Genomic DNA, 62,038 nt, shown 5'->3' with positions numbered 1-62,038 from the left:
CTGTGGCTCAGTTGGTAGAGCATGGTGTTTGCAACGCCAGCATGGTGTGTGCAACGCCAGGGTTGTGGGTTCGATTCCCACGGGGGCCAGTACAAGAAAGAAATGCATGAAATGTATGTATTCACTACTGTAAGTCGCTCTGGATAAGAGCGTCTGCTAAATGACTCAAATGTAAATGTAATGAAAAACAGCTGCAGACTATTTTTCGTCCTCCACCAAGCTTTACAGTTGGCACTATGCATTCGGGCAGGTAGCGTTCTCCTGGCATCTGCCAAACTCAGATTTGCCTGTCAGACTGACAGATGTTGAAACATGATTCACCACTTCAGAGAATGCGTTTCCACTGCTCCAGAGTCCAATGGCGGCGAGCTTTACACCACTCCAGACGGCGCTTGGCATTGTGCATGGTGATCTTAGGCTTGTGAGTGGCTGCTCAGCCATGGAAACCCATTTCATGAAGCTCCTGATGAACGGAGAGCTTGCTTCCAGAGGTAGTTTGGAACTCGGTCGTGAGTGTTGCAACTGAGGACAGATGATATTTACACGCTACCCACTTCAGCACTCAGCGGTCCCATTCTGTGAGCTTGTGTGGCCTACCACTTTGCAGGCTGAGCCGTTTCTACTTCATAATAACATCACTTACAGTTGACCGGGGCAGCTCTAGCTGGGCATACATTTTAAGAAGTTACTTGTTGGAAAGGTGGCATCCTATGATGGTGCCATGTTGAAAGTCACTGAGCTCTTCAGTAAGGCCATTCTACTGCCAATGTTTGTCTATGGAGATTGCATGGTTGTGTGCTCGATTTTATACATGTTGCTGAAACAGCCAAATCCACACATTTTTAGGGTTGTCCATATACTCTTGTATATATAGTGTATGTCACGCCCTGACCTGAGAGAGCCTTTTTATGTCTCTATTTAGGTTTGGTCAGGGTGTGATTTGGGTGGGCATTCTATGTCCTTTTTTCTATGCTTTGTATTTCTTTGTTTTGGCCTGGTATGGCTCTCAATCAGGGACAGCTGTACATCGTTGTCTCTGATTGGGAGCCATACTTAGGCAGCCTGTTTTCCTTTGGGGTTTTGTGGGTAGTTAATTTGTGTTTAGTGTTTACCTGACAGAACTGTTTTGGTTGTCGTTCGTTTCTTGTTTTGTTGTAAGTGTTCCATTAATAAAATATTATGATGAACACTAACCACGCTGCGCCTTGGTCTACTCCATTCAACAGCCGTTACAGTGTAACCATTTTCTTTAACAAAAGCCACAATACCCTCACATACCCTCACACACCCCCTCAATTCGAGCCCTGGTTTTAACTTAACACACCAAGCTCTTCACTGACACCAAGATATTTAAGGGGTGCATGGTGACTGAAGGAATTGGCTGACAAAATCTATAGATTTCAGACTATAATTTTGTCTGTCAAACAGGTTGCCTATGTCACGGCTCCTCCTCTGCAGTGCAGGGGCGGTTCCTCCTGCAGGCAGAGGAGGGTCATTAGTGATTGGAGCTGGTGTTGATTGGAGCCACCTGGGCTCAGGGTATAAAACTACTCCACTAACCTCTCTCTCTCTCTCTCTCTCCCTGCTCCTCCAGGTATGATCCTGTTTTGTTTGTTCCTTTGTTGGTTTATTTAGTTTCCACTTAGTCATGTTCACACACACATATTCACGCATCCATGCACCTTACATTATGACATTTCCACACCTCATTCCTTTTCCTTTGTTTAGAGTTAATAGTTTTGTTTTACAATAAAGAACTTTTTGAATTGGCCTATACCTGTTGTTGATGTCCCCTCTTTTTTGCCACAGGCTATGAGCCGGCCTGTGACACCTACCTCTTATTTTTTGAATAGGAAGAAATAGGCTCCAACACAAAGCAGTCTTGTTGTTAGTAGCCTAAAGTCAAATTAAAAGTAAGATAGTAATGTAAGTTATGTCAATTACTAGAATATGGCTTATTGTGATGTCAATAACTCTGATAAATAGCTTCATTATGGTCAACGTAACAATGTTTTTATTCAAATCAATTACAGCAGTAGCAAGCTTATCTCCGGTCCTCCTCATCTTCACGCTCTCCGTCTGAAAGTGAAGAGGACATCAGTAGGCCTAGTCCGCACACACAGATATTGCATTATTTTGACAAATAAAATATTTTTGGAAGAAGCCTTTGACTTGCCTCCTGAAGTGCCAGCATAAACAGCACAGCCATTGGTTAGGCATTACTAAAGGGTTCACATCAGCAAGAGCAGGGCAGGGCTCATGATTGTGATAGCCTATCCATTGGCGTGTGTAATGCTGTGTAACCTAGTTTTATATACACCATCCCAGCAGCAGAAAAACTTGGGAAGGAAGTACGTTTAAAAATATATAACTTTGCCCTGTGCTTCTCCGAGCATACTCTTTGTATAGTATAGGCCTATATATAGGCTATGGATCATTTAATTGAGCACTTGATATTGCGCGCCCAGCAGAGAATCAGGGATGAGGTGCAGCATCGGGCACACAGAGATATAATATGCAACTAATTCTCAAACACTGAGCAATATGACGTTTAATTGATTAACAACAGGGTTGGGTCGGTTTCTTTCTAAATGTAATCCGTTACAGTTACTAGTTACCTATCCAAAATTGAAATCAGTAACGTAACTTTTGGATTACCCAAACTCAGTAACGTAATCTGATTACATTCAGGACTCCCGAGTGGTGCAGTGGTCTAAGGCACTGCATCTCAGTGCTAGAGGTGTCACTACAGACCCTGGTTCGATTCCAGGCTAAATCACAATCAGCCGTGATTGGGAGTGCCATAGAGCGGCGCACAATTGGCCCAGTGCTGTCGGGTTAGGGTTTGGCCATCATTGTAAATAAGAATTTGTTCTTAACTGACTTGCCTAGTTAAATAAATAAAAAAATACTTTAAGATTACTTTCCCCTTAAGAAGCATTAGAAAAATACCAACATTTATGTTACCAATTGAACAACATCTATTGCAGGATAAATCAATATTAAAGTTTACATAGCTGGCCATATATGGATGATACATTTTACTTTATGAGTTGGTTAAGATGGCTTCTTGTAACCAATCACTTTCTACTACATATAATAATACAATAAAATGATAGACTTTGGTTTTTAATATAAAGTTATCAGAATTACAGTCATTCCAATAAATGTTATACCCCTTGATCTTCAAGAATAGGACTTGTAGATATGGAAGTATAGATGAGCCAAATTGTTTTACCTGAGCATAAAGGACTTATTAGCCAGCCCTACTGTGTTGTTTATGATTTTGTTGTCATGGAGGACGGATTGGGCTCATTGATTGAGTTTAAAAATAAATGCTGCGCTCATGGAATGGCGTGCTTTCAGCACTACTGAAAAGTGCTTTTGACATGTGAAAAATTAATACCATATGCTGCATTTGCTATAGGCTTATTGTTTACCTTTTTGTTGGTGACACTTTCATATCTTGATAATATGCAGCTGTTTAAAGGACAAATCCACAGATGAAACAATAACAAAATGGCCACCCCGACTCTGTTTTGGTTAAAAGCTGAGGGATGGGCCTGGAGAAATGTAACCACTCTCAGATTAATAGATAGAGCTATGGATATATATACAGTTGAAGTCGGAAGTTTACATACACATTATCCAAATACATTTAAACTCAGTTTTTCACAATTCCTGACATTTAATCATAGTAAAAAGTCCCTGTCTTAGGTCAGTTAGGATCACAACTTAATTTTAAGAATGTGAAATGTCAGAATAATAGTAGAGAGAATTATTTATTTCAGCTTTTATTTTTTTCATCACATTCCCAGTGGGTCAGAAGTTTACATACACTCAATTAGTATTTGGTAGCACTGCCTTTAAATTGTTTAACTTGGGTCAAATGTTTCGGGTAGGCTTTCACAATAAGTTAGGTGAATTTTGGCCCATTCCTCCTGACAGAGCTGGTGTAACTGAGTGAGGTTTGTAGGCCTCCTTCCTCGCACAAGCTTTTTCAGTTCTGCCACAAATTTTCTATAGGTTGAGGTCAGGGCTTTGTGATGGCCACTCCAATACCTTGACTTTGTTGTCCTTAAGCCATTTTGCCACAACTTTGGAAGTATGCTTGGGGTCATTGTCCATTTGGAAGACCCATTTGCGACCAAGTATTAACTTCCTGACTGATGTCTTGAGATGTTGCTTCAATATATCCACGTAATTTTCCTTCCACATGATGCCATCTATTTTGTGAAGTGCACCAGTCCCTCCTGCTGCAAAGCACCCCCACAACATGATGCTGCCACCCCCGTGCTTCACGGTTGGGATGGTGTTCTTCGGCTTGCAAGCCTCTCCCTTTTTCCTCCAAACATAACGATAACCATTATGGCTAAACAGCTCTATTTATTTTTCATCAGACCAGAGGACATTTCTTCAAAAAGTACGATCTTTGTCTCCATGTGCAGTTGCAAACCGTAGCCTGGGTTTTTTATGGCGGTTTTGGAGCAGTGGCTTCTTCCTTGCTGAGCGCCCTTTCAGGTTATGTCAATATAGGACTCGTTTTACTGTGGATATAGTTAGTTTTGTACCTGTTTCCTCCAGTATCTTCACAAGGTCCTTTGCTGTTGTTCTGGGATTGATTTGCACTTTTCGCACCAAAGTACGTTCATCTTTAGGAGACAGAACTCGTCTCCTTCCTGAGCGTTATGACGGCTGCGTGGTCCCATGGTGTTTATACTTGCGTACTGTTGTTTGTACAGATGAACGTGGTACCTTCAGGCAGTTTGGAAATTGCTCCCAAGGATGAACCAGACTTGTGGAGGTCTACAATTGTTTTTCTGAGGTCTTGGCTGATTTATTTTGATTTTCCCATGATGTCAAGCAAAGAGGCACTGTGTTTGAAGGTAGGCCTTGAAATCCATCCACAGGTACACCTCCAATTGACTCAAATGATGTCAATTAGCCTATCAGAAGCTTCAAAAGCCATGACATAATTTTCTGGAATTTTCCAAGCTGCTTAAAGGCACAGTCAACTTAGTGTATGTAAACTTCTGACCCACTGGAATTGTCATACAGTGAATTATAAGTCTAATAATCTGTCTGTAAACAATTGTTGGAAAAATTATTTGTGTCATGCACAAAGTAGATGTCCTAACCGACTTGCCAAAGCTGTAGTTTGTTAACAAAAAATTTGTGGTGGTTGAAAAACGAGTTTTAATGACTCCAACCTCAGTGTATGTAAACTTCCGACTTCAACTGTATATGTATATATATAATTTACAAGTAAAAAAATGGATGTAGCAACTACAGATCGCCCCTTTAAGTAAATCAAAAGTGTGTGAGTTTGAGCATGTGTCCATTAGGCATATGTTTTTTTTATCAGCATAAATTATATTGAGCAATAAAAGCCCCACTTTTATTCCATAAGCTGGGATCCACGCTATGAAGCTATTACAAGAGCGCATTATTAACTGGCTGTCCACTGGTTTCAAAAACAGTGATTGATAGACAGCTTAAACTTCTTTAATTCAACCATTATTGGGTTCGAATACACATTTAGATTTGTGAACAGCCGTCCACAACAACCACAATTCGTAAGGCGCAAATAGCTAAATGAGAGAGCAGTGTGATTCACATCAATGCGCTATGCAGTGGCGATTTTAGCATGTAAATCTTGGTGGGGGGGGGGGGGGGGGGAAATAGGTGGGATGCTTGCCAGCAAAGCCACGACACTAAACAATACATTAATTGCACTATAATGGTGCAAATGGTACTCACAAACTGTTAGGGCCTACATAAAGCTGTCCCAACAGCAGAGTCCCAACAGCAGTCCCAACACCTTACCACTGCTACACCTGGCTTTCAGCGGAGCCTTGTCTGGCAGCTAAACAGTTCATTCAGCCTCATTTACTGCCTTTAAAAAAACATAGCTGATATGGCTGACTTGCTTAAACAAATGTGATTTCTAATGACAATTGAGATTTGTACAAACTATATTCATAAGAGGACGACAAGCGGATAAGAGGCAATCCGTAATTTAGATTAAGACATTAATTAATGAGCGAGAGAAGACGGACGTAGTCAATATAACTAATTGTTCAGCACTTTTGAAATGTACAGCGACAGAATTCAGAACATGGGCTGTTCTTACAGTGTACTCCCTGTACAACAAGTCAGAACCGTACGATAAATAAAGGGGGCATATAAGCAGACAATGAAAGCTCTTACAATATTCAATGATTACATTTCTCTTAAACAGGTTATAGGCTACATGTGCACCACCAAGTTAGAACAGTAGGCGAAATTAAGAGGTGAAAATAGACCAAATTATTAGGGTGAGGTACATTGAAATACCTTTGGGTGTTTGTCAAAAAAGATACACGTCATATAACACTATTTGACGCGTTAAATAAGCTTTTAATTTGACACCTCAAATAACACAATTCTATTACAGAATGTTGTGTGTGCTGAATTTGCACATGCAAACCAAGCGCCACCACTACTATCAGTAGCACTGTCAAAGCTGTACAACAAAAGTTAGTAAACAAGCATACACCGGCCAAATTATTATGGTGAGGCACATGGGCTACGAACAGTTTACTACACAACATACACTTAGTATTACTTTCTTAGCTACAGGATACATATCTCTCTGGCATCCTACATAATATATGTAGCAGCATTTTTGGACTCACGTTGTTGTGATGTGCTTGAACAGGAAAGTGGCTCGGTGGTCCTTCGTGGGCAAATTTTGTCATCAAAGAGAAAGATGCCAGATTTACAAATCCGAGTTGAATGACCGTTCAAAATGTTTTCCCAGTTTCAATGCTTGCAGTTAGTCACTGTCACCTATCCTTACAAACCACTCATTGTTGAATTTACGATCTCCAAATTGGTGTGTAATGTTTATGTCCAATGGCCGATGAGCACTGATACGTTTTATCTATATTTCCTCTTCATTATTTCTCTTCATATGACAAGGATTAAAAAGGATTTGCCAGTAGACTTGATTCATGATGATGACTGCTAGCTAAGATTGTGAAAGTAAGATGTTGACATGATCAGTCCAGTCAAAGCTACTGTACATATGTGATTTTACATAATTTCTGTGGCCAATGACCTTGAGCCTTCTTGGAAGGGCACCTGTAATATAACTCTAATATAACTCAACGGCAGGACCCAAAGGGCTGAAATGTTGGATGTCTACCCTTTCTAAGGACTTAAGCTTGGCGATTGCGTAAGGTCCCCATGAGTGACAGAACACTGAGCCAATCACGGCGCAATGCTCCTATTTTCTGCTGGCCCGTCCCACCACCACAGAAAGCACTGAGCTAGGCTGAAACACCTGCATTTCGGAGCTTCCTTAAGAAAACAAAAAAAGAGACCATGTTTGTATGCGGATTTATTAACTCAATATATTTTTTTACATTGTTTGCAAACTGATATTTGACACGTATTAATGCCAAAATAACATGCAAAACAGGCAAGTCCCCCCCAAAATATATATTTTTATGTTTTTGCAAAAAATGTGGGCCTCAAAACAGGTGGGGCTCCGCCTTTCTCAATGTCATTGAGAAAACAGAAGTGTCAAAGATTTTTTTTTCCGCAAACATGCTTTCTGAATTTAAAAGTAATCCTCGACGTAATCTAGTTCTTCAAAAGTATCTGTAATCTGATTACAATAGTTTTGCTGGTAATGTAACATTCATTCATTTTTTTGTAATCCCTTACATGTAACAGATTACATGTCATTTATGGTCGGGGAGTAACGGATTACATGACCCTCCCCGATTGAAATTTAAAAACATGACCCTACCCCATTTTCCATCAGGTAACAATTGTGTAAATTTCAACCACTCCCTAAAGGAAACATTTGAGTGTTGCAATTCTTTATCACACAATCTGCAACCGTAATGTGTGGACATTGTACAATCAGTGAGAGCCTCATATCACATTTGTATATATCTACTGTACACTATGCAAATTGGTTGCTTCAGTCATGTCTTTGGTTACATTCATGTGGGTCAAACAAAAAACACCCTAATGATTGGTTGACAATAGAGCCTCACGCAATGTAGGCGATTCCTGCAGGATGAAGTTGAAGAGCAACTGCAGATGACTGCAGTCAAAACGTCATCTTTGATCACATGATTTTTGTCAAGTTAATGTAGTTGACATGTAGGTCCAAGTCAGACAACTTATTTATCCCCAACATATATGGTCACCACCTTCCAAAGTGATCCACTCAAAAGCAGCCATTGAGATGAGAACATGCAAGACTGCACTCTGCCACACAGAGTATCTGTGCAAGTTTCACACAGGAGCCATGATACCAAAATAGCAGAGAAGTTTAGCGTCGCTCAACCCTCCTGGTTGTTACAGATATTGACTCACTAGTTTATGTCACGCATCTAAGTATTCTCGCAGTCTCCCTTTAAACCTAACCTTAGACCTGACCCATTACCTTATGCATTAATGCCCCACAGTTGCAGGAATGGACATCCCCAAAAATGATACAACACATACATGGAGCCTAGCCTCCCACACTAAAGCTAAATATAAAAACAAAATGTTCTAAAACTTCAAATAACTACTAAAGTGGAGCTAAAAACAATTAATCTTAATAGAATGTAATAACCTCTAATCAGGGAATGATTTAGACAGGGCGCAATTAATTCAGGTAGAACAGAAAACCAGCAGGCTCTGGACCTTGTAGGTAAGAGTTGAATACTCCCATACTATACAATAGGACAGACAACATTCCTTAGAAATGTTGCTTTCACCTACCCTGTGTCCTCAGTACAAGAATCATGCACCCCACACAACTACCACATCAGTTCATGTTTTATTTAAAGAGGCTTAGAACTCACAGTGCTTACATGCTTTTAGACATGGAAAAGAAAAGCAGAATCTCTTGATTTGATCAGAAAAAACAAAGAAAAAAATACTTAACATCTGGTAAATCAGACCAACTCAGTAACAGCCCTCTGCGGGGACACTGAAATCAACTGAGCCCCTAAACACTAGGCCCTAGTGGAGATCTGAGAGGGTTGGATACATATGGTGGTAGCTCCATCTTGCACATAGGTGGCTAGGGTGTAGGGGCTAGGAAGGGTTGATTTGGAATTGACTGTCTGCCCTCGGCTCCTCCAGGGCACCTGGAACCTGTAGTCTCTACACTGGTATGGTTAGAGTTCTTAGCTACTCAGAAAGAGATTTTTAAAGTTCATCTTTGCTCTGTGATAACTTTGTGGCGTGCTGTTCCAAGAACTTACTAAATCCTTCTATGGTTCTATCCCCACCCTCAAATTTGATTGGGCTCTGCTTGCTGTTGCTAGGCGCAAAGTAGATGGTGGGGAAGCCCTCTGTTTTGTAGCTGTCGTGAGGCACGTCGTTAGCCGTGGCGTCCATTTTGGCAATGACCAGGTTCTTCTCGTTCTTGTATTTCTTGCCCAGGGCAGTGTAGTCAGGGTCCAGCTTCTTGCAGTGACCGCACCACGGGGCGTAGAACTCAATCAGGACGTCTTTCTTGGTATCCATGACAATGTCGTCGAAGGTCTTTCCAACCACTACCTTCACAGGGCCTTTGTTGTTCTTAGGCACCGGCTGGGATTTGATGACGGGCTTCAGTTTGCCTACAGAGAGGGAGTGACAAGGGACACAGACATGGTGACCAATGGACACTAATGTATAGTCCATTACACAATATTGGCAATGAAGACCTGTCACATAGTGATGATATTTGGCTGGCTGCAGACAAGGTACTCAACTCAGGTTAATATGTAACTCAATACAACATGTTGTGGTTTAAAGTCCTGACATTTTATAACAATTGCTGTAAAGCTCACCTTTCTTGAAGGCCATGATGAATTCCCTCAGCACCTCAGAGTCCAACTCCTCAGGCTCCATGGCAAACTTCTTGCCACCATCTCCCAGAATCCCCACATTGACTTCCTCCCCGCTGTCGCTGAGCCCCAGGCTCTTCAGCTCTTCTGAGTAGTCCTCCTCGTCAGCGATGGCAAAGGTGTATTCTGGGAAATCCTTGGCCACCTCCAGAACCTTGCTCCTCCAGAATTGGGTGGCTACAACAGAAATAGAAAGGGTTATCAGACATGAGATGAGCTGCAATTAACACCGCCAAGGTTCTCCAACCGCCGGTCCTGGAGGAGAGCTACTGGCAGTGCAGGCTTTTGTTCCAGCCCTTCAGCATGACAAAAAAGGTATTATGTAAGCAACGCAGCTTTAGACAATATTCACACAACATAGGAAATAAGGGGTTGAGGACACTTGCCTTTCCTGAAGTCGAAGCCGAAGTCCACACCGTAGTAGACAACAACCAGCGGCCTCTTGGTGTAGCGTTTAGCATCGTTGCTCTGTTTCCTGTGACCCACCAGTGGCAGGATGTGTTTCTTAAAAAAGTCCTGCACCTCAGACACCTCTGTGGAGTCCTGAAAAGGAGAGATGGGCCAGGTTATGAGAACATCTTACAACATTAAACATACAGAAATAATTTCAGTATTTTCTTAGGACAGGAGAGCATGCTTCATTGAAGTCTACTTGAGGTTAGACAAACACACACACACACCCTTGTGGACAGACTTACTTTGATGGTGAGTGTGTGTGAAGCTTTCTCGTACTTGGACCTGAACTTCTCAGGCTGCACCATGACGACCTGGCCGGGGGAGGCCTTGAGGAGCTTGGCCAAGTCTAAACTGAAGGTATGGAGGAACTTGAAGTCCTCTCTAAGAACATGACCTGGGAGGACAGATAGGAGTACAATACAATCACTATTGATCCCCTTTAGAAAGCCTCACCAGGAGCACAGGAATTTCCTATACACCCTCAATACTACACATATAGCATTCTATGTATAGGCATACTCAGGGTATGTACAGACCGTGGCAAGTCAAATTCAAGGACTTAAGTACTTTTTCAAGCACCAATATTTATTTTCAAGGACCATCAATTTGTAAAAGTTCATCGCCACAACCTCATTGGGAACCTTACAAGTTCTACTAAATAATATGTTGTTTATAAAGGCTGTTCCAGACAAATAATTTTAAAACGTGGAGTTCCCTATATGTTTGAAGAAAATCAACTATACTGTAGGTAGGCTACTGAGCTCGTCTTATGCTTTAAGCACACTGATTAAGTAATCAAGACACACAAATGAGAAGGAGCAAGAGATCAAGATAGCCTAACCAGAAGAATATATATAAAAATCTGTCCCCGAACCTCTTCCAGCTGGCCGTGGCAGATTCAGCCAGTAAGCTCCTGAAGTTACCAGTAGGTAATGGCTACACCAGGGGTCATCAACCTTCTCCATTTAGAATGCCAATTTATCTTACCATTTCTATCAAACTGCATGCCCGTTATGATTGTCATATGCACATTTCCATGGAACAGTTTAATTTCATTTATAATAAAGTCTTCGTATCTGACAATCATCATGTGGTTAATCAAAATTCTAAAAGTAACTTCTATTGCCAACAATGTAAAAATAGCCTCCATAAAGCCAACAAATAAAAACATTGTAGCCTGCAGGTAGAAAATACCCTGATAAAAATAAATATCTATGAATCACATTGTCTACAAGGAACTTTAAACATTGTATCAACTATTAACTTGGTCCAGCCTGAAGCTGGTGCTAGCAAACTTGCAATATTGTATAGAATATTCTGGGCCCTCAGTTTCCTGTGCCAGTGAGCTCCGGACTGACATAGCTGTAGGCTATTTGTGCAAGGGATAAGTAATCAGGTAGGCCTATTGTATTACGTTTCCACCGGATCAGAGCATGACATTCCTCCCCCCCCCCCCATCGTGCTGAGTGGTTATCAAGAGCTGGAAAGATCTTACAAATTGACAATAGTTCCTCAACGTAGTCTCTCAATGCATGTAAAAACAGATTGATTACGTGCCGTTTGAGGTGAAGAGAAATTATTTGAGAATTCACCATCACTGTGGAGCAAATTTATAGGCCTACATTTTACACGCAGGCCAGGTAGCCTAGGCCTACTTCTACGGGTAATCTGGGGCGCGTCCTTACGCAACATTGACAAGAGCGCTCCAACCAAACACGTAAATGGAATGAAAAAAAAAGTGTAGCGCAAGTCGTGCAGTCCGCAAACAAAGTGTCCACTCAGACAATGAGAACGGTAAAAAACGAATAATTGAATACATTAACAAATTACTGTAACCAAACAAACATTGTAGATTAGAAATGTGAATGTAAACGTACTACTTACTGGTGAGCCATCCTCACAGCCTCTGCAATGTATTAGTCCACTGAGACAGGCATGAATAAGACCGGTGTCTCATGTGTTCTTTTATACGGAAAATATTCAGACCTTGACTTTTTCCACATTTAGTTACATTACAGCCTTATTTTAAAATGGATTAAATAAAAAGTACCAACTTCAGAAAATGTCAGATTTTCAAGGTATTCCAGTAACAAATTCAAGTACTTGAAGCACCTTGTGTGAACCCTGCACTGTATACACCAAAGCAACGTTAATTAAAAAGGAGTACTTACAGGCCTCTAGGTAGAGGTCGTAGGTCGTATCCTGCTCCGAGGAAAACACACCCACTATGACAGCGTCGTCACCATCTTTGATCAACTCCGACACCTGTTTCACCATCTGCACCTGCTTGGAGGGAGGCCCTGCCTGCTCGCTCATATAGTCAACGATTCCTACACAGAGAACACAGAGTAGTTAGAACACTTGGCTAGATCATTACAATGGGACGTGTCCTAAAATCCATAATGTTAGCAGATATATTTAGTTATTGGGTAGTGTCTGAAACAGTCTGAAGTGTGGACGTACCACTCTTCTCTCTGGGTCCGTTGTAGTCGAAGGCCTTCCCCTTCCTGAAGATCTTGAGGGTGGGGTACCCCGACACCCCGAAACGGATGGCGATGTCCTTCTCCTGGGTGGCGTCTACCTTGGCCAGGGGGATGGGAGGAGAGCGCTGGCTCAGGTCCTTGGCTGCCTTCTCATACTCTGGAGCCAGCTGCTTACAGTGGCCACACCTGGAGGGACAGTTAAAACAGCACCATAATGCTTCGTTAGGCAGGAACAACAATCATGAAGCTTCATATAAAATAGCTTTATCCCCTCCACTCCTTTACTAGATAGAAAACACAAAGGAAGTGATAGATTTCATGCATCAGACCAGTGCAGATGAAGCAGAGGAGACAAGGACATGAAGTTGAGATGCATCCTAAACGTTGTCTAGAGGTGGACTGACTGACCATGGGGCGTAGAACTCCACCAGGATGATGTCAGCGTTGTTGACCACATCGTCAAAGTTGTCCTTGGTCAGCACCAGGGTGGCCTCAGGAGGGGGCTTCCAGTCTGGCTGGGCCACCTCCTTCACTTGAGCCACAATGGCTGAAAACCACAGTTCGCGCATTAACAGTGTTACTAAACTGAAAGGGGGTTGGAATCCCGTCTGGCTGGGTTGCCTCTTTCACTCAAGCCACAATGACTGAAACACAATCACAGTTATAACATTACCAATGCTACTGAAGTGAAACTAAGATAGTAGCCTGTCTCTCAGTCTGTTTCCGCTTTAGTCAAACAAGGCCCAGATGTACTAGCGTAGTCAAATACAGAAACAGAGAGCCAGGCTACCAGCACAGTCTTGTTAGTGGTTGTACTACCCTGCTCATTCTTGGCTCCATCATACTCCACAGGCTCCCCCTTCTTCATGATCTTGAAGGTGGGATATCCCGACACCTCAAATCTACTTGCTAAGGAACTGGACTTGGTCGCATCCACCTTGGCCACAGGGATAGGGGGGTCATTCTCTTTCAGACTCTGGGCGATCTTCTCATACTCAGAAGCAAACTGCTTACAGTGGCCACACCTGGGAGAGGGGATGAGAACAGATTAGAGAAGTGTCAATCAAGGGGGAAATGATTTCAATGGTGCATATATCCCATGCATTTGAGATGAAGGCATTCCGGTTTTTCACACTGCATTACCAAGAGCTGCACAATAGATGTGGATGGACACGTCGCCAATGACTGACAAATATTGACTTCTTATTGTCAACTCTCCCTTTAGGCAAACTTACCATGGGGCATAGAACTCAACCAGCACAGTGTCCTTGCCCTCCATGAACGTGTCAAAGTTGTTGTCGGTCAGGACCAACACTCCGTTCTCATCCTTCACCTCTGTTCCATCATCTTCATCCTCCTCTTCATCGTCACTGTCAACCTCATCGACGTCTGCTACATCTGCAAACATCATTGATAACACTGAAAAACAGAACGTCTAGCAACAAGTCAGGACAGCGCAGTTGGGTTTGCGTTGCAACAAAACCTAGCTCTCAAACCCAGGGGAGCTTACAGCAGCCCCCTCTTTTGGGTTCTCAGCTGAAAGCATGGAACATAGAATGAACAGAAATAAAAACGCAACATGCAACAATTTACTGAGTTAGAGTTCCTTCTACTGTATGAACTGTAAATTGAAATAAATTCAGTAGGCCCTAATCTATGGATTTCACATGACTGGGAATAGATCACTTAAAAAAAAAAAAGGTAGGGGTGTGGATCATAAAACCAGTCAGTATCTGGTGTGACCATTTCAGGATCTCACAGTATATGTGCATTCAAATTGCCATTGATAAAATGCAATTGTTTGTGTTGTCCATTGCTTATGCCTGCCCATACCATAACCCCACCGTGGGACACTGTTCACAACATCGACATCAGCAAACTTCTCACCCACACAACACCATACACGCTGTCTGCATTCTGCCCGTTACAGTTGAAACCGGGATTCATCTGTAAAGAGCACACTTCTCCAGCGTGCCCTGTGGTCATCGAAGGTGAGCATTTGCCCATTGAAGTCAGTTACAATGCCGAACTGCAGTCAGGTCAAGACCCTGGTGAGGACGACGTGCACGCAGATGAGCTTCCCTGAGACGGTTTCTGAAAGTTTGTGCATAAATTATTTAGTTGTGCAAACCCACAGTTGTATCAGCTGTCCGGGTTGCTTGCCAGACAATCCCACACATGAAGCCAGCTGTGGTCCTGGGTTGGCATGGTTACACGTGTTCTGCAGTTGTTTGGAGGTATTGCGAAATTCTAAAACGTTGGAGGCGGCTTATTGAAGAGAATTAACATGAAATTACCTGGCAACAGCTCTCGTGACATTCCTGCAGTCAGAATGCCAATCGCACACTCCCTCAAATTGAGACATCTGTGGCATTGTGTTGTGTGACAAAACTGCCCATTTTAGAGTGGCCTTTTATTTTCCCCAGCACAAGGTGCACCTTAGTATTGATCTTGATATGCCACACCTGTCCGGTGGATGGATGATTACACTGTGTACAGTAATTGTATCTTTAGTATTAGCAATGTTTGTCATTCCTATGACAGTTACGTTCCAAATCTTTCCAAAAATGTATAGCGTGCAAGGTGTATTTGCGTTTATACTGAGCATTTGTGCAGCGTCGGGGCACTTTCCTCACAAGGTTAAATAAATGGGATGTCCAATGACCCAATGTTATGCAATGGAATTAGTCATAAAAGCTAAACAAAACCACGCTGTAACATTACTGAGGGCACGCACAACATTCTATAAAAGATGGCCAGCAGTTAATAATTAGCTAGCTAGTTAGCCAACTAGTTTGCGAATACGAGCTGACTGGCTAATTATAGCGACAGAAGAAGCCAGCTAGCTAGCGTGCACAAGACCTGGCTAACTTAATTCATTACTAGTTAACGTTAGCTAGCTACTTACCATCTTCACATTGGATAACAGTGGCAAAGTGGGCAACGCCAAGCAAGACAATTAGCAGCAGTGCTATCTTTCTCATTGTCAGGTTTTCCAATGGGATGCTAACCGTGTAACGAGTGAGACTTCTCCCTTTAAGCTAGTAACTGATGAATATAATCAAATGTGTCTATTATTAGCAATCTCTGTAGCGCTTGATCATTCCTGAAGTGAAGTTAAACTGATCTTTGGCTTGTTGTTTCATACAAACTAGAAAGACTTCAGAAATCACACTCCCCACCTCCCGAAATTGAATTTGTCTGACTTGCCACGTTCTAATTGGCTGTCATCGTCGGTTTTCCTCCAATTGCGTACCGCCACTTAAATTCCTGGATCCTGTACGTTCGAGGGTGCCATTGGATAGTTTACCAATTGTTGTAATGTCATTGGACTGAATGGACTAGTGTTTTTTCAACAGTGAGTGAACATAAAACAAGAAAAAGTTGTACTAGTACTTTTGATATCAACAGGATCATGAAGAGGTTTATTTATTTATTGTGCAAGGACGTCTCTGGATTGCTGCAACAATGCAACTGTCCTGTAAGCATATTAGTTAGTTAGTCAGTGAGCCATGTAATGTTCATTCTTTCAAGAAAGAGTGTGCGCTCCCCTCACCCTATCCTGCACACCATTTATTTGAGAATGTATTTTACACACCATTTATTTATTTGTTTTACAATCAGGGCACATTGTTTATTTAATGTTTTTGAAAATATACATGGTGACACAAGCAGTGGCCTACTGAATACTTGCAATTAAGCCTGATTCCCCCCACACAGAGTATTTCAACATATTTTTTTCAAAATATCCCTCTTGAATAGCATATTGATGAAGATAATTCATTATTTTATTAATTCATTAATTAGACTCGCCATACAGTGTCAACCCCAGCACTGTCTGACTGTCCCTAGAATTCCCTCCTCCTCTGGCTCAGTCTCTGGTCTCCCATGGACCATAACCTCCACCACAGTCCTGTGTGGCCCTCCATGGCCCTCCACCACCCCAGAAGCAGTGGTATATCTGGAGCTGGGCCCCTCTACTGTAGCCCATTGGGTATTTCTGGGACTTCTGTGGCTCTTCTTACCAGACCGACCGACAGTGGTCCAGTGGCTGATCTGATTCTCCAGAACCACAGTCTTAACCAGCTGATTATCTATCCAGCCTGTTAGGCTCTGGATCTGAGGCATGTTGTCCCATGTCCAAGCCTCAGCTAGGTGCACCGAATCTGGGGAGGAGAGGTAGCTTGGCCCCCCTGTGGAGGTGGAGCTCTGGAGGTTTCTGTCTGATAGGTGCTCACGGGAGCTCCTCCCTGGTGCTCCACTATGCAGGAGACTGCCGGATGTCCCAATCCTACTTGAGAGTCCCCCAACTGGGGCTGGGGTCTGCCTCCTCTGGCCTGACTGCTGCAGATGGTGGAGGGTCTCCAACTCAAGCTGAGACCTGGGATGGAAATATAAACGACTGGTTAACAACCCAGGCCATCTGAGTGACTTAGGGCTATGCTAGCTAACTGAGCTAAAGCCTAAACATAAACTCAAATAGTCAAGTAGTCACTGGGTGAACATATTTCAGTGAATCACCTCTACCATTCTATGTTTTCGATGTGAATTATATTTTGTTGTGGTTTTACCTGTAGTGGTGTGCGTCAGGTAAGTGTTCCCTGGAGGTCAGTGGGAGGCTGGTGATGTCAGGGGGATCATTGAGAAGTGTCTCTTCAGTCATGTGTGCTGTTTCACTGGCAGCAGAGCGCTACAAACGAAACGCACAGCATTAAAACTGTGCTGGCATCAGGGACAGCTCATGAGATGGTGGCCAGTTCAAATTGAAAGTGGGACATGTCTAAGTAACTCTACCTAGATTGCTTCACAGAGGCTTACATATTCAAAGGCTATGCCTAAATCATATATACACTGGCGGGTTGGTTCAGACAGTGTGGGTGAGACATCCAGGTGTGCCCACCTGTGAGGCCAGGCTGGAGGGGCTCTGGTTGGGGGAGAAGATATCTTTAGGAGGTAGGGTGTGGTGCAGACTGTTAGAGAAGGCATTTAGTCTAAACTGCAGCTCATCCACCAGGCTCTCAAATTCCTCCAGGTAAAAACTCTGAGGAGAAAAAAAATATATCAGCCGGTTAACCCCTTCCATACCTCAATCTAAACCACAAGGTTGTTCTCTGCTTTCATTGACAGTCAAAGCAAAGCAGTCCTATCTTCAAAACTATCTTTCGGACATTAGCATGGAGGTCAAAAGTCACTCACTCTCCTGTGGGCATGGCTATCTCTCCATCTCTGTCTGCGTTGGCCAATGAGCACAGCCGCCCGGCCCCTGACGTAGCCAACCACGTCACAGAGAGTCAGTAGGCTCCTCCTCCTACCGGCTAGTTTAGCAGCTCTCACTAACGAGGAGACGATACCAATCAACTAGAGACAGACAGACAGACAGACAGACAGACAGACAGACAGACAGACAGACAGACAGACAGACAGACAGACAGACAGACAGACAGACAGACAGACAGACAGACAGACAGACAGACAGACAGACAGACAGACAGACAGACAGGAGCAGAGGGTTTACAGCAGACTGATGTAGCTTGCTAGGGCTGGATAAAGCAACAACAAAGTACATGTGATGTATGTATACACACAGTACTGTAGGGTAGACTACGTGTATGTTTGTTGTCTCTGGATCGCCTTGGAAACTAGTTGATTTATGTCAAGGATTTTATCAAACAGGAATGTTTAAAAACAGTATTATAAAAAGTGTTTAAAAACAGTATTATAAAAAGTGTTTAAAACAGTATTATAAAAAGTATTTCTAAACAGTATTATAAAAAGTGTTTCAAAACAGTATTATAAAAAGTGTTTCAAAAAGTTTAATGAGTACCACTGCTGTCCAGGCCACAGTGAGGGTGAGACAGAGAGCTCCATGGTAGAAAGACAAAGACAGGCTATTGGGGCTGTGGAGCTGGTGGGGCTGAGAGGCCATGGGCAAGGAGGGGGCCCGGGAGCCCAGTTGGCCCCTGGAGAGAGACGGGAGTGTGAAGACGGAGTGGGGCAGGGAGCTGAACCCCCAGGACCTCCTCAGGAGCAGCAGGTTTCCCACAGAGGACAGAGCCACCAACAGGACAACTCCTGACAGCTGGGGACGGAATAGAAACGGTACAAACATCAGGACACACTCTAGAAACATAATGTGTATGACCTCTTGAATTTTAATCAATTCACTTTTACCTGAAGTACTGAACTGTACTACTGAACTGTTACTTGAAACTTCTTAAAATAAAACATTTAAATTAGGATTATTATATTTTAAATAGTTTCCATGCAGACTGTTTGTAGTTAACTTCACTAGGGTAAGGGGCAGCATTCGGAATTTTGGATGAAAAGCATGCCCAAATTAAACTGCCGGCTACTCAGGCCCAGAAGCTAGGATATGCATATAATCGGTAGATTTGGATAGAAAACACTCTGAAGTTTCCAAAACTGTTAAAATAATGTCTGTGAGTATAACAGAACTGATATGGCAGGCGAAAACCTGAGGAAAATCCATCCAGGAAGTACTATTATTTTGAAAGGCTATTTTGAAAGACTTTCAATGGAAACATTGAAAGTCTATCCACCATACAAAGACTTAGGACCCAGTTCACAATCTCTATGGCTTTTTCTACACGTGGCCAGTCTTTAGGCATTGTTTCAGGCTTTTACTCTGAAAAATGAGGGAGATACAGCACTTTCAATGAGTGGACAGTGGAAATTTCCATACATGAGTCCAGCGCGTGATCGGGAGCGCGACTTTCTTGTTTCTCCTTTTCTATTGACGAAGCTTTTGTCCGGTTGAAATATTATTGATTATTTATGACAAAAACAACCTGAGGATTGATTTTAAACATCGTTTGACATGTTTCTACGAACTTTTATTGTACTTTTTAAACTTTCGTTTGGATGTTGAGCGCGCGCTTTGTGCCTTTGGATTACTGAACTAAACGCACCAACAAAAACAGGTTTTTGGACATAAAAAGGGACATTATCGAACAAAACAAACATTTATTGTGTAACATGGAGTCCTGGGAGTGCCACCAGATGAAGATCATCAAAGGTAAGTGATTCATTTAATCGCTATTTCTGACTTTTGTGAGTCCTCTCCTTGGCTGGAAAATGTCTGTATGGTGTTTTGTGGCTAGGCGCTGTCCTAGCCACCGTAAAGCTTTCGCCGTAAAGCCTTTTTGAAATCGGACACGGTGGTTGTTTTAACAAGACGCTTATCTTTAAAATGTTGTATAATACTTGTATGTTTGAGGATTTTTAATTATGGGATTTCTGTTGTTTTGAATTTGGCGCCCTGCATTTTCACTGGCTGTTGTCGAGGTGGGACACTAGCGTCCCAATGAAACCAGAGAGGTTAAGGTAGAAGGTGAAAGGTTGCCGTGTCTGCGGGTTGTTTACCATTGGCCAGAGGAGTCTGGAGAAGGCGAGTCTGAGTAGAGTCACTGAGGCGGCCATGGTTCTGTTAACCCCCGACAAACACATACACCGCACCACCAGGAGGAAGAGCAGTATGCCACGCAGTGTACGGGTGTGCTGGAGATACAGAGGACTCATCATCAACATCAACATCATCATCATCATACACACACCTCACTCTCTCCCATTCTCACCTGTTCCCAGGTAGACAGTAAGCTGACATCCACATGCGTCCTGAAGTCGTGTCGCTGCAGCAGGTCAATGACCTCCAGAGTCAGAATGGACTGATAGATGTAGTAGATGTAGTACACCAGGGTTACCAGGAGTATACTGACCTGGAGGGAGACAGAGAGAAGGGCAAACTGACCTATTATTGCTAAACAAACAGAAAGAAAATCTCCTACTGAGAGAAATGTTTGTAGGGTATAAAGTTAAGTGTGATTTGCTTAGGACTGAGTATGAAGAGGCTAGCTTGATCACAATCAAACGATAGAAAGAGAACTCAGACAACTACAGTGAGCAAACCCAGATTTACAGAGAATGTATTGCTGTATATACTGTATGAGAGAAGGGAGGGGCAGAGGGTTCTCTCTCACCTGGAGCCAACTCTGGGGGTCTCTCAAGTATCCCAGCATGCCTTTCTCCCCAGCAGAACAGATCTGGAGGACGAGCTGGACCAGAGAGACGAGGAGGAAAAGGAGCTGGAGAGGAGAGATGAAGGCAAACAAAACTACAGCTCATATTCACCTTCAGATATCATTGGCCTTCATGTCTGAGATAAGACTAATAGAATGGGCCTTTGTTCTAGCCCAGCTCACAATTCACTGCTCACTTCTCACTGCTTATTGCTAGTAGTCCTGTGTAACAGTGGATGGAAGACCAGACCCTATCTGACTGAATGTGGGGGGTTGTCGTGGAGGGAAGCGATCAGGGGTGGGCAAAACCCTGCCCGTGAGCCCATTCAATCCGGGCCGCAGGAGGTTTGAATAAACACATAGTATACATACAGTACCAGTCAAAAGTTTGGACACCCCTACTCATTTAAGGTTTTTCTTTATTTTTTGTATTTTCTACATTGTAGAATAATAGTGAAGACATCAAAACTATGAAATAACATATGGAATCATGTAGTAACCAAAAAAGTGTTAAACAAATCTAAATATATTTAATATTTGAGATTATTCAAAGTAGCCACTTGATGACAGCTTTGCACACTTGACATTCTCTTAGCATTCTCTCAACCAGCTTCATGAAGTAGTCACCTGGAATGCATTTCAATTAACAGGTGTGCTTTGTTAAAAGTGAATTGTGGAATTTCTTTTCTTAACCTTTCTGGCGCAGGCGTTCCGCTAGCGACCCACCTCGACAACATCCGGTGAAATTGCAGAGCGCCAAATTCAAAATACAGAAATAGTCATAATAAACATTCATAAAAAAATACAAGTGTTATACATACTTTCTTTCCTTCTTAATGCGTTTGAGCCAATCAGTTGTGTTATGACAAGGTAGGGGTGGTATACAGAAGATAGCCCTATTTGGTAAAAGACCAAGTCCATATTATGGCAAGAACAGCTCAAATAAGCAAAGAGAAACAACAGCCCATCTTTACTTTAAGACATGAAAGTCAGTCAATGCGGAAAATTTCAAAAACTTTTAAAGTTTATTCAAGTGCAGTCGCAAAAACCATCAAGCGCTATAATGAAACTGGCTCTCATGAGGACCGTCACAGGAAAGGAATACCCAGAGTTACCTCTTGTCACGACTTCCGCCGAAGTTGGCTCCTCTTCTTGTTCGGGCGGCGTTCGGCGGTCGACGTCACCGGCTTTCTAGCCATTGCCGCTCCATTTTTCATGTACCGTAATTTCCGGACTATTAAGCGCACCTGAATATAAGCCGCACCCAATGAATTTAAAAAAATGTTTTATTTTGAACATAAATAAGTCGCACATGTCTATAAGCCGCAGGTGCCTACCGGTACACTGAAACAAATTAACTTTACACAGGCTTTAACGAAACACGGCTTGTAACAAAAATAAATAGGCTTTAACGAAACACGGCTTGTAACAAAAATAAATAGGCTTTAATGAAACACGGCTTGTAACAAAAAATTAAACATTAGCAGTAAGCTTTAGTTGTCTTTTTGCACCGAGTCAATTCCTCACGCTGCTGTTTCCAACGTCTTATCATCGACTCATTAAGACCAAGCTCCCGTGCAGCAGCTCTATTTCCGTTTCCAACAGCCAGATCAATCGCCTTCAACTTGAAAGCTGCATCATATGCATTTCTCCGTGTCTTTGCCATGATGAGGGTGACAAAATGACTACCGTAATCAGAATGATGGGAAGTTTGAGAGCGCTCGATTTAATCTAAACAGTAAACAAAAGTTGTTTGACCTTAACCCGTTCAGCAATTTCATTGGTCTAATGAAAGCTTCATGCCGCCAAAAAACTGAGCACGTCACAGAATGTGTTTTTTTGGAGAATATTTTTTTTTGAAAGCGGGAAAAATCCATATATTAGCCACGTCATTGTTTAAGCCACGAGGTTCAAAGCCTGGGAAAAAAGTTGCGGCTTATAGTCCGGAATTTACGGTATCCATTAGTTTTGTCTTGTTCTCTGCACACCTGGTTTTCATTCCCCAATCAATCTACATGTATTTATTCCTCTGTTCCCCATCATGTCTTTATGTAAGATTGTTTGTGTTACGTGTACTTTGTCAATTGGAAATTTTGTTATGCGCCAGACATTTGTCTATGTTCCGTGTTTTGGGCACGTTGTTTTTGCTTTTTGCTATTTTTACCGGAATAAAGTGTGCGCCTGTTCACTTCACTCTGCTCTCCTGCACCTGACTTCGCCTCCAGTACACATCCGTTGACACCTCTGCTGCAGAGGACAAGTTCATTAGAGTTAACTGCACCTTAGATTGCACCCCAAATAAATGCCTCACAGAGTTCAAGTATCAGACACATCTCAACATCAACTGTTCAGAGGAGATTGCGGGAATCAGGCCTTCATGGTTGAATGGCTGCAAAGAAACCACTACTAAAGGACAGCAATAAGAAGAAGAAACTTGCTTGGGGCAAGAAACACGAGCAATGGACATTAGGCCGGTGGAAATCTGTTCTTCGGTCTGACTAGTCCAAATTTGAGATTTTTGGTTCCAACCGTAGTGTCTTTGTGAGACGCAGAGTAGGTGAACAGAGAATCTCTGCATGTGTGGTTCACACCGTGAAGCATGGAGGAGGAGGTGTGATGGTGCTTTGCTGGAGACACTGTCTGTGATTTCTTTAGAATTCAAGGCACACTTAATCAGCATGGCTACCACGGCATTCTGCAGCGATACACAATCCTGTTTGTTTTACAACAGGATAATGACCCAACACACCTCCAGGCTGTGTAAGGGCTATCTAACCAAGAAGGAGAGTGATGGAGTGCTGCATCTGATGACCTGGCCTACACAATCACCCGACCTCAACCCAATTGAGATGGTTTGGGATGAGTTGGACCGCAGATTGAAGGAAAAGCAGCAAACAAGTCCTCAGCATATGAAGGGAACTCCTTCAAGACTGTTGGGAAAGCATTCCAGGTAAAGCTGGTTGAGAGAATGCCAAGAATGTGCAAAGCTGTCATCAAGGCAAAGGGTGGATACTTAGAAGAATCTAAAATCCCAAATATATATTGATTTGTTTAACACTTTTTTGGTTACTACATGATTCCATGTGTGTTATTTTATTGTTTTGATGTCTTCACTATTAAAAATCCCTATGTGGCCCTCAAGCCAAACACTTTCCCACCACTGGGCTAGATGTTAGGGGATATGGTAGAGGTTAGTTAGAGGATGGGGCTAGGGACTAGGAGTGTTATGGTGTTACCTGACATGCCATACTGAAGTAGTCCCATACAGTAGGTGAATGGTAGACCCTAGCTGACTGGACACGGGCGGAGGTGTGCAAAGCTCCACCAGGTAATCTCTCGGCCATCAGGTTCACACTGATGAACAGGTTGGTGGAGGGGCTGTAGAGGGTGAACTGGGTTGCCATGGCTACCGTTAGTCTATCCAGCCAGCCAGCTGACCTCAGGGATTCTAGCCTGGACACAAACTCTGACCTGGGTGTTAATTAGAGCAGAAAGGACAGGATGACATCCGCAACATGGTTTCTGTTATCATTGACTAAGCTCAGGTGTGTGTTATAGAATAGGGGAACAGATATTAAAAAAAATATTTAACCTTTATTTAACCAGGCAAGTCAGTTAAGAACAAATTCTTATTTACAATGACGGCCTACAACGGCCAAACCCGGACGACGCTGGGCCAATTGTGCGCCGTCCTATTGGACTCCCAATCACGGCCAGTTATGATACAGCCTGGTGATACATACATGATGTGAAAAAAGTTCAAGTCTGTTTACTCATGTACATGGTAGTGGTTGAGTGGTTGTGTTGTGTTCTGACCGTGTTAGACCCAGTCGTACTGTGGTCCCAGTTCCTGTGTAACACTGGAGTTGACCGCAGATATGAAGTCCGACCTCCATGGGTAACGCCATCCCAGAGACTCTTTCACCTGGGGGATATGCCGTGAGGCATTCTGGGAACAAGGTCTCCATTACAGGAGGCACCTGAGGGGAGGTCAGAGGTTAGTTATGGGTTCACCCAGCAGGATACATTTAGGTATCAAACACACAGACAATAACTTAATTTTGTAGTTTCTAAAGAAAATAGACCACTCACAGCAAAATTAAATGTGGAATACATAGACATTGTGATAGTTTGCACAGACAGTAAAATCTGAGCTGTACTGCAATACTGTGTATGTAAAACCTACATGTTTCAAGCAGACCATCATAGTCCCTGTGCCCAAGAACGCCAAGTTAGCCTGTCTAAATGCAACAAGCTCTCACAGTCTCACATCAGAATTTGACATTTATCCACGTTTCTGAAATGGCAAATTTCGAAATTGTTCCAAACGTAAAATATCGAAGTGTTTAAGGTTAAGTTTAGGCATTAACTCGAAAATATTAAGGTTAGGTACTAACTCTGAATGGTGAAGGTAAGGGTTAAGGTTTGGGATAGGCCAAAAACAACTTTCTATCGCTGTATTCGAACATGCAACCATTGGCACCAAAGGCAAAACCGAAACCTACTTGAAGGTAAGAGCGCTCACTGTTGCCCCTAGTAACCAGTTACCATGTCATCTCCCGACGTCCTCAGACATGGATGGTCGTCGAATACTGACTTGTATCATGGGTGACCTGGCTGCTAAATGACTATCGCCCCATAGCACTCACATCTGTAGCCATGAAACGCTTTGAAAGACTAGTCATGGCTCACATCAACACCATCATCCCAGAAACCCTGGACCCACTCCAATTCACATACCACCCCAACAGATCCACAGATGACACAATCTATATTGCACTCCAAACTGCCCTTTGCCATCTGGACAAGAGGAACACCTAAGTAGGAATGCTGTTCATTGACTACAGCTCAGCGTTCAACACCATAGTGTCCTCCAAGCTCATCACTAAGCTAAGGAGCCTGGGACTGAACGCCTCCCTCTGCAACTGGATCCTGGACTTCCTGACGGGCCCCAGGTGGTGAGGGTAGGCAACAACACATCCGCCATGCTGACCCTCAACACGGGGGCCCCTCAGGGGTGCAGATTTAGTCATGTACTCCCTGTTCACCCACGACTGCGTGGCCGCACACGACTCCAACATCATTAAGTTTGCCGACGACACAACGGTGGTAGGCCTGATCACCGACAACGATGAGACATACTATATGAAAGAGGTCAGAGACCTGGCAGAGTGGTGCCAGGACAACAACCTCTCCCTCAAAGTCAGCAAGACAAAGGAGCTGATCGTGAACTACAGGAAACGGAGGGCAGAGCACGCCCCCATTCACATCGAAGGGGCTATAGTGGAGCGGGTCGAGAGATTCAAGTTCCTCGGTGTCCACATCACTTAGGACCTATCATGGTTCGAACACACCAACACAGTTGTGAAGAGGGCATGACAATGCCTCTTCCCCCTCAGGAGGCTGAAAAGATTTGACATGGGCTCTCAAATCCTCAAAAATTTCTACAGCTGCACCATTGAGAGCATCTTGACCAGCTACAACACCGCTTGTATAGAAACTGCTTGGCATCTGAATGCATGGCGCTACAGAGTGTAGTGACTATTTATATTGACCAACTTTTTATTTGCACTGGCTCTATGCACACTCACTGGACTCTACCCACAGACTCACACATACTACACTGACAATCCAACACACACACACATAGACTACGACTACATATGCTCACACACACACAAAACACACACACACACTCACACATAGACACACTTTCACACTCTTTCACACTCTTTACATACACTGCTGCTACTCTGTTTATTGTATATCCTGATTGCTTAGCCTCGTTCTACCTCTACCTACATGTATATATTACCTCAACTACCTCTAACCCTGCACATTGACTTGGTATATAGTCTCGTTATTGTTATTTTATTGTGCTACTATTTCCTTTTGTATTTTTTGAAAAAGTTCTTACTTTTTAACTATGCATTGTTGGGAATGGGCTCATACGCATTTCACGGTAAAGTCTACACCAGTTGTATTTGGCGCATGTGAAAATGTAATTTCCTTTGATTTGAATTCCTCAAATACACTCCATGTTGACTACACTACCCCCTGCTGGTGAACAAGTGAACCTGCAGTTTTACAGAGAATAATTCCTAGCCATTTAAACGTCAACATTTAACAGTCCCCAGTGTTTTTCCGGGCAGTTAAATGACATGTGTCCATTCCCCCCTGGTTTACCTGGCATTGGGATGCGTTGAAAACATCAATCTTCCTCAAGATGGGCTCTCCTATCAGAATACATGATCCCTGGACGGCACCTGCCTGTCATGAGGGGAGATAAAGAGGGTGTAAAACATTTAAGCATTTTAACATTTAAGTCATTTAGCAGACGCTCTTATCCAGAGCGACTTACAAATTGCCTGTGCACTTACACAGGCACAGGCACACACTCTCACACGCACACGCACCTTCCCAGTTGCTGATATGTTGTTATACCAGGTGTCCCAGTCCAGACCATCCAGTACACTGGTTAAGGTCCAGTTCCACCACTCCTCATGCGTTTGGATGGACAGGAAGGGGTTATGTGGGCTCCTAAATTTTGTTGAAAAAAATAGTTTCATACTGATCGTGAAAATGTATACATATGAATATGCTAACAACAAGCAACAAACTGCAGATACAAGGGATAATATTCCTGTTCCCCTCCTACCTGGTGAACTGTGTTCGGACGGCATGGTTGAGGTGATACTGGTCTCTAAAGGAGCTGCCATAGGTTACACACAGCAGGAGGAACAGCATGGAGACACACACTGCCATCTCCCTATAGAGGGAACAGACTGGGTCAGAAACACACTGTCATCTCCCTATAGAGGGAACAGACTGGGTCAGAAAAACACTGTCATCTCCCTATAGAGGAAACAGACTGGGTCAGAAAAACACTGCCATCTCCCTATGGAGGGAACAGACTGGGTCAGAAAAACACACACATATATACGCAGGCACACACACACACACACACACACACACACACACACACACACACACACACACACACATACACACACCTGAGTGTTTTGCGGATGAGTGTTTCTCTCCTCTTCCTCCCCCCTGTCCTCCTCAGCTCCCCAGAAGTGGGTGGGCGTACCAGACGCAGATACCGAGCCCTCTGACGGGCCGCCAGCACCTGTCAATAACACAGCAAAGACTTTTTTAAATATCTTCTTAAATAATATGGAATAAAACCAGAGCAGTTGATCGTCTGTTAGAGTAGGATGATGTTGTTACCCTGTCAAAGTGTGAGCATCTCTCCTGGGGCGGATGAGGAGGGCTGAGCAGGAAGAGCTCTGGGACACAGGAGCCATCTTGGGTCCACAGTTTCAGAGTTTCTGCCTGAAACCCAGGAACTCCTGAGAAACTGGAGAAGTCCGGACGATTCCTGCGCCAGAAGGAGACCACCACAGCCACGGCAAGGATCTAGAAAAGTAAATCAAACAGACCAATTCCATCAATGTTTTTCTGAGTAAGTCAATAGTAAATGATTGGCGGCAACCACTTTTGGTTTGCAAAGGTTAGCTTTATATTTGTGTTTGGCTGGGTTTGGGTTAAGTTGGGGTTCATGCTAGGTTGGGTTTGTGTTTTGTTCGTTGGGGTTTGGTTTACCATGGCTGGCTGGATGAGGAAGACACAGGAGAGCAGGGAGAAGAAGACGGAATGGATCCACAGTAAAGTCTTACTGCTGCTGAACCTAACATACGCACACAAATACGCACGCATGCACACGCAAGCACACAAAAACAATAACGCCCTGGTAAATAACTTGTACCATGTGTATCACTTGTAATCATTTGTATCGCTCTATAATACAGTATGATAGCTACCTTGTCTTATGTACTAACCTGATCCCCAAGATGATCGTGATCACTAGAGAGGAGAGGCCCAGGGCCAAACACAGTACCCAGGCTAGGAGGTGACTCCAGCGGAGTAGAGGGCTGAGCCTGCCCCCTAAGCATCTGCTGGTACTGTTGCCCACCTGGTTGTTGCCTAGCAGTTTGGGGCTATCGTTGAGGTTACGATCCCTCTCCTTGCAAACGCTGTTGTTGTCTGGGACACTGTTGCCTAGCAACCTGCCAAGCAAGCTGTTGTCAAAACCACTGGAGTTGCAATCTGAGGAGACTTTCTCCTGGGTCAGCAGATCCCTTACCAGATCCTGACCGCCCCGTATTACCAGATCTCCTCTTTGAGTTACCAGATCCCTATTCGGCACTGAGCCCTGAGACATGAGAGATAGAGAGAGGAACATGATACCTAATATTAAGTCAACGAATATAATATCTAAGAGGTAAAATGGAAATCTAATAGAAGCCAAACACATATTTTCCCAAATGTGTGTAAGAACAGGAAGAGTGTGTCACCTCATATTTCTTCCTCCAGGCCTCCTGTGCCCACTGCTGCAGATTGTTCCAGGAGAGAGAGTCAAACACACAGTCACTCACGATCAGCGCATCAGCTTGGGGGAAAGAGAGAGACAGAGCAATAGAGAGAGAGCGAGAGAGCAGAGATCTATCACTTGACTCCCTCACTTTCACCTGTTCTCAACCACCCACAAGAAAGAACCATAGCAGGCCATAGTGAGTGCTTGCGTGTGTGTGTGTGTGTGTGTGTGTTCTACCTTCTATAGAGTAGATGTCTGGCAGTCTGACCATGTCCTGTTTGACCTCTGACCTCTTTACTCTGACCTCACGCTGACGGAACAGGAAGGACAGCGAGGTCGCTACGGGCAACACGGCCAGCGCGCTGAACAGCCCCGTCGTTAGGGAAACGGCAGACACGTCGATGATGCCCAGCTCTAAGGTGTACTGGAACAACACACAGCATTATGGGCAGTGTAGTTGCCAATGACTGACTGATTGATTGATTGATTGACTGATTGATTGACTGACTGATTGATTGGCTGATTGATTGATTGACTGACTGATTGATTGATTGACTGACTGATTGATTGATTGACTGATTGATTGGCTGACTGACTGATTGATTGACTGACTGATTGATTGACTGACTGATTGACTGATTGACTGACTGATTGATTGATTGGCTGATTGATTGATTGACTGACTGATTGACTGATTGATTGATTGACTCACTTGGTCGTCGAGGCCAGATATGAGTAACGTGTTGACACACATGTAGCCTAGCAGCAGCAGCAGACACACACTGAGGCGCTGTGTGTGAGTGAACACACTAGGGGAGGGACCACTGTACACAGACAACCACAGGTGGAAGTCTGACAGGTACTCTGACAGCTTCAGATACAGCAGCTACACAAACACATGAAATAACAACACATGACAAAATAACATTAAGAGCAGATGACATAACAACACATGACAAAATAACATATTAAGAGCACATGACATAAGAACATCATTAGACAATGAGTGAATGTGAACACACACACGTTTTACTATACTTGTAAGTACCAGAAGTCCTCACAAGAATAGTAAACCAACTAAAATTAAGAGAAGTGATGACATTCTGCCTGCCGGTCCTCATTTGTAAATAATCTATTTTAGTCTTAGTTAGAATTAGGGTTAGAATTAGGGTTAGAATTAGGGTTAGAATTAGGGTTAGAATTAGGGTTAGGGGTTGTTAGGTTCAGGGTTAGAAGTAAGGGTTAGGTTTAGGGTATAGGGAAAATAGAATTTTGAATGGGAATCAAATGTTGGTGTGTGTGTGTGTACGTGTGTGCGCGTGTATGTGTGTGTGTATGCGTGCGTGTGGCATGTGTGTATATGTGTGCATCCAGGTGTGTTACCTTGGTGAATCCTGGCCCCTGATCACAGACCCTGAGTCTCCTCTCCACCTGTCCGTCACCCTCGTCAACAGCCAACCAGCACTGGCCTAGGAACAGCCAGCTCCGCCCCTTGCCCTTCACCTCACACACCTTCACCTGTCTGAGGTACCAGGTGGGGGAGGGGCCAGTGTTATCATGCCACAGGTGCAGCCCCCACAGAGGGCCCAGACTGTCTACAGTACTACAGAGAGACACACACAAACAGTGACATGGGATCAGTACTGGGGTGTCTCTGTCTCTGTGGCTACAGCTGCTAGGGAGGGAGGGTTTCATGCTGGCTGGCCTGGCTGGGCTGGCTGATGACACAACAGTTCTCATAGTAAACAAAAACAGAGATGTATAGTAGTGCATGTAAAGGCAGATACTGTAGCTGTAATGTTGTTTCGTACCTCAGTATAAAGGTGTTCCTGGAGTTCCTTCTGAACAGAGGGCATTCTGGGTCATGTAGTTGTCTGGTCTGTGACGCCCCATCCTCCCCATACAGCACAATATGGACCTGACACACACACAAACACACACATCAGACAATTCTGCTAGGTTTGCTCAGGAAAATGTATGTAATGAGGTGAACATGTTGTAATAGTAACTTGATAAATACAGGTTATGTGTGTATTTGCAGTGTGTGTATTTGCCGTGTGTGTATTTGCAGTGTGTGTTTATGCCGGGTGTGTCTGAATGAGATATGAGGGTAAAAGACAGTATTACACATTCAGGTGGCACATACACACAGAGACTGACACACCAAAACATAAGGATGAAAGGACAGGTCTTATTATTAAACAAAAACATGTAACTATGGACTTTATGGAGTTAACCCCCATACTGTTAGTGTGCTATGGGATCTTTAGTGATCACAGAGAGTCAGGACACCCGTTTAACGTCCCAGGACACCCGTTTAACGTCCCACAGCGTATTCCAGCATCAGATTCTGAAGACCTTCTATGAGGTTAACTCACCCAGCTTTTCACCTCATCAGAATACTTGGCTTTGGTTTTACAACTTACGTAAGAAACTTAATGTATGTTAAATTCTAATCCATTGGCTCACTACGCTGTGAGTGTATAACGAAGGGCACTGAGCCTCAGACTACATAATATCTGAAGATGTATTATTTCTGAATAATGATGTTCCCCCATGATCAAAGGGGGTCATGACAGAAAAGGTTAGGGGAGCACTGATCTAGCTAAGATAAGCAAAAATACAGATGGGCAATCCCATGCTATTTATTTATAGCCACTATGCTGCATCGTTTGGGCTACAGGTGATAATGCTTATTGCTAAATAACACACCAGCCTGATAATATGGACCAATATGTTGTTAGGCTCATTTTTGGAGGGGAAAATTATATTTGAATGGTGTCACCATCACCATTATTTTCATACATTATGGAGAAGAAAAGTCCCCAGAGCTGCGTTTAGTGCAAAAAAACATAACGCAACGTTCAATTAAACGGAAACAGTGCTTTTCAGAACGACCAGTTGAAAAACGGGGAGGGGTTAGGTTGTGGGTTCACAATGCACCGCTGACCTTCAAATACGTCACATTGCTTCAAGCCATAACCCGTCACACCCACCAAACGGAGCAAATGTAGACTACCTGAAAGTCTGTTCAAGAACGTTGAAGAACGTTTTGGGGAGACGTGCCGGAGCTGGAACAGAGCACGGAGCTGAAGAGCATGGAACGTAAGAATGCAGGTAGGAGCAGACATGTAAAAGCTAATGTTGTTCATTATGATGTGAAATAATTTACTTGTTCCATTAATTCCCTTAATTCCAACTCTAGCAGCTGAACTGTCAGCCATGGGGGCCAGAGTGACAGCCAGTGAGAAGGAGGTGGAGGAACAGAAAAAGGAGGTGACAGCTCTTAGAGAGGAGCTGAGCGTCACCACTACTGAACAGCTCTAGAAGAACAAGGTGGAGGAGCTGGAGAAAGACAATACAGGTAAAGCACCGCTATGTATGAACATGGAGATGTATTTGGTTCATCCAAAAGAAGTACCAGCAACAACTCGACAAATAAAACAAATGTACTTGATTGAAAATGATGAGTGCGTTGACTCTCCTGTGTTCACAGACAGACCAAGGTGGCCTTCTCTGCTGGTTTGACAGATTCAAACGCTGTAGGACCCTTCAATACAGACACCCCAATGGTCTAGAGGTTTTTTTCTGGGTTTTCTACCCTTATTTTACCAGGTAAATTGACTGAGAACACATTCTCATTTACAGCAATGAACTGGGGAAAAGTTACATGGGAGAGGAGGGGGGATGAATGAGCCAGTTGGAAGCTGGGGATGATTAGGTGGCCATGATGGTATGAGGGCCAGATTTGGAATTTAGCCAGGACACCGGGATTAACCCACCTACTCTTAGTGTGCCAAGGGATCTTTAGTGATCACAGAGTCAGGACATCTGTTTAACGTCCCATCCGAAAGACGCACCCTACACAGGGCAATGTCCCCAATCACTGCCCTGGGGCATTTGGGATATTTTTTTTAGACCAGAAGAAAGAGTGCCTCCTACTGGCCCTCCAGTAAAGTCTTCACCAAGATCAGCAAGGCCAACAACCCAACTACAGGTACTGACCATACATTAGCTGCACTTGATTGAGCTTGCTTTGTACAATGGAACCCCTGGGATAATCCCAAAAGTGCAAACCCCACCTGTTTGGCACTCCAGACAGGCTCAATTATACAAACTGAATCCAGCAACAGGGCAGCATTACTAACAGTGCCTTGCTGATGTCTCCCTGCTTCTCCTCTGATGCATGTATCTTCACAGCACCAGTGAGAGGAGTCTACTACATCACATTCACTGCCGCCGAGCTCCGCAATGACCAATAGATGGCTGTTTACTTTTACCACAACTTTTACCACAAGAGAATGATGTATAATAATGACTAGGACGATGGGTATAATGAGTACAGGAAATGTTGAACTTGTAGTGCATTTGAGGTGTAAAAAGGCATCTGAAGTTTGTCATTTCCACTTTGAAATTTCAGACTTCATTTTCCCTTACGAAAAATGTATTAACCCCTACAAAAATGTCCATGAATTATAATCCACATAACAATTCACATTTCCTGTTGCTTTAGGGTTAATATCCTGCTGTAGCAAACTAGATCAAATTAAGATCCTACATCTGTATGTGAAGGCAGCACCATGCTTTAACGCACTGTGCTCAACTTTCTGATGTGAACAGGAACATTGGGGTCTTTAACCCCAGAACTATCTAACCAATAAATACGCATTAGAAAAGCCAGATGAGTCTCTTCGGTAGAAGGACAGAGAGATAATGGGACAGGAGAGAGAGAGGGAGAGAGGGAAGGAGATAGTATGGGGAGAGGGAGAGGGGAAGAAGGGAGAGTTCTGGAAAATGGGGGGAAAGCGTACTCTACCTTGGCGGTCATGCTGGGTGAGGAGCGGAGGCCGGTGTGTATAGTAACAGAGTAGAGGTGTGTGTCTGAAGGAGCGTTATCAGACAGGTAGTAGACTCCCTGGTTCCTCTCTGAGATGAGGTCAGCTCTCTTACACACCACCATGCCCAGAGCATACAGACACACACACACCACACACACACACACCACCGTCACATCACTGGGGAGACTGACGGAAGAGAGATGGGGAGGGAGAGGGAGAAAGAGAGAAAGAGAGAAAGAGAGAGAGTGAAAGGGGGAGGGGTTGATGAGAGGAAAAGAGAGAGACATATTATGGCAAAATACCATAATTAAGTTGAACACTCATACTTCCCTCTCTGTGATCATTGAAATGACAAATCTGCCGTGCTGTGGTCTGACTGACCTGATGAACTGGGCCAGGTCTGCTGAGTCGTCATGGCTGCTCTGGATCTGCTGCTGGACCACGGTCAATGGGCTCAAGTGGCTACAGCTGGAACACACACGTGTTTGTGTCCGTGTATACAGAATGTGTGTGTGTGTGTGTGTGTGTGTGTGTGGGGTATGGGGGGGGGGGGTGGGTTCTTCTGTCCTTATGGGGACCTAAAATCCCCAAAAGTCCCCACAAGGACAGTAAAACAAGGAACATTCCTTAGTGGGTTACAATTAGATTTAGGGTTAGAATTAGGGTTAGGTCGTTGTTTGGTGGAGCAAACAAAGAGACATACACGCACGCAGGAGAGAGAAGCTATGAACAGTAGACTAAAACGTGATTGTGGGCTTTGTTCCAAGCGGAATATCGTGCGGATAGACCGACATTTCAAGTCTGTCCATGCACTTAAGCCTGCTACTACAGAATGGAAGCGTGCTATGCAATCTAGCCGGCGTTCAACTGAGAGACAGCAGCCCGAATCATGGCAGTGTATGCAGCCTAACAACGGTGTTGCACCGCAGCTGGAGCCCTGGGAGAACCCTGGGTATTTCCAGTGTGTTGAAAGTGAGTTGTCCGTGGAGCAGCAGCTGGTAGACAAGGGTGAGCAGTCCGCGGTGGTGGATCAGCAGCTGTGGGACGAGAGTGAGCAGGCGGCGGCGACTGCGCCGGTGCAGTCAACCAGTCAGATCGGTGGTGAACCATGCTCGGAACCGAGGGAGCAAGGCTGCGTCATGGTGACTTCCACGGAGAGCGAGAGTGATGAAGGCGGCGGTGTGTCCTCCAGAATTGAAGGTTGGAGGAATGGAATTTTGACTGAATATGAACACTTTGCTATTGGTAAAAACCCTTCAGTTAAACGAATTGACAATAGTCGCACCAGTCTATCCAGAGTACGACAATTCCTCCGCTATATGTCAGAGGGCAAGGCCGATGAAGGACTGTGTTCTCTGGATAACTACAGACGTGTGTATGAGTGGTATGGTGAATGTGAAGACCGTTGTTTGGCACCATCCACGTTAAAAATGTACCGAGCTGATGTTCGAAGTTTCCTGAATTATCTTATTCAGTTCCGGCCAAAAGGTCTGCAGGCTAAAGCCAGTGGAATTCGAAAGTTGTTACTCTGCTTGGCAAAGATGGACAGGGATTCGCGGCAGAGCCAGGCAACACACAGGGCAAAATTCCGCAAACGGTGCAGGGACGAGGTGCTCAGCGCTGCGGAGTTAAGCCGGTTTGTTGAGCTAAGTAATCAAGCTATTCCTTCGGTTCTCAGTAGGCTGGAGGTCCGAGCCACCTGCGCTGATAGACGTAGGTTTGCGGCTCTCATGTCCAGCCGGTTGGCCATCTTTAATGGCACTCGACGATCCCCAGTCACCACCTTCAGTGAGAGGGAATTTACTGAAGTAACCCCGGAAAGTGGGGGTTATCAGATGTGCATTTCAAGCCACAAAACGAACTATAGCTTCGGTGAGTGCAGAGTTGTTCTATCTGAGCAGGAATACACTTGGCTTAAACGATTCCATCAGATCAGGCCTAATCTGAGTGGAATCACCTCAGACACAACACTCTTCTTTTTCACGTCCTGCGGTCAACCGTACGGCAATCTCTGTGAGTATGTGGGCCAGATATTTGCAGAGTTTGGCATTGGAAGTAAAGTCACCTTCGGTACAATTCGACGAAGCGTTGCTACATTGAACTTTAATCAAGGCTCGGTTACAGACCGGGGAACTGTGGCTGACCATATGTGTCATTCTCTGGAAACGCAGGCACGGTACTACCGGTACCATGATTTGCCTCGTAACGCCAGCCGAGCGCGGTCACTAATTGAGGGACAAATCAACCCATGATTCACTGATAAATAAAGAACATTTATTTGAAATTCACCCATGTCTTTGTGTGTCATTTGGTCACAGTTGAGAATGTATGGAGGCCTGAGGGTCTGAAATACCAGGGTGTTATGGGGTACCAGGTGCACTGAGCTGAAGAGACAGGCCGAGATAGAGGGCAGGCAGGTGGGCAGGCAGGGTAGAGAGAGTAAGCCTTGGTAACCAGTTCAATCACCAGGTACACATGCTGGACTTAGTGCAATGAGAGAGAAGTATGACTCTGTCATTGAATTGTATTGGGTTACCAGGTGACCTTGGTGGGGGGTGTGGGTCCCCCCTATGGGGTCTCCCTAACCCCCCTATGGTGGTCTCAGAGTGGGCATGTAGGTCTGTATACCCTTTAAAAATGTCACCCCTCCATAAATTGATCTATGGCGCCATCAAGCGACTTTTTAAATGTACTTATCCCACTGACATGGGACAGCAGTGGGGTGCTGAAACATGTGTCCTGGGGGTGGTGATGGCCTTTAAAAGTATTTAAAACCGTTTTTCAAAAATTGTCCTGGTAACCCAGAATAAAACCAGGTGCCCGTTTGGACTTAGTGCAATTTCTGAGAAGAAAAACATAGTCATTTTTCTGAAGATTTTTTGAAAAGCTATATAATTCCCTCTTGCTGTATCTCATTGAGTTGGGCCCTTAGGATGGTGCTCTAAGGGTGGGTATGGAGGTCCATATACCCTCTATAAGTATTTAAAACCGTTTTTCAAAAATTGTCCTGGTAACCCAGAATAAAACCAGGTGCACGTTTGGACTTAGTCTCTGAAGCGAACTGAAAAGTTGGCACTTTGTAACTTTTTTGACCAAAATCTGAAATTTTCAAATAATGATTAAAAATACTTCCTGAGGGGCTAGAGGTCCCAAATTTTGGCTCATACCCTCTCTCGTGATGGGCAACAATTAGCCCCGGGGTAGAAAATTTCGCTTCCATAGGAACATATTTTTTCGGTAAACGGAACTTTTTTTCGCAAACTTAAAACTCGATTTTCTATTATAAATTGTTATGGAAAAACGGTTTAAATTAGATGGAAATGTTCGTCTACGTGTGCCCTTTCGTGCAAAAAAACCCCCATCCTGATTGGAGTTGTATTTATTCAAGTTTAAAGTGTCCTACCGTGACATCGGGAATAGCCTTGAAACTGTGTGAGTGAGAGTTATTTTTACACACTCGTGGCCGTGTGGGGCAGACAGGTACCGGCGCGATTTGAGAAACCTGGTTTTTGACAACTGGAGAACCACATTCCGTCGGCGACCCATAGGTGGTTGCTACTCTGGCCGAATAGGGAGTGCTTTATGGACACTTTTGAGGGTTACAAGCCCCTCGGAACCATGGTAGTTCGGTCCTTATCCCTTCGGCGACCGATTGATGATTACTACTCATGCCGAATAGGGAGAGCTTTATGGACACTTTTGAGGGTTACAAGCCCCTCGGAACCATGGTAGTTCGGTCCTTATCCCTTCGGCGACCGATTGATGATTACTACTCTGGCCGAATAGGGAGTGATTTATGGACATTTTTGAGGGTTGCTTGTCCCTCATAACCATGGTTCCTTTGGTTCATATCCCTTCTGCGCCTGATTGGTCGTTACTACTCAGGCCGAATAGGGAGTGCTTTATGGACACTTTTGAGGGTTACAAGCCCCTCAGAACCGTGGGTACTTTGGACCATATCCCTCCGGCGCCCGATTGGTCCTAAGTATTGATCCGATTTTCCCAGCTTGGTGGTGGGAGGATATTGAGCTCTGTCCTGGACAGGTGGTCTATCCCAGCTATCACCTTGTGGGTTTGGGTCCTCCATGACCATGGTTCTTGTCCCATGAATGTGTCCGTCCCTAGCTTCCAACACGTTGCGTATCCATGGTTGTCCTCTGTTGTCGAGCCTGTTTTACATCTTCTGACCGATTTGCAATCTGTTTCCACCTGGGAGGGCCCCTGTCGGCCGGCCATTGGTCGGTGTTCAGACGGACGGTTCCTCCCGCCCCACGTGGAATTGCCTCTATCGGGGGAGCCCCTGTCGGAGACGGTTATCCCCGTCTTAATGTCAAGCTTCAGCCGCGCTCCGTTCGTGCGAGATCTAGCTGGCCCGTCTGTCTCAGTGGCCCTACATTGGTGGGGAGTGGACTACCCAGGTAGCGATGCCTGCGGATGACGTTCACCCATACCGTACCGGCGCCAGAAACACATGTATTTCTCAAACCCTGTCTTTTATCCACGTTGATGGCGTTCCGAATTAACCCTCCAGCTAAGACAAGATACCTGATTAAGCGGTGCCCCGGCACCTGTGGCTCCGGCCACGGGCAGTTCAGGGCCTCCCGCTGGGCGCACGGTGGATTGACCTAGGGCCTCCTCCCCTCACGGGATAGGAGTGGTCCCTGGCTGTTCTCCGCTTAGTGTGCCCGGGTACAACCTCTATGTTGTGAGTGGCTACCTGGTTGATCCTGCCAGTATCATATGCTTGTCTCAAAGATTAAGCCATGCAAGTCTAAGTACACACGGCCGGTACAGTGAAACTGCGAATGGCTCATTAAATCAGTTATGGGTTCGATTCCGGAGAGGGATCCTGAGAAATGGCTACCACATCCAAGGAAGGCAGCAGGGGTGCAAATTACCCACTCCCGACACAAACCAAACTCTGCTGTGGGTCGGGTAGGGTAGGGGGCTCACGCCTCCCGCCTCTCCCTTCCCTCGGCGCGGGTGAACTGGTCCTAGCCCGGTTCCCCGCAGTTCCTTTTTGCCTGGGATGCGCCCGACTGGCTCCATCCCCTTTCCCCGTTAGGCACGGCTAGATGACGCACCGATGGGTGGGTGTGTAGGCCGCTACCGAGGGGGACTGGGGGTGTCCGGTGAACCGGGACTTCCCGAAATGGTCTCACATTTTTAAGCGGCTTGAGTATCACCCAGTATCCTCGCGCGGCACTGGGAACCCAGTCAACCGCTCTGCGCCCCGGCGCAGGCGGGGGTTTAATGTCTCCCCGGCCCCACCGGCGCTTCGGCGACGGCGGCAGAGGAGCACCCGGAGGCCCCCATAAAGTTAAACCTACCTGTCTTTGAACTATGACCTCTCGCTCTGGCGAAGGGCGGAGGAAAGGAGGGCAACCTCCCCAACTCCCAACCCTTGAAACACGGACCAAGGAGACTAACGCACGCGCAAGTCAGAGTGTTTTCTCCGACACACCCCGTGGCGCAATGAAAGTGAGGGCCGGCGCGCGCTGGCTGAGGTGGGATCCCGGCCCTACGGGGTTGGGCGCACCACCGGCCCGTCTCGCCCGCTCTGTCGGGGAGGTGGAGCGTGAGCGTGTGCGATAGGACCCGAAAGATGATGAACTATGCCTGGGCGGTCCTGACGTGCAAATCGGTTGTCCGATCACCGCGGTGAGCACGGAAGCTGGGCGGGAAACCCGAGAGAGGGGCCCAAGCCCTGGAAAGAGTTGCAGTTCCGGCGGCGTCCGGTGAGCTCTTGCTGGCCCTTGAAAATCCGTAAGAGAGGGTGTAAATCTCACGTCGGGCCGTACCCATATCCGCAGCAGGTCTCCAAGGGCAACATCCTCTGGCATGTTAGAACAATGCATGTTAAGGAAAGTTGATGAGTCAGATCCGTAACTTCGGGGTAAAGATTGGTTCTAAGGGCAGGGCTGGGTAGGTCGGGCTAGGGTGTGAAATGAGGCTGGGCTCGATTCATGCCGATCTCCCCAGAAAGATGCTCGTCGGCCCCAGTAACAAGGGGTAAGGGATCTCCGGCGGGTATGTAGCCTTCGAACCAAGCTTTTTTGGGACAGAAGGCGTCTTCCTCCACCTCCCCCGTTATATCTAACTGGTTACCAGGTGCACAGAGAAGGGCCAGGAGGCAGAGTCCGGAGGCCCAGAGAGAGAGTGGGCAAGCAGACTAAAGAAGGTGGGTACCCGGGTGCAAAGTACCACCAGCACCTGGTAATCCTGGTGTGGACTTAGTCTCTGAGTGGTAAGCTGCAGGGTGACCAGGTGCACGAAGGCCGTTTTGGATAACCAGGTGCACGCGGTTCGTAACAGCGGGGCTATATGCTTTAGTGTCCGAGGAAGGGTGCTTAAGAGTGGGTGCCCTGGTTCGGATGGTGGTGGGTGCCCTGGTTCGGATGGTGGTGGGTGCCCTGGTTCGGATGGTGGTGGGTGCCCTGGTTCGGATGGTGGTGGGTGCCCTGGTTCGGATGGTGGTGGGTGCCCTGGTTCGGATGGTGGTGGGTGCCCTGGTTCGCATGGTGGTGGGTGCCCTGGTTCGGATGGTGGTGGGTGCCCTGGTTCGCATGGTGGTGGGTGCCCTGGTTCGGATGGTGGTGGGTGCCCTGGTTCGGATGGTGGTGGGTGCCCTGGTTCGGATGGTGGTGGGTGCCCTGGTTCGGATGGTGTAAGAGCTTGTGGTGGGGGGTATCCCCCACTGGAGGTCATGCCCATAGAGAGGGGTGTTCCCCGGAGAGTGGGTGAAGGCTATCACTACCTGGTAACCCAAAATAATACCAGGCCCACAGCTGGACATAGTGCAATTTCTGAGAATTTTTGGACTTAGTCATTTTTCAAGAAAGCTCTGTCACTAACTTACATTGATGTTTAAAATGTCCAGTGGCGCCCTCTTGTGGAACATCCCGGGTGGGGGGTGTGTGAGAGGGGGGTATGGGACCGCCTATGGGGTGCTCCCTATCCGGGCATAGTAGTTTGAGGGAGTAAGCTCTACTCTCATGCCCGGAGAGATGGGTGTTCCCCGGATAGTGAGTGAAGGCCTAGAGGCCTGGAGGTCCGTAGTTCCACTGTCCTTAAGGGGGGCAGAGCAGTCAGCCTCTCTGGAGGTTGGCTGCTCTGTCCCCCTTTTTTTTTGGCCTGGTAACCCAAAATTATACCAGGCCCACAGATCTGGCCAATGCCCAAACACACATAAAAACCCTCATAAATCAGAAATGCTTTATCCCAGTGACATGGGGCTTCAGTATGTATCTCACATAGATAGATATGTTATGTGTGTACCATTTAAAAGTATTTAAAACCATTCTGAAGACTTTTGACCCCAAAATAACACAAGGCCCACAGCTGTGGCCAATGCCCAAACACACATAAAAACACTCATAAATCAGAAATGCTTTATCCTAGTGACATGGGGCTTCAGTATGTATCTCACATAGATAGATATGTTATGTGTGTACCATTTAAAAGTATTTAAAACCATTCTGAATGATTTTGACCTCAAAATAATACAATCACATGATTTGGCCTGGTAACTTAAAAACACATGAAAACCCTCATAAATCAGAAATGCTTTATCCCAGTGACATGGGGCTTCAGTATGTATCTCACATAGATAGATATGTTATGTGTGTACCATTTAAAAGTATTTAAAACCATTCTGAATGATTTTGACCTCAAAATAATACCATCACATGATTTGGCCTGGTAACCTAAAAACACATGAAAACCCTCATAAATCAGAAATGCTTTATCCCAGTGACATGGGGCTTCAGTAGGTATCTCACATAGATAGATATGTTATGTGTGTACCATTTAAAAGTATTTAAAACCATTCTGAATGATTTTGACCTTATTTGAAAGCTCCATAAATTTATCTATGGCGCCATCAAGCGACTTTTTAAATGTACTTATCCCACTGACATGGGACAGCAGTGGGCTGCTGAAACAGGTGTCCTGGGGGTGGTGATGGCCTTTAAAAGTATTTAAAACCTTTTAAAAAAAATGGTCCTGGTAACCCAGAATAAAACCAGGTGCCCGTTTGGACTTAGTGCAATTTCTGAGAAGAAAAACATAGAATATTTTCTGAAGATTTTTTGAAAAGCTATATAATTCCCTCTTGCTGTATCTCATTGAGTTGGGCCCTTAGGATGGTGCTCTAAGGGTGGGTATGGAGGTCCCTATACCCTCTATAAGTATTTAAAACCGTTTTTCAAAAATTGTCCTGGTAACCCAGAATAAAACCAGGTGCACGTTTGGACTTAGTCTCTGAAGCGAACTGAAAAGTTGGCACTTTGTAACTTTTTTGACCAAAATCTGAAATTTTCAAATAATGATTAAAAATACTTCCTGAGGGGCTAGAGGTCCCAAATTTTGGCTCATACCCTCTCTCGTGATGGGCAACAATTAGCCCCGGGTTAGAAAATTTCGCTTCCATAGGAACATATTTTTTCGGTAAACGGAACTTTTTTTCGCAAACTTAAAACTCGATTTTCTATTATAAATTGTTATGGAAAAACGGTTTAAATTAGATGGAAATGTTCGTCTACGTGTGCCCTTTCGTGCAAAAAAAACCCCATCCTGATTGGAGTTGTACTTTTCGATTTATTCAAGTTTAAAGTGTCCTACCGTGACATCGGGAATAGCCTTGAAACTGTGTGAGTGAGAGTTATTTTTACACACTCGTGGCCGTGTGGGGCAGACAGGTGCCGGCGCGATTTGAGAAACCTGGTTTTTGACAACTGGAGAACCACATTCCGTCGGCGACCCATAGGTGGTTGCTACTCTGGCCGAATAGGGAGTGCTTTATGGACACTTTTGAGGGTTACAAGCCCCTCGGAACCATGGTAGTTCGGTCCTTATCCCTTCGGCGACCGATTGATGATTACTACTCATGCCGAATAGGGAGAGCTTTATGGACACTTTTGAGGGTTACAAGCCCCTCGGAACCATGGTAGTTCGGTCCTTATCCCTTCGGCGACCGATTGATGATTACTACTCATGCCGAATAGGGAGAGCTTTATGGACACTTTTGAGGGTTACAAGCCCCTCGGAACCATGGTAGTTCGGTCCTTATCCCTTCGGCGACCGATTGATGATTACTACTCATGCCGAATAGGGAGAGCTTTATGGACACTTTTGAGGGTTACAAGCCCCTCAGAACCGTGGGTACTTTGGACCATATCCCTTCCGCGCCTGCCCTAAGGATTTGGGCCGTCAAAGGGCATGGGTTTGGGCCTTCAAGGGCAGTACACTAATCTCTGAATCCGTATCAGAGTGCCTCTTTTCAGGCATATTGACAAGTGTGTATAGCCCTGGAAGCCTATGAAAGTACCAGGGCATGGCTGTCTGGCCTTGGCATTATGCCCTAAGGATTTGGGCCGTCAAAGGGCATTAGGGCCTATGGGTTTGGGCCTTCAAGGGCAGTACACTAATCTCTGAATCCGTATCAGAGTGCCTCTTTTCAGGCATATTGACAAGTGTGTATAGCCCTGGAAGCCTATGAAAGTAAAGGATTTGGGCCGTCAAAGGGCATTTGGGCCGTCAAAGGGCATTAGGGCCTTGGGTCTTTAGGTTCCCAGGCTCTCGGTGGAAAAAAACGGTGTGATCCCCAGCGGGGCTCGAACACCGATCGTCAGATCATAAGCCACAGCCGCTACCCCCATGGCCAACTGGGCTTTGACGAACAAAGAGGCCCTGGAAGCCTATGAAAGTACCAGGGCATGGCTGTCTGGCCTTGGCATTATGCCCTAAGGATTTGGGCCGTCAAAGGGCATTAGGGCCTATGGGTTTGGGCCTTCAAGGGCAGTACACTAATCTCTGAATCCGTATCAGAGTGCCTCTTTTCAGGCATATTGACAAGTGTGTATAGCCCTGGAAGCCTATGAAAGTACCAGGGCATGGCTGTCTGGCCTTGGCATTATGCCCTAAGGATTTGGGCCGTCAAAGGGCATTTGGGCCGTCAAAGGGCATTAGGGCCGTCAAAGGGCATTAGGGCCTTGGGTCTTTAGGTTCCCAGGCTCTCGGTGGAAAAAAACGGTGTGATCCCCAGCGGGGCTCGAACACCGATCGTCAGATCGTAAGCCACAGCCGCTACCCCCATGGCCAACTGGGCTTTGACGAACAAAGAGGCAACGAGGTGATCTTTATGGTCAAATTTCCAATCAGTCCAATTGGTCTGATATTGGCCCACACCTGGGGCTCATTAAGCCCTAGTTAGGGTGAGGGTAAGGGATAGGGTTAGGGTGAGAGTTAGGTTTAGGGTTAGGATTAGGGTGAGGGTAAGGGATAGGGTTAGGGTGAGAGTTAGGTTTAGGGTTAGGATTAGGCTGAGGGTAAGGGCTAGGGTGAGAGTTAGGTTTAGGGTTAGTATTTGGGTAAGGGCTAGGGTCAGGGTGAGAGTTAGGTTTAGGGTTAGGATTAGGGTGAGGGTAAGGGCTAGGGTCAGGGTGAGAGTTAGGTTTAGGGTTAGGATTAGGGTGAGGGTAAGGGCTAGGGTCAGGGTGAGAGTTAGGTTTAGGGTTAGGATTAGGGTGAGGGTAAGGGCTAGGGTCAGGGTGAGAGTTAGGTTTAGGGTTAGGATTAGGGTGAGGGTAAGGGCTAGGGTGAGAGTTAGGTTTAGGGTTAGGGAAAATAGGATTTTGAATGGAAATGAATTTTGGGTCCCCACGAGAATAGAAGAACAAAACATGTGTGTGTGTTGGTTCTTCTATCCTTGTGGATACATTTCCCACATCCCTATGAGGACAAAGGCTATTTTATGCTTAGGGGTTAGGTTTAGTGTTAGGGTTACAATTAGTGTTAGGGTAAGCGGTTAGGGGTTATGAATAGGGTTAGGGTTAGGAGTTAGGTTTAGGGTTTGGATTAGGGTTATGGGTTAAGGTCAGGTTTATGGTAATGTTAAGGATTAGGCTTGGGGTTAGGGAAAATAGGATTTTGAATGGAAATTCATTTGAGGTCCCTACTAGGATAGAAGAACATAACATGTGTGTATGTGTGTGTGTGTGTGTGTGTGTGTGTGTGTGTGTGTGTGTGTGTGTGTGTGTGTGTGTGTGTGTGTATATGTGTGTGTGTGTGTGACTGAGTGTTACCTGCAGTTGACCCTGGTGTGTGTGGTCAGTCCTAGTTGAGGTGTGCAGCTGGTGTGTGTCCAGCCCTTCTGGTGATCCCAGGACAGACACTGGCTGGACTCCAGTCTCAATGTGTAGTTCACTTGTCTGCTCATGTACCTACATATGTAAGAAAGCTATTCATTGACTACAGCTCAGCATTCAGCTCAGCATTCAACACCATAGTACCCTCCAACCTCATCATCAAGCTGGAGGACCTGGGTCTCAACCCCGCCCTGTGCAACTGGGTCCTGGACCTTCTGACGGGTCGCCCCCAGGTGATGAAGGTAGGAAACAACATCTCCACTTTGCTGACCCTCAACACTGGGGCCCCACAAGGGTGTGTGCTCAGCCCTCTCCTGTACTCCCTGTTCACCCACGACTGTGTGGCCATGCACGACTCCAACTCAATCATCAAGTTTGCAGACGACACAACAGTAGTAGGCTTGATCACCAACAATGACGAGACAGCCTACAGGGAGGAGGTGAGGGCACTCGGAGTGTGGTGTCAGGAAAACAATCTCTCACTCAACATCAACAAAACAAAGGAGATGATCGTGGACTTCAGGAAACAGCAGAGGGAGCACCCCCCTATCCACATGGAAGGGACAGCAGTGGAGAAGGTGGAAAGTTTTAAGTTCCTGGGCGTACACATCACTGACAAACTGAAATGGTCCACGCACACAGACAGTGTGGTGAAGAAGGCACAACAGCGCCTCTTCAACCTCAGGAAGCTGAAGACATTTTGCATGTCACCCGAAACCCTGACAAACTTTTACAGATGCACAATCGAGAGCATCCTGTCGGGCTGTATCACAGCCTGGTACGGCAACTGCACCGCCCTCAACTGCAAGGCTCTCCAGAGAGTGGGGCAGTCTGCACAACGCATCACCGGGGACAAACTACCTGCTCTCAATGACACCTACAGCACCCGATGTCACAGGAAGGCCAACAAGATCATCAAGGACATCAACCACCCGAGCCACTGCCTGTTCACCCCGCTGTCATCCAGAAGGCGAGGTCAGCACCGGTGCATCAAAGCTGGGACCGAGAGATTGAAAAACAACTTCTATCTCAAGGCCATCAGACTGCTAAACAGCAATCACTAACTCAGAGAGGCTGCTGCCTACATTGAGACCCAATCACTGGACACTTTAATAAATGGATCACTAGCCACTTTAAATAATGCCACTTTAATAATGTTTACATATGTTACATTACTCATATCACATGTATATACTGTATTTTATACCATCTATAGCACCTTGCCTATGCCGCTCGGCCATCGCTGTCACAACTTCCGCCGAAGTCGGTCCCTCTCCTTGTTCGGGCGGCTTTCGATGGTCGACATCACCAACCTTCTAGCCATCGCTGATCCATTTTTCATTTTCCATTGGTTTTGTCTTGTCTTACATCACACCTGGTTCCCATCTCATCAATTACATGTTGTGTATTTAACCCTCTGTTTCCCCTCATGTCCTTGTCGGTGATTGTTTGTATGTGATGTGCAAGTTATGTTCTGGTGCGCGACGGGTTTTGTACCCACTTTTATTATTTTGTATATTTTGGTGAGCACTTATTAAACGACTCCGTTTATGCCAAGTTCGTTCTCCTGCGCCTGACTTCCCTGCCACCAGCACGCACCCATTACAATCGCTCTTCCATATACTTATATGTACATATTCTCATTCACCCCTTTAGATTTGTGTGTATTAGGTAGTTGTTGGGGAATTGTTAAGATTAATTGTTAGATATCACTGCACTGTCGGAAATAGAAGCACAAGCATTTCGCTACAATCGCATTAACATCTGCTAAACATGTGTATGTGACCAATAGAATTTGATTTGATTTGACATAGAGGAAACAGAACGCAGAGGAACAAAATGGATGTGTGGATGATATCCAGCTGCTCTTGGAGGAAGTTCAGTAGAAATGATAACATTCCCTATGGTTGTTTAAGTAAAATAATAATAATATGATGATGATGTTACTTACTTGTGTCTGGGGGTCTTTTTGTAGTCAGCGTTGAGTAGAGCCAGGTAGCCTGTCCCTGCAGCTGGACAGAACATATGAAACACTTTATCATCCTCATGTTACAGGGAGCATTTAGCATTAGCATGCAATCACAGTGACTAGACAAAAGAACATATCATTTCAATTAGAAACAACAAAAGACAGATGATGTGATATGGCAAATGAGACAAGGGAGAGAGGGGAACAGAGGGTTTGGGTGGGTGAGAGAGAGAGAGAGAGAGAGAGAGAGAGAAATAGACCGAGATAGAGACAGGGAGAGAGAAAGTGGGGAGAGAGTGAAAGAGAGATACGAGACTAACCAGTGAGGTATGATGGAGGCAGGGTGATGTAAGTGGTGTTTCTGTCCCAGTGATGGATGCTGTGGATGTGATACAAGCTGGGGGTCGGCCTCTCAAACATCCTGAGAACACACACACACAATTAACTGACATAATATGGGAATTGAGGAAATTGTCTATTCTAAAACTGAAGGTTTGAAGCTGTACTCAAAGGCTTGTACACACCTGAAGAGGAGCATGATGGGAAAGGTCTTGTTGGGGGGCCGCGTGAATTCCACACTGACCAGTATGGCCTCCTGCAAGGCCTGTTGGGTAATGTTGAAACCGTGGTAGTTCACCTGGCTCCGCAGGAGAGTGAACTCCGATAAAGAACTTACCTGTGGGGGAGATGAAAGGTTACATACACGCATGCACACACACATACACACATGCACACACACATACACACAGGCAATCTGTCCATAATCCCAAACAGAAAGTGAATGCTTACATTTCTAGGTGTTTTGGGGAACTCGATGTTGATTGGTTGGGAGAGCGAGCGTACTGGAATCTCTCTCCTTGTGCTGCAGTTGTACAGAGTCAGGTCAATCACTGGCCCACTCAGCTGAAAGACACACACACATCACACATCATCATCATCACCATCATCATCTTCATCATCTCGATGTCAAGTGTGTGTGTGTGTGTGTGTGTGTGTGTGTGTGTGTGTGTGTGTGTGTGTGTGTGTGTGTGTGTGTGTGTGTGTGTGTATCTCACCAGTACAGGTGTCTTGGTCCAGAAGTAGAGGTTGTGTGTGAACGTGGTCAGCTGGCTGAGGACACAGAGACTCTGTGGTCCATCTGTGGTTTCTCTCCTCCTACGACCGTACAGGACCAGGTCCAGGGAGTCAGGCAGGTAGAAGGTGGCTGAGCCAGAGCTGATGACTGTGGTTAGACCACGGTCGTGGTGAGTGGTCTGTAGGTCCATGACACTGGTGGTTACGTTGTGCTGCTCGACCTTATTGAACAGGATGTATTTCTAAAACACAGAGAGGAGGGTCAGAGAGAGAGAGAGAGAGAGAAATGAGAGAGAGAGAGAGAGAGAGAAATGAGAGAGAGAGAGAGAGAGAGAGAGAGAGAGAGAGAGAGAGAGAGAGAGAGAAATGAGAGAGAGAGAGAGAGAGAGAGAGAGAGAGAGAGAGAGAGAGAGAGAGTGTGTATCTCACCAGTAGTAATTGATCAGTAGTCTGCAGACTGTCAGTCGTGAGTTGTATGGCCTGTTCTTTGAGGGTAGGCGTGGCCTGTATGACATCATCAGCAGTGGCCTGGTCTTGTCTGACATCATTAGTAGTGGGGGTGGCCTGCAGGCTGTATGACAGCAGTGTGACCAGAGTGTTGAGGGTCCAGCTGTCCAATAGGTAGGGAACAGGAACACTGGGCTCGTGGAACAGGTCTGAGATGGACTGGACATGACCCACCACCACACTGGCACTGGCTAACGATACCTGGGACAACAACACACTGTTAATACATAATGTATTATGCGTCTATCCTGCATACATCTCTATGCAGAGCCATATAAAGCTCTGACCCAATGTAAAGGGTCTCTTACCTGGTGGGTGAGGTGCATCAGGTCTTTGAGCATGTAGACGTTATCTGTCATGGACCGCTAGGGACACACACAACAACTGATCGTTACTAGACACTCTACTTTGAGTGTGCATCTGTGTGTGCGTGCGTGCGAGTGTGTGTACCTGGTCATTGATGTCGAGCTGACAAACAGCGTTGATGAGTGCGGTGCGCGTGTGTGTCTGAGTGGGTGTGTTGGCTGTGGGGTCCTGGCTGAGTCTGTTGAGGACGCTGGACAGGAGGATGATGTAGTTACGGATCTCTACGCTGTTCCCCAACTGGACCAGACCAGACAGGTTCCTCAAACCTGACTCAAAACTACACACAGAGAGAGAGAGAGAGAGAGAGAGAGGCCTCTAATCAATCAATCAAACCAATGACCAATCAACCAATACATCAGTTAGTCAGTCAACTAGTCAGTCAGGCAGTCAACTAGTCAGTCAGTCAATCAGTTAGTCAGTCAACTAGTCAGTCAGGCAGTCAACTAGTCAGTCAGTCAATCAGTTAGTCAGTCAACTAGTCAGTCAGTCAGTCAACTAGTCAGTCAGGCAGTCAACTAGTCAGTCAGTCAATCAGTTAGTCAGTCAACTAGTCAGTCAGGCAGTCAACTAGTCAGTCAGTCAATCAGTTAGTCAGTCAACTAGTCAGTCAGGCAGTCAACTAGTCAGTCAGTCAATCAGTTAGTCAGTCAACTAGTCAGTCAGGCAGTCAACTAGTCAGTCAGTCAATCAGTTAGTCAGTCAACTAGTCAGTCAGGTAGTTAGTCAGTCTTACAGTTCCATATCAGGGTTGGAGTTGGAGGAGGTGTTCCTGATGAAGCTGGGGTGGACTGTGACGGTCACAGGACAGGGTGCAGTTGCTGCTCCAAACCTGTTCCGGACCGCTGTATAGATAGTGACTGGATCAACAGGGACACAGTGTCAATAAAGATATGAAATTCAAAACAATGTGAGTGTCTGCTATATTCCTCTCTGGACAGTATAATAAAATAAGAGTTAACCTTTTACTGCAGTGGACTAAATCAGGGTCACACAGAGTGTTTATTGATTGTCTTAAACAAATCTACTTTAAAACAAAAGTATAGACCTCACACACATGGTTATGGGCTTAAAAACAGAAGACACCTGGACCATGTCAGATATAGAGTTGAAATGTATTACATTTTGAGTTTGCATCCCAAAATGACACATTATATACATCACAGAAGACTTAAATACAACAAAACAATCTGACATATAAACACTGGATTTTCGGCAGGTTTTTTAAAACAATGTTTATTAATTATGAAATCATGAAAAATATGAATAACATTCCACCTATGAGCCCACTAGGTCTGCAGAAAAGAGTTGTAATATACCTTTATAGTCATCCTGAGGGTCTCCAGATGGCAGGTTGAAGTAATACTGAAAGTCTCTTCCTTGGTACAGGATCTTAGGAGGGCTGTTTCCTGTACTGAAACTGTACTCATACAACAGGTCCTAAACCACACACAATAAACACATCAGTAAGATGGTGATGGAGATAAATACAGTACTATTGCTGTTGGTTAGACTGTATGTGTACCTCTTTCCCAGAGGTGCAGAAAATGCTGAAGTGTGTGTGTATCTCGAAGCCACTGCTAGGCTGCACCTGACAGGTTATCCCTCGGGGGCTGGGGCTAGTGGACAGGAACAGCTGAGTCCGCCCCAGTACTGCATCGTGGGAGTCTGAGTTCAGTAACAGGAAACAAGGACACACACTTTGATTAACGGATAAAGGGAGTGAGACATTTATTAAAAAGCAATCAGTTAATCAATACATTAGTGAATTGAGCCATCCATCTCTCATCATCATACAGCATCTGAGATTCAGAGGGCAGACTCAACATCGGGACCTTACTCACTAGCTGTGACCTCCAACATGTATCTGCTTCCTGCTCTCAGAGTGAAAGGTCTGAACGTGATGAGAGCAGAGGAGATTCCTAGAGGCAAAAGCAATAGGCAATCAGGTACAACAACGTACAGTCAATCTATCAAAACAATTCCATTTATATTTGAATTAGTTGAATTGAGACTGGAAAACTGCTGTGCATGTACACAGTTTGCACAGTCCAGTAGTTAAGTGGATTGCATGCTGATGGATGTTTACCTGTGTATGTGTAGGACTCAAACAGCTCCTGCTCTAACAGTTCTCTGGGCAGGTCTAGTAGTGTGGGGTCAAGGACCACCAGGGAGGGGCTGGAGTCCATCAGGTTACTCCCCTCATCCTCACTTGATCCTGGGACAGGAGGAGAGTCACCCTCTGAGCTCCCACCACCCACACCTGATGATAGACATACAAGAACACACACAGGCATCCACAGTATAAACACAAGCAGTAAACACACACACAAACACACAAACACAGGTGAGCCCTACCTGTTGGCCTGCCCACTGACACTCCCGGGTCTCCCTCCTCTATCCCCAGGAAGGGAACATTATAATCTGTAGGACAGACATTCACAACTAAATCTCTGTCAAATTATGAGTCTATAGAAAATACTTCTGTTATTCAATCCAATATGTACATCTACTGAAATAAATCTGCGTGGCATTACCAGTGAGGTTATAGCTGCCTGTCTGATATCCTGACGGTTCTAGTGTCCCATTGGGGTCCCAGCTTGTCTCTGCTGTGGAGGGATCTGAAACAAAACAGCAAGATGTTTCATCTAGGACTTTTCAATGTCCCATAGTTGTGGATCTAAAATGATTTGCTACTTTAATCTACTGTATGTCAATAATACCGGTAACTCTTAACTGACCTGATCCAGGGAAGGGTCCTAACACTCCACCACTGACTGACTGTCCAGGAGAGAAGCCCTCAACTGCAACACAAAGAGGACTGAACTAAGAGAAGTGTAAAGATGTAAATATATCCATCCATCTATTCATTTATTCCCTTCATCTTCCTTACCAGGACGTCCGCTCACATCTCCACTCTCCAGGACGGGGAAAGGGAAGTCGTAGTCAGTGGGAAAATCGGGATCGATGGGGAACACCTCGACGATGTCACTCTGGCCGAGGGGGGCAGAGTAAAGGATGCTGCCGTCGTCAAAGGTAACTACAGGGTACTCTGAGATGGGGTAAGGGGGCCCACCGGGGTCAAACCCTCCCAAGTCTGAAATAAAATATACTTTAAAATATACACCAACATATTTCAGAGCTACGAAACCTATCAAAGAAAAGCAGTCGGCAGAAGATAATATGTTTAATTGTGTGACTCTTAACCCTTACCTGGCTCAGGTGATTCAGGAGTGAAGCTGATTGGAACAGAGATGGGCTCGGGGGAGGAGTTTGGTGAAGGGTTGTTCCCAGCTGTGCTATTGATTCTCTGAAGTTCTACTGACCCCTGTGACCTCTGTTTCCGGGGGCGACCACCAGGTGATGGAGAAGGGAGGGGGAAGGGGGGCAACGGGGGGAAGGGAGGCACGGGGACTGGGTCGGGTGTTGTGGGGGTTGTAGTTTGTATCTCAGTATTGCTGGTCACGTTTGATGACATCAGACCGGTCACCAAGCTGGCTGGGATTGATGTCATATTTGAGGATATCTCTGTGGATGAGGACATCACGCTGGCTGTGGTTGAGGGTGTGTGCGGGGGTGATGATGGAGGGGTGAGAGTCAGGGCTGGAGGCAGGGGAAAGGTAGGGCCACCAATGATGTTGGAGGGAAAATTCAGATCCACACTGTGGCAGAAGGGGACTTGAAAGAGAGGACACAGAGGTTAACATACACACACTATAACACCCCACTCTTCACTCTAAACACAGTATTACACACAGATACACTCTACTGTATAAGAGTAGTGTAGGGCCTGTGTCTCTCCCATTCATTTGGAATTCAGGCCTTTAGAGTTCTTATTATACACTTAGCTGGATCTACACATCAGAAGGACTGGTCTACGGACCTATCCTGCTGTAGTCTGTATGGTGAGGGATCTATATCTTACCGTCTGTGTCCACCTTACTGGAGGAGTTGACCAGGTAGAGAGTCCAGGTGTAGCTGATGGTTCTGGGGGAGGGGCCACAGCTATCACACACTGCTCTGACTGAGAACGACTGGTCCCAGTTCACTGCGTCCCCCTGGCACTGGTAACAATACACTGACACTCTCCTATAGAGAGAGAGACAGAGAGAGAGACAGAGAGAGAGACAGAGTGAGAGAGAAATAGAGAGAAATAGAGAGCGAGACAGAGAGCGAGACAGACAGAGCGACAGAGAGAGACAGAGATAGATAGCGAGAAATAGAGATAGAGAGAGAAAGAAAGAGAAAGCGAGAGAGAGAGACAAAGAGATAGAGACAGGGATAGAGACAGAGAGAGATAGAGACAGAGAGAGAGAGATTATTACTATAATTTTATTGTATTGATTACACACACACTTTTATTGATTTATTTAGTTTAGTTTTCATTATTCACACACACACGTTTGGATTGTCCTGTTCTATATTTGTGTGTGTATTCATTTCCTATGTACTTTATTCTCACCAAATGATATATAGATATATACTTATATGAAATTAGATAATTAACTATTAGTTCTTGGAATATCCGGGGCTTGTACTCCTCTACCTTAGGTCTTAAGACTACAAACCCATATTTTCTTAACACCAAAGGTCAAGACATATTAATAGTTCTAGAAACATGGTGTCGTGGTGATATAGATACTCAATGTCCTTCAGGCTATCATTAAAACATAAAACAGGGCAGGGACTCACTGAACCAGATCAAAAAGGGTAACACCCACATTTGGTTAAAACTCAACAAAGGCACAATGATTTATATATAGATGCGGTGTATGCTTCTCCCTCAGATTCATCTCACTATGATGATCAGTTTTATGATCATCTCCAAAGAGAGACCAACCAGTTTCAACCTGAGGGAAATGTGTTTTTCTGTGGGGTTTTTAATGCTAGAACAGGCTCTGAACCTGAATGTGTAGACCCTGAGGGTAATAGACATATATTTGGACATCCCTCCTTATACCCAAGTCCCATTAGTAGTAATAGAAATAGCCCTGATCAGGAAGTGAACAAAAATGGAAAGGAGCCTTAGGCCTGTATTTTCTTAATGGCAGGATTAGAGGGGATTCTTTGGTTCACCTACTGCTCAGGTCTTGGTACCAGTGTTGTTGAATTGGACCCTTCCTCCATTAGTGCATTCACTGTCAGACCAAAAACACCACTGTCAGACCACTGCCAGATGAATGTATTTTTTAAAAGACTTCTCTACCCAAAGACCACACAAAATCTAAATAAAACGTACAGATGGGCCCTTGAGAGCGCAACACACTTCAACACAGCATTGCACAGCCCAGAAATTACAACCTGTATCAACAACTTCCTTTCAAGTACATTCAGCCCAAACATCCCTGACATACGGAAAATATACAGACCCCTTTAATTTTTTCACACTTTGATACGTTACACTCTTATTCTAAAATTGATTAAATAAAAAATCCTCAGCCATCTACACACAATACCCCATAATGACAAAGTGAAAACAGGTTTTTAGAAATGTTTGCAAATGTATTAAAAATGAAAACACCTTATTTACATAAGTATTCAGACCCTTTGCTATGAGACTCGAAATTGAGCTCAGGTGCATCCTGTTTCCATTGATCATCCTTGAGCTGTTTCTACAACTTGATTGAAGTCCACCTGTGGTATATTCTATTGATTGGACATGATTTGGAAAGGCTATATAAGGTCCTACAGTTGACAGTGCATGTCAGAGCAAAAACTAAGCCATGACGTCGAAGGAATTGTCCGTGGAGCTCCGAGACAGGATTGTGTCGAGGCACAGATCTGGGGAAGGGTACCAAAAAATGTCTGCAGCATTGAAGGTCCCCAAGAACACAGTGGCCTCCATCATTCTTTAATGTAAGAAGTTTGGTACCACCAAGACTCTTCCTAGAGCTGGCCGCCCGGAAAAACTGAGCAGTCAGGGAGAAGGGCCTTTCTCAGGGAGGTGACCAAGAACCCGATGGTCACTCTGACAAAGCTCCAGAGTTCCTCAGTGGAGATGGGAGAACTTTCCAGAAGGAGAACCATCTCTGCAGCAATCCACCAATCAGGCCTTTATGTTAGAGTGGCCAGACGAAAGCCACTCCTCAGTAAAAGGTACACGACAGCCCGCTTGGAGTTTGTCAAAAGGCACCTAAAGGACTCTTAGATCATGAGAAACTGGCAACACGTGGAAAGATCATTTTGAAAGTCTCTATGGAATGATACCATCAGAAGACCTTACTTTAAAGCCAAAAAATAGGCAAGAAAAACTCAGGACCCTAGATCACACAATTATAAAAAACCAGAACCCAATTAACTAACAAATGACACAGGCTGAACTTTGGAAGAAAATACAAATCCTTAAACCTGGAAATGCATGTGGCCCTGACAGCATCAGGAATGAAATGCTTAAACACAGTACTTCTGAGCTGCAGGATGCCTTATTAAAACTATTCAGCCTGGTTTTGGAGAGTGGCTGCTTCCATGATATTTGGAACCAGGGGCTCATAACCCCCATGTATAAAAAAAGGTAACAAATTAAACCCTAATAGTTATAGGGGAATGTGTGTCACTAGTAACATGGGGAAACTGTTTTGCTGTATTGTCAATGGCAGAATACAGACCTTCCTAAGACAACATAACGCTCTCAGCAACAAAACGAATTGGCATTTCTATCCAAACACAGAATAACAGACCAAATACACACAATACACACAGTAATAAACCAGCTTGTTCATCAGAAAAGTAGAGGAAAAGTATTTGAAAGTTTTGTTGATTTTAAGAATGCTTTTGATTCCATATGGCATGATGGATTATATTACGAAAGCCTCCAAAGCGGCGTTGGGGATAAATTATACGACATCATCAAATCTATTTATTTGAACAACACATGTAGTATTAAACGGAACAATAAAATAACATCGTTTTTTGCACTAGGGGGAGGGGTGAGAATGTGTGTATTTTAAGTCCAACCATGTTCAACGTCTACATCAACAAACTAGCAATGTTGTTGGACCAATCTGCAGCCCCTGGACACCGTCAAAGATGAAGAGGTCAGATTCCTGCTCAACGCAGATGACTTTGTCCTACTGTCACCAACAGATCAAGGTCTACAGGAACAACTTAACATTCTTTAGGAATACAGCATCAACTGGACAATCAACATTCAGAAAACCAGTCCTGATTTTCCAGAAAAAGACCAGGAATCAGAGCAGCGGACACTCCTCCAAATGAAGAAATACCATGGTTGAACATGCCCAACGGTACAACTACCTGGGACAAAAAAATCACTGCCTCCAGTGGATTTGGTGAAAATTCCTGCCAAGCATTTTTTGGGGAGAAAAACCCAATAGAAAATCTACATACAGAATTCTGCAGGATTATCCTAAATATCCTAAAGAAAGTACCAAATAATGCATGCAGAGCGGAACTTTGAAGATTCCCTTTAATTGTAAATCTGTAGAAAAGGACACTAACATTCTTACACCATTTGAAATGAAGCCCCAAAACATCCTTACAATTCAAAGCACTTGAAACCCAAGAGCTGAACCCTGAAGAGAGTTCCCTATGTCATCTGTTAAAAGCACTAAACCACCCTATTATCCAAACACAGAGGGAAATCAATCAAGTTGCTACAGAAATGTCACGCCCTGACCTGAGAGAGCCTTTTTATGTCTCTATTTAGGTTTGGTCAGGGTGTGATTTGGGTTGGCATTCTATGTCCTTTTTTCTATTTCTTTGTTTTGGCCTGGTATGACTCTCAATCAGGGACAGCTGTACATCATTGTCACTGATTGGGAGTCATACTTAGGCAGCCTGTTTTTCCTTTGGGTTTTGTGGGTAGATATTTTTCTGTTTAGTCATTTGTTACCTGACAGAACTGTTTGGCTGTTGTCTTTTGTTTAATTGTAAAGTGTTCTCGTTTTCCATTAAATTACAAAGATGAGCACTAACCACACTGCGCCTTGGTCTACTCCATTCAACAGCCGTTACAAGAAATGAAAACCTCCTATTTGAAAAATTGGTACAGACTAAACTAAATTGATATTTGGCCCTCAAAACAGAATACAAATTTGCAGAATATCTGTACTCTGTCAGAGATCCAAAACAGAGACAGATCCTGACCAAGTACAGGCCTAGCGACTACCAATTGGCTATAGAAAAAGGGAATCACAAAAAGACATGGCTACCTCAAGGGGAGTGTCTATGTGGTCACTGCACGACAGGGGAGGTAGAGACAGAGATGCACTTTTTCCTCTACTGTGAGAAATACTCCCAAATAAGATCATATTTTTTAAGAAAATATCTCAATCAATTCCCATCTTCTGTGCATTTACTAATGACATAAAACTTGGAATTATTCTGGGTGAGGGAGAAACCACAAATATTTCTGCCAGATATGTATATGATTGCCATAGAGAGACCTTTTTTTAACTAGACAAGTCAGTTAAGAACAAATTGTTATATACAATGACGGCCTACCCTGGCCAAACCCTAACGACACTGGGCCAATTGTGCGCCACCCTATGGGACTCCCAATCACAGCCGGTTGTGATAAGCCTGGAATCGAACCAGGGTCTGTAGTGACGCCTCTAGCACTGAGAAGCAGTGCCTTAGACCTCTGCGCCACTCGCTGAAGTATTTACATTGTATATAACTTACTGGTAATACATAGTGGAACCACCATCATGTACATGTTGTTGTTTATTTATTAGACATTCTTCATTTTTATTTTTATAATCTTATTTTTATTTCATTACATTCATCGGTCGAAGATTACACAATACAACAGCAGTAGTGTTGTACCTGTATACATGATTATATGTACTATTATTATTATTACTACTGAAATTAACTGTATATTTCATTATCCTTATTGCATTGTACTTATTGTATTTACTGAAATGCTGTACACTATACTGCTTTGGAAATATCTACAAATTGTATTTCATGCCAATAAAGCAATCTGAATTTGAATTTGAATTAGAGAGACAGAGAGAGATAGAGAGAGAGAGGACAGAGAGAGAGAGAATACAGAGTGAGAGAGAGAGAGAGAGAGACAGAGAGAGAAAAGAGAGGAGAGAGAGAGAGACAGAGAGAGAAGACAGAGAGAGAGAGAGAGAGAGAAAAGAGAGAAAAGAGAGAGGAGAGCGAGAGAAAGAGAGAGACAGAGAGAGAGAGAGAAGAGAAGAGAGAAAGACAGAGAGAGGAGAGAGAGAGATGGATTATCAGTGTGTATCAGTCAAATCAATAAATTTATGAGATACATGAAGTTCTTTCATTGCTAAACAGTAAAACAGATATGTATGAAAACACCCTCAAATAAAAGCTGACATTCTGTACCGCCACCTCATGAAAAACATTATATCTCAAATCTAAAATGCTAGCTAAATACTTCACTGTCCAAATACATATGGAGGGGAGTGTACAAAAAGTAAATGAACATCAAAGTGATCCCCACCTGAGCAGGCTGGGTGTGACCGTGATGAAGGTGTCAGCTGTAGATGAGCGTTCTCCACTCTGGACCGTGAGCGTGAACCTGAACTGGTCAAAGTCCCGTTTCAGGAACCCCACTGGAAACACGATCACAGAGAAGGAGGTGGGCACATATTGATCGAAACAGGAGCTGTCGATGGCACTGACTGGCTTACAGGTCCAGCTATAGCTGTAAGGGGGAGGGATTTAGTAACATTAGAATGGCTCCATTTCATTAAATGGCCAATCCCAAAACAAGCTCTAAGAGCAGTAGGGCTGGCCAACCTTTCTCCTGGAGAACTGGTGTGTATGTAGGCTTTTGTAGGCTACTGACAGACTGACAGCCAGTGTTACTGCTGTAGCTACCTGAGGTGGTTCATGGGGTAGTCGGGGTCATAGGAGAGTTGTCCGTTGAGGGAGATAACGCTGCTGTTTCTGCTGCTGAGGAACACGTTGGTGCCTCCATGGATGAAGGAGACCAGAGGACTGGGCACCACCTCCACACATACACTGTAGTTACTGTACACCACACTGCCCACGATCTGGACCTACACACAACCACAGGACAACGTTATGATAACATCATTATAAAAACGATACTATTTTGCCAGGTTTTCAATGAAAAGTGCTAGCAACATACATATTGACAACATATAGTATTACAGAATGTGTGTATTCTGTTTTGATTCCACTCACCCTAGCTATAGCGGTGTAGATACCATAGTGTAGGAAGTGGCTGGGTAGGGTGATGCTCTGTCTGTCTGTGTCAACAGGAGGTAGAGGTACAGGCAGGCCTGTAGATGTATATAGAGACCAGTTGTACTCCAGACCCTGGAACACATCACACTGGACCTCTGCCTCATACGTCACCCCCAGACCCACTGGCTCATACCTCCGTACCTGGAGAGGAGAGGAGGGGGAATTTGGGGTCAGTCTGAATATGACCCTGTGTCTGTCAGTCCAAATCCTTATGCCAACAGGTCCAAACCTTCAGTCTCTCAGTAACACTCTTACCTGTATCTTGAGCGGTCCCATGTTTTTAACAGCTGGAGGTTTACAGGGGCGGTCGACCACAAACATCTGTGCAGTCAGGGAGGCAGAGCTGACCAGGTTAGACACGGTCACCTCAACCGTGAACTCTCCTGTCCTGCATGGGGAACAGTCACACACTATGCCATGTTATGTCACCATCTGTCACATTCACCAAGACTGCAATCAGTTCACAATCTAGTGCAGGGGCAACACCATTGATTGGGTAGGACAGTTACAGATTGCACCTTTAATAGAAGTTTCTAGAAGGTTCCGTCTGACCTGTGGAACACATGCTGTTCTGTGTTCCCTCCCGTCCTGGAGGTTCCGTCTCCAAAGCTCCAGGAGAAGGAAAGGTTGGTTCCAGAGTTGACCCTACAGGTGAAGCTGGCGGTGTGCTTCAGAACCACAGACGGCTGGAAGAGCAATCTGTTAGGACGCACAGCAATCTGGACCAGGACAGGATGCACCTCGGAGGTGAAGGAGCTCAGCCCGTTGGAGGCTACCACCACCACACTGTACCTGGGAGGACAGGGAGGAGTAGACTAGATTTGTACATCTGACAACTCTATAGGGTGTATTTGTTCTGGAAATATCAAACATGTGTGTGACCATGTGCCTACTGATTATGTGCCTACTGATTATGTGCCTACTGATTATGTGCCTCTTGATTATGTGCCTACTGATTATGTGCCTACTGATCATGTGCCTACTGATCATGCGCCTACTGATTATGTGCCTACTGATCATGTGCCTACTGATCATGTGCCTACTGATTATGTGCCTACTGATCATGTGCCTACTGATTATGTGCCTACTGATTATGTGCCTACTGATTATGTGCCTACTGATCATGTGCCTACTGATCATGTGCCTACTGATTATGTGCCTACTGATCATGTGCCTACTGATTATGTGCCTACTGATCATGTGCCTACTGATCATGTGCCTACTGATTATGTGCCTACTGATTATGTGCCTACTGATTATGTGCCTACTGATCATGTGCCTACTGATCATGTGCCTACTGATCATGTGCCTACTGATTATGTGCCTACTGATTATGTGCCTACTGATCATGTGCCTACTGATTATGTGCCTACTGATCATGTGCCTACTGATTATGTGCCTACTGATTATGTACCTACTGATTATGTGCCTACTGATTATGTGCCTACTGATCATGTGCCTACTGATCATGTGCCTACTGATTATGTGCCTACTGATTATGTGCCTACTGATTATGTGCCTACTGATCATGTGCCTACTGATTATGTGCCTACTGATCATGTGCCTACTGATTATGTGCCTACTGATTATGTGCCTACTGATCATGTGCCTACTGATTATGTGCCTACTGATCATGTGCCTACTGATTATGTGCCTACTGATTATGTGCCTACTGATTATGTGCCTCTTGATTATGTGCCTCCTGATTATGTGCCTACTGATTATGTGCCTACTGATCATGTGCCTACTGATTATGTGCCTACTGATTATGACTCATCTCTGATTAATTGTGCTCATCGAAGAGATGAGTGAGAACCTGTCAGGTGTGTGGTATGTCTTTTTGAAGGAGCGTGACGTGGTCCGAAGTGGTCGGGAATCTCCAAAGTGCCAGAGGAATTCCACAGGGTCCGGTGCTTCTGTCTGGGCCTGGAATGTTATATCAGTGTTTGTGGCATACGCCTGCTTCTCTGTGTGGATACTCACAGCTGGGAAAGACAAATGACATACAGGAAATAAATATTACATTTCATGAATGAATGATTTCAGAACTTACAGTACCTGTTTCTGACATAGATAGGAGGTCATATGTCATACGCACATTGCATCCGGTTCAGCACAGAGACGGGGACACAGTGGCTCACACTCCCCACTTTGTTCTCAGCCAACACACACACCTCAAACGCACCCACAGACAGGAACATGTGGGACACTACAGCACCTGGAGACACACACACACACACACACACACACACACACACACACACACACACACACACACACACACACACACACACACACACACACACACACACACACACACACACACACACACACAGAGAGAGAGATAAAGTACACAGAATTATATTCACACACACAGATAAAGCACACAGAATTATATTCACACACACAGATAACGCACACAGAATTATATTCACACAAAATACTATAGATTCCAAACTGATATTGATGAATTGTGATGTTATTCAGTATATTCCATAATCCATTTTGTCTGGTCTGTAAGTATGAGAACCTGTTATCACATCCAGTCCTGGTTTATACCTGCATTGACATAGGTGGTCTGGTCTCCCATACTCCAGGTGTAGGAGACGTTAGTTCCCTGTTCTAACAGAGCCTCAAAGAGAACCACCTGGTTCTTATGGACCACACTTGAGTTGGCAGAGAG

At 44.8% G+C, this 62,038-nt stretch overlaps 2 protein-coding genes across 2 annotated transcripts; both read right to left on the bottom strand.

The window, feature by feature from the left end:
* Positions 1 to 8,808: 8,808 nt before the first annotated feature.
* Positions 8,809 to 16,040, bottom strand: pdia4 (protein disulfide isomerase family A, member 4). Its single transcript, XM_014157132.3, has 10 exons — positions 15,735 to 16,040; positions 14,062 to 14,224; positions 13,646 to 13,851; positions 13,235 to 13,373; positions 12,807 to 13,012; positions 12,515 to 12,673; positions 10,586 to 10,737; positions 10,274 to 10,430; positions 9,831 to 10,064; positions 8,809 to 9,617 (listed from the first exon to the last, which is right to left on the bottom strand). The coding sequence occupies exons 1-10, from the start codon at positions 15,808 to 15,810 to the stop codon at positions 9,202 to 9,204; spliced, it is 1,908 nt and encodes a 635-aa protein (XP_014012607.3). The 5' UTR covers positions 15,811 to 16,040; the 3' UTR covers positions 8,809 to 9,201.
* A 306-nt stretch (positions 16,041 to 16,346) lies between these two features.
* pkd1l1 (polycystin 1 like 1, transient receptor potential channel interacting) lies at positions 16,347 to 61,570 on the bottom strand. Its single transcript, XM_082966036.1, has 51 exons — positions 61,454 to 61,570; positions 61,172 to 61,340; positions 59,908 to 60,147; positions 59,611 to 59,743; positions 59,293 to 59,496; positions 58,963 to 59,144; positions 58,583 to 58,786; positions 53,066 to 53,229; positions 52,354 to 52,818; positions 52,034 to 52,237; positions 51,882 to 51,944; positions 51,678 to 51,761; positions 51,499 to 51,564; positions 51,230 to 51,403; positions 50,985 to 51,062; positions 50,666 to 50,808; positions 50,460 to 50,580; positions 49,877 to 50,000; positions 49,228 to 49,420; positions 49,086 to 49,142; positions 48,700 to 48,978; positions 48,252 to 48,512; positions 47,986 to 48,099; positions 47,721 to 47,872; positions 47,517 to 47,617; positions 47,179 to 47,239; positions 45,165 to 45,302; positions 34,462 to 34,548; positions 34,059 to 34,266; positions 31,054 to 31,160; positions 30,626 to 30,845; positions 29,955 to 30,128; positions 29,480 to 29,666; positions 29,223 to 29,317; positions 28,707 to 29,080; positions 28,471 to 28,555; positions 28,096 to 28,284; positions 27,876 to 27,994; positions 27,521 to 27,631; positions 27,279 to 27,402; positions 27,049 to 27,132; positions 24,679 to 24,842; positions 24,099 to 24,333; positions 20,824 to 20,928; positions 20,422 to 20,562; positions 20,210 to 20,344; positions 18,651 to 18,905; positions 18,023 to 18,184; positions 17,727 to 17,867; positions 17,398 to 17,516; positions 16,347 to 17,207 (listed from the first exon to the last, which is right to left on the bottom strand). Exons 1-51 carry the CDS (start codon positions 61,554 to 61,556, stop codon positions 16,649 to 16,651), a joined length of 8,457 nt encoding a protein of 2,818 aa, XP_082822162.1. The 5' UTR covers positions 61,557 to 61,570; the 3' UTR covers positions 16,347 to 16,648.
* Between the last annotated feature and the right edge of the window lie 468 nt (positions 61,571 to 62,038).

This window comes from Salmo salar, chromosome 19 (genome assembly GCF_965601325.2).
Source record: "Salmo salar chromosome 19, fSalSal1, whole genome shotgun sequence".
Classification (NCBI taxonomy): Eukaryota; Metazoa; Chordata; class Actinopteri; order Salmoniformes; family Salmonidae; genus Salmo; species Salmo salar.
Note: the sequence above shows the minus strand (reverse complement) of the source record. Positions and strands in the feature narration are given on the sequence as shown.

What these genes read in the sequence shown, in the direction of transcription:
- pdia4 (XM_014157132.3), bottom strand. Translation starts at nt 15,810, where the DNA reads ATGAGAAAGATAGCACTGCTGCTAATTGTCTTGCTTGGCGTTGCCCAC. An exon ending in CACACACACTCACCATCAAA is followed by an intron (nt 10,431 to 10,585) that starts GTAAGTCTGTCC and finishes TCTCCTTTTCAG; the next exon opens with GACTCCACAGAGGTGTCTGA. An exon ending in CATCATGGCCTTCAAGAAAG is followed by an intron (nt 9,618 to 9,830) that starts GTGAGCTTTACA and finishes CCCTCTCTGTAG; the next exon opens with GCAAACTGAAGCCCGTCATC.
- pkd1l1 (XM_082966036.1), bottom strand. Translation starts at nt 61,556, where the DNA reads ATGTTCCTGTCTGTGGGTGCGTTTGAGGTGTGTGTGTTGGCTGAGAAC. An exon ending in CTACTGATCAATTACTACTG is followed by an intron (nt 48,513 to 48,699) that starts GTGAGATACACA and finishes TCTGTGTTTTAG; the next exon opens with AAATACATCCTGTTCAATAA. An exon ending in GACCTGGCCCAGTTCATCAG is followed by an intron (nt 34,267 to 34,461) that starts GTCAGTCAGACC and finishes CTCTTCCGTCAG; the next exon opens with TCTCCCCAGTGATGTGACGG.